Source organism: Cinclus cinclus, chromosome 2 (genome assembly GCF_963662255.1).
Source record: "Cinclus cinclus chromosome 2, bCinCin1.1, whole genome shotgun sequence".
In the NCBI taxonomy this organism is placed as follows: domain Eukaryota; kingdom Metazoa; phylum Chordata; class Aves; order Passeriformes; family Cinclidae; genus Cinclus; species Cinclus cinclus.
Genome location: NC_085047.1, coordinates 104252749 through 104324837, shown reverse-complemented (window position 1 = coordinate 104324837; position 72089 = coordinate 104252749). Strand labels below are relative to the sequence as shown.

The window sequence follows — 72089 nt, the reverse complement described above, 5'->3', positions numbered from 1 at the left end:
AAATCTACCAGTTCTCAGCCAAACCACACTTTTAACTTTTGAAGGATGTGGAGATCTGAAAAGGTCATTTTAGTCAGCTGTTTATTTTGCCTGAAGGTTCTTTATGGGGCTCCACAAAGGGTTTTTATGGTATGTATTTCAGACTACTGAGAGGGTTAAAAGAAGACTGGTGTATTTGCAATACAGAGGAGGAGAAATTGATACCTTAGGAAGGCTGAGGTAAAGGCTAGGAAGTAAAAGGGGGTAAGGAGATATTTTGATAAACATTTTTGTCTGCTTCTCATCTGTGGTTATGTGGGCCATCTTGTATTTAATCATGCATCTGGTTCTGGTTTTGGAGTCTGAGGTAAAAAGGCTGTTCTATACTGGAAGTGTTTTACAATTAATTACTCCAATCTTTTATTTTGTCCATTGCACAATGGTGTTGTGTGTTATTTTAAGATGAAGACTGTGCTAGCATGACTATGCTGAATTTTCTCAAGGGTAAACTGCTGCCTATACCTGAAGCCACACTGAAAATCAAGGTGGAAATCCAAGTCAGGACAAGGCAATTTGTTTTATGAGCAGGGTGATTCACCAGAAGCAAATGAAAGATCCAAGAGAATCAGTCTGATGTCAGTAGAAGATTAGTAACACATGAGGATTTCTCATAAAAATCCAGTTCTGACTAAATGTTTTTGTTGTAAACAACTGCTGCTGAAATGATACACGAGAAGAAATACTGTACTTCATTACAATGCTCGGAGTCTTTCTCTTTTCACAATATAAATGCACCAATTTTCTTTGGCTTTTGTAGCTCTGGCAGATGAAGTGTAGAGGGCCGCTTGAAGGATCACCTAGTTTAACCTTTATTAGCACATGAATGCATGAAACAGTATTAAATAGAAAATAGAAATGCCTGAAGATCATATCAAGTGCTCTGTTTGTATTTACAGGTTGGACTGTAATTTGTGAAGATACTGGATGACAGGTCTTTGTCTGCCTGGCTGTTAAAAAGAAGAGGTTGACATTCTAGAGGCAATAAAGCCAGAAAGATCCTCTCTTTCACTGTTTTTGTTTGGTTGCTTTACTTTTTTTCTTAAATATATGTAACAGTTTCTCTCTCTCCTGGAATAAAAATTTGTAAATTCTACGTGTGTCATTTGGCTTTCATGACATTTTATTCAGTGCCAGAATGTGACAGTGCTCATTTGTTTCTACCCTTTGACATGATAAATATGGAAGTATGAGGTATAAATCTTTTTCTGGAGATGCTGTTGAATTAAAACTCTATTGTAATATTCCTTAAAATGGAAAGTTTAATTGTAAGTGAATTAAACACTCTGAAAACATGCACCAAATACACAGATATTTTTCCATTTGTATCTTGTATACTGGGCTCTTGAAATCAACCTGTTGGGTTGAATAAGTTCTTTATCGTGAGATTTTGACTGGTGTGACTAGGTTCTCTATTGAGGGAATTCACATACACAAATTGAAGTTATTTTCTAAAGTTCACTACTAAGTTCCTTCCTTCCTCTTGTAACCCAAAATGACAGATGTAAAAGAGCAGAAAGGGCTCCCCTATCAGCCAAAGCACAGTTTGTAACTCATGCATGATCCAGAGGTGTTGAACAGAAGATTCCTGAGGTAGACACCATCAAGTCACTTTCCATGGGATGTAAGGAGGCATTTTCCTGTTCAAATTCCATTTGCTGCAAATAATTTAGTTCTCTGCACTTCCTAATTGTGCATGAGCAAAAATGAAAGGGTGGGCTATAAGTAAACCTTAGCAAAAGCTACAAGCAGGTTGGCCAAATGTAGCTTTGCAGAGCCATGGACAATGCAGACTTTCTGTGCCAAGCCAGGTTCAACTGCCTCTGATCCGTGTTCTGCTGCAATTCAATCTCCATGTCCCCCTGCTCCATCAAAGTCACTGTAATCTTTGTCCCTGCTTTTTTTCCTCGTGTTCAGGCTGCAGGGCTGAGGGCAGTGAGCTGTGAAACCTCCTGCTGTTGCTGCTTCCATAGCAAGGCACAGAATGCTCTGCATGGAGTGGGGAGGTGAGCGGGGGATTCCCGAGTGGGGAGGGGTAAGGGGGGCTCACAGAGCAGAACTGGGAGAAGGATGGGGTCCACTGGAGTGTCTGAGGGGTCCCTTCCGGGACCACAAGTATTTCTGAAAGGATTACAGTGCCTCGTCCTTGCCACATGCAGTAATTTCCCAAGTGTGTGCATCTAATCACGACTGTCTCTTACTCAGATAGATGGAAAAGATTTGAGATTTTTTTTTTTTTTTGCCCAGCATCCAATCTTCCTCACAGACCCACATACCTCCGAGTAGAACTTTCTATTTTGTGTAAAAAAAAAAAAAAAAAAAAAAAAAAAAAGAGGGTCTTTTGCTTTGTTAGAGGCCATCCTGCTCTCTGAGGTCTCTGTCAGGGTGGCATGGGTGAAGTTGTGTTTTGGTGGGTTTGCTCTGCATTGCATTGCATTTGCTCTGCATTGTGGCAGGAGCAGGGGCAGCCTGGGGGGTGGGTGTGGGCACTGGGGCCAGGGGACTGGGGCTGGATCACTGGTGCCAGCCAGTGCTCAGGCTGACAGGGTCACCTTTGGGGCTTCACCTTCAGTGTGCTGAGCCCTCTGTCCTCTCAAAATTGCCCAGATGAAAAATGCTCTAGTGGGAACTTGACCTTTTCCTTCCCGGTCACCAGAAGTCTGGGGGAAACAATAAACTTTTATCAAAACTGGTATTTTCTTGAGAAAAGGTCACTATTGTTTAGAAAGAGGAATTTTTTTTTGTTTTTACTGGCTGGTTTTGTTGATTAGTTTTTTTGTGAGAGGAGTGCAAAAAACCTATCTGTTTCAAGGAATGGATCAGTTTACTATAAATCAAGGGGAAGTGGAAATGGGCTGGGCACTCCATGAGAATCATAAGCTTTGGCTGAGGAACAGATTTTTTTGTTTCCATTAAAGCTGGCCAGTTCAGGACTTCCACCTTGTCTTAACAAATCATTAGTAAATTCCCTCCTCTCCCTCTAACTTTTATATTAAAGATGAAAGCCCAGCAGGGGTTATTTCTGTCTCCTTGGTGGAGGCTGGGAGCCATAGGAGAGAGGGTCCTGTGTGACCCATACTTATCGCTTGAGCTGATTAAGATGGCTTTTCATACAGCATTGAAGAATTGGAAAACCTGTCAGAAATTTTGTTTTATGTTAGTTGACGGCTGAAAGTCTGAATTTTGAGAGTAAAATAAAGCCAGAGCCACTGAAAAGTCATGAAATGGTCAGTATATTTTATCTTTCTCTCTTTTGACCTTGTCAATATGGAAGGTCTTCAATAAATCACAGAACTCAAAACATGAACTTTTGGGGACTAATTCTTACTTACTTAGCACTTAAAGCCTGAATTACTGTCTTTTTTGAAAAACTTGACAAATGTCAAGTCTTAAAAAAGAGAGTAAGTGGTAAACATTTGAGGGTGATACCACATGTTTTGCATGTTAAACAATGTAATAAAACTTAATGCAGCTTAACTACGGCACAGCAACAGGTCTTCCAAAAATAACTGTGCTAGTTGCAAATGAGTCTCAAACTCATTCCAAACTAGGCTGGGGCACCAAAATATTTTGACCAAGGTCTAGAGAAGAAAACAATCCTTGCATATGTTAGAAATACACAAGAAAAATATAGGGTGATAATAGGGGTTGTGTTTTTCTTTAAACTTTTTCAGAATATTTCTTCTCTCAAGCTATTAACAACAGTGCAATTGGTTAGATATGGACTCAATCATCTTCGAGGTCTTTTCCAACCTTAACAATTGTAGGATTCTGTGATCACTTGGTCTTGTCAGAGGCATCTTCCCTGTCACGAATGCCATTTCATAAGCAGTGCCAAACATCTGCAGAGCACTGTCATTATTCAAGCATCCATAAAAACAAACCTGGTTTAATAAGTGAATATAGAGAATCCTGTAGAAGAAAAATTAATTGGAGAGTGACTAAGCAAATTCAAATAGATCTTTTTTTTTGTGCAGAATCATCTTATGTTGTTAATGTCTCTTATTTAGATAAAATCTTCAATGTTTATGGATCAATGCTGTGTGGTTGTAGGGATGCAATTGCAATGGTGCTTCCATGGGGATGAGCAGTAGAGGCAGCCCAAAGCATTTCATGGCACCAGTGTTTCCTATAAATTAAGTGTGCTGCATTATATTTTATTGACAGGAAATAGCTAATTTGTCTCAAGGCATCTGGCTCCTGATTTTATTAATCTGCAGGATGCCTAAACAAAAAAGCATATATATAACATTATGTCAAAAGGATAATTATTTCTGGAAGGGTATTGCTTACAGGAGACACGCTGGCATTTCATATTACAAGCAGTGGAATAATTGTCAAGGCTGTACATATCAGAAAGTATCTCAGAAAGGGATAAAAGTCAATAACTTTTCCCTGGCTTCCTGAGAAAAAACATTATGCATACATTCATGCGTTTATATAAATGCATATATATATATATATATATATATATTTATATGTATGTATGTTACATACAATTATATAATTGTTATATATCTATATATGTGCACTTCATCCTATCTTTAGATATTTTTGTGCATTTAATAATAGCATTTCATATTCTGTCAAATTCCATCTGAGCAGTTAACAGACATTAATTGAGATCTGTGGCCTCACACCTGTCACTTCGATGAGAGATGGTAGAGTGGAAATGGAAGAAAAATGAAGGGATTGACAGTCAGAGGGAAGGTGTCCCTGGGTAGGCAGTGTGCATCCCTGTGATCCCTTCCTGGTGCTCCCAGCTCTGGGAACTCTACTGCAGCTTTTGGAGTTTTCCTTGAAGCTTCCCTGTCTGAAGTCACATTACTGTATTGCATTATGAGAAGGCTTTCATTGTCAAAGAGACCAGCCTGGATAAGAGTATTCCAAAGGCTCAAAAAAAAAAAAAGAATGTAAAAGAAGCAGTATCCTTTCTATTTAAAATACAATAAAGGATATTTCATAGATTTCATAGAATCATAGGAAGGCTTGGGCTGTAAGGGACCTTAAAGATCATCTAGTTCCCACCCCCAGTGGCTTCTGCAAGTGCAGGGCTGTTGGGATGTTTCCCTGAGCCAAATAGGCAGTCATGAATCTCAGAGAGCACCAGCAATTTCCAGGGACAGGCTCCAGACCTCACATTTTCTTTCCCAAGACTTTCAGTCCAAGCCTGTGGTTCTTGGCTGGATGATGATGCCTTCAAGCCCCAGTTGGATCAGTTCTGCTGATCCAAACACAGGGGTTTTGGAACTGGTCCTTTAAATCTGTGCCTGTGGTGCTGGGCACTGACTGTCAGTGCGAAGCAGCCCAGCCACTGGCACTGGTGCCACAAAGAGCTCAGAGCTCTTTAACAGGTTTGAGCTCTTTCAGCAGAGGTTGTGGCACCCAGCTGAGTGAGAGCCAGCTCCCTGCTGAGACAGCAGCTCCTCAAACTTCTTGCACATTACTTTGCAAAAGAACATGTGCCCTGCTTGAACCATGTTCCAAAGTTCCTCTTGTCCTCCTGGAAGCAACCTGAAGCTGCAGTTGTGAGGGTTCCAGCCAGAGCACTGTGATCTTAAGCCAGGTGTTTGCTGATGAGTTTGTCACAGCAGCGAGGCAGGTTGGGAGCCTTGCCAGGCTGGCTTCTCCTCCCAGACTTCAGGCTTAGGCCCGAATGGCAAGAGAGATGTGTCATGGAGAGCCAGGCCTGTCTGTGTTTGAAAGGTGCTGCTGTGACCCAGCTGGTGTAAGACCCTGAACCGTAAGCAGGCACTATGACCACCCAGCATATCCAGCTGCAGTCATGGTGTCACTTGGAATCAGTATAGCATCCTTTCTTCATTTGACAGATTTGAGGAAACTCCTAAAAATACACACAGCCCACTCACATTCACATGAACCTCCTCCCCCTGCCAAGGCTATCCATGATCTCTGTAGCCAGCAGATACAGCAGATGACTCCACACAGCCTGTAGCTGTCCCAAACTTCTATCTACACCTAAAGATGTAGTTGGGTTAACAGATTACGAATTCATTATCTAAATAAATAAATAAATACACAAGCAAAGAAATAAACCAACCATTAGGTAGTTTATCATTGCATTATTTGTTAATAATAATAAATAAACATGTACCTATAAAACACATTATATAAATGAATACTATACAGCTGGGCTAATGTTACAAGAATAATGCTTGCCAGTCAGCCAAAACCACTTTTAGGTGTGGATAGCAGGTATGATGTTTGCACAGCAGATGCTGCTTATGTAGAGTGAAGCTGCCTCCAAGTGCCTCTACAGTACAGACAGGCACAATCATCTGATTCAGTTGGGATTAGGACTGTGTAATTTAGTACTGTAGAGACATGAAAAGATTTTTAAGAGGATGCTGCCTGTGAGTGGAAGGGATAAATTGGAAGTGCTGTGAAAAAGCTTTGAGTTTTGCTTTCAGATACAGAGGATGGGCGCTGTAGAGAAAATTCACCTCTTAATCTCTGAGTAATAGAGAACTGGCCATCTGACAGAATTAAGCTGAATGCTGTGGTCATTTAGTTACTGTTTTGTCAGCTGAGCTTGTCTGGTTATCCAGAGATCACATGCATATTCTTCCTGTTTTTAAAAGCTTTCCTTTGATAATGCAGCCAGGTAATCAAGCCTCACTCCAGGGTACAAAAATATTTGTAATTGTTTTTCTATGTTTAATAACTTTGCTAAAAATTAAGAGTTTATATTTAAAACTTTCACTGCCAAAAAATGTGCACAATTTCTATTATCTGAAACAATTTGCCTGTTTGCAAGAAAGAGAGGACAGCCTTGCTGAGATAGAGCTTTAGGGCAGGGCTGGAAAGCTGGGTGAGGAGCAGGGCTGGTGTCAGGGTCTGTCCATGACTCTCTCTCTGTGAAAATACCCCTGAAAGACTGAAATTTCTGCTGACTGATTTAATTCTGTGTGCGGAATGCTCATTGTGTGCGTGTGTCTGTGGTGGAGAGGGACATGGGAATGGGTGGGGGAAGGCTGGGGATGAGGAAGGGGGAGGCAGGATGGAGCCCTGTGGGATGAGGCTGGGGCTCAGGTGGGGCCGAACCGGAGGCATCGAGAGTCACAAGGTGTCAGGAGGGTTGATGCTGGCCTAAGGAATAGAATAGCTCAGGGTGCGAGGGCAAAATTTCATTTATTGCCACTGTGGAGTGTAGTTCCTTTTGCTGAGGAACCAGAGTGGCCATTTGCCATTCTCATCTTTGTGACACCTATGGAGAGGATTATTCCTGCCTCAGAGGAATCACTTCAGGGCTGCAAGCATGAAACCTGGGAAATTCCTAGCCCCTTCTTCATTTGTCCTAAGGGTTTTCTTACAACACCAGAAGGAGGTATTGAAATAATAATAATAAAAAAAATCTGTTTTTGACTTGCCTGTGAAAAGATGACTTTACAATCCTGAATGGTAACAAGTGAAATTTTGGGTTATATGCTCACCCCTCACCCCAGGGTTTTCCACAGTGTTGGAAATAGTTCAGGGTACATGGGTTGGGGGATGTGTCACAGCTGTGGTGAAAACTGTGTCACCTCCAGGACCTCTGCTTTATTTGCTGCGGGAACTGGGTAAGATGGAACAAGAGGAAGTCTTCTGGGATGGGCTGTTAAACACTGCTCTGAAGAACTTTCTTGTCTTCCTGACGTGCTGGAATTCCACTGGGATTTAAATCACTTCACTTCACTGACATTTCTCACAGGTGATGCCTACGTGTTCTTCGATTTCTGGATTTTTTTATCTGAACCCTTTAGTCTGACTTGTTGAAGTGAAATGAGGAATGTTTGGAGTTTCCAATGGAGATGAAGAAACTCTGCATTGCTGTGGAGAAACGTAGTGCAATAAAATGCTTGGTTCCCTAAAAAAGTCAAACTATAAACTTTTAAAGTGAATTAGCCCTTCTGACATTAATATTTCTGTGCCTCAAGCCTCCATTTGTAAAATGGATGCAAGGAAATTTCCTCATCTCACAGGACGTTTGGGAGAACAAAGTCATTGTTATTGAGAAAATACTCATGTGCTGAGAAGTGGTAGGGAGGTGGATAATTCTGTCTTACAATGGAATTTGAATAACATGTAATAAGGATGGCATGGGTGGAGAGCTGAAAAAGATGGAAACAATACAGGGACTTCACAATGTATTTTGTCATTCCTCCAGTGGGGAATATCCGATGAGCAGTGCTGCCCTGTCTATTCTGTGTAAAAAGGACAGGAACATGGTAGAGAGGATGGTTTGTGAGGTTAAACAACGCATGTGATGGAACTAAGCCAGGTATGCAGGAGCACAGCCCTGCCTCAGCAGCTCCATGCTTGGCACTGTCCCTGAGCTGTGGATGTGCTGCATAGCACAGTACCCATTAAAAGGCACCAAAAGGAAGTCCAAGGAGGGTGACAACAAAATGTTGTGTAGCAAAGCCAAGTGTCCTCATCCGTGGGTCCTCTGTGCACTGAAACACTGCTGCCCAAAGGTGCTCCTGCGCTCAGAGCCAGCAGGCTGTGGGAGCTCAGGTACCAGTGCAGACACATATGGAGTAGGGCTGAGGTGGAGAATTAATTTGCAATTCAAATGTAGTTACTGAGGTAGATAAATTTAATTATTTAGAGACATTCAAGCCAGGTTTCTGAGTGCCACACTCATGTGTATTTGTCAAAAACGATCATTTGCTTCATTTACTCTGCAATGATTTTCATATTTTGAATTGTCACCTCAGCTCTTAAAGTTGTGATGTATGGCTGGCACTGAAATATCTGAGGAACTCCAGACAAAGAGTAAATGCTTGGGAACGTGGCCGGAGCTGTTCTTGCTCCAGTGTGACAATGAGCAGGCTGCTTTGCTTAGTGCTTGCTCTCAGAGCTAATACACACCACCACCTGCCAGGGGTACATGGGGAGAAAGCCAGATTACCCTTGTGCCTAGGTGTGCAACTGTGTGGAGGTGGCACAGTTTGGTGCCATACATTACAGGAAATGAAGCCATACATTATAGGAAATGAAGCCTTGGTAGATGGATTCCCCGTGAGGTAGTGGGAAAATCTTGCTCACTTTATTTACCTCAGTGATTTCATTGAGGTGAACTTTCATGAGAAAGGCAGGAGGAAGCTCTGTTGGTCTGATGAAAGACTCAGAAGGAGCATGCTTAAGACAGAGATGGAAATTGCAACCCATTGGTAGGGCAGAAATGGAAAGAAATTGGGAGTAGATATGCAGCAAGTTTTCTGAGAGCATACATTTAATTTTACAGTTTTCAGATGCTTCATTGTGAGCAGTACACACTTTTCAGCCCAGGCAGATCTGGCACTAGCATATTTTAGAGGCTTTTCAAGTGGAGTGGCACACTGCAGCTTCAGGCCCTCTGTTCCTCATGATTAATGCATCCTGCTTTTTGTGTACAAGGAACCTCAAGCTGCACAGGTACATCACAGGCACATAAATGGGCAGAATTCAGAAAGGATTTTTCTTACAACCCTGGTGGCTGAAAAATACAGAAAATTTTGCTTCTTTTCACCTGTTCTCATATCTTTGGTGAACTCTCTTTGTCCCAAAATAAGAAACTGCTTGTTTTGCATTTTGATGGATGATTCTGCTTTACAACATGGCATTTTATGACTAATAGAGAGTATTTCTGGAACGGGTCTTATTGTGCAAATCAGAGATATGCTTTTGCATCATAACCAAAAATATTGTGGGACAGTGTCCTTAAAATAATATTTATTCTATATTTTTATTTTATCAAATTTGTTTTCTACCTGCTGTACATCATTGTGACACATTCTTTTGTTAAAAGACCTCTAGAGGGAAATACTACATTTTCTTTCCTTCTATATTATGTGCCTAGATACCTTGACTTTTAAAAGGGAGAGAAATCCTTGCTGTTTTAGGACCTAGATATAGATATTTTTGATTATATTGGACAGTCAGGAATATATCTGAATTTGTTCTGTTGCTTAGTTGTACGAAGCACACAGTACACAAAACTGTAAGTCACTCCCTCTGGTTAATCAACATGATTGTGTATTATCTATCTTCCCATCCCAAATGAGACATACAGAGAAGCATACAAGCCTGACAACTCTCTATGGATCATCATGCCTCTGGTATCTAGACTGATGTCCAAATGAAGAATCATTAGGTTTTTACACAAGCCAAATGATCTGGAACACCCTGTTAGATTTTAGGATGTGCTTTTCAGCATCAGTGTTTGTGACTCAGGATGATGCACGGGGCAGTGTGCTCCTCCCCATGTCCCAGCAGGCAGGCAGGGAGACTGGCAGCTACTGGGAGCTGTGCCTGCAGTGTCCCTGCTGTCCCCTCCTCAGTGTGCAGCGCCTGAGCTCACTTGAAGGAAACCACAAGTCTGGGAAGAAGTGGGGCAGCTGCACCACTGGGTGGGACAGGGCAAGGGCAGCCTGGCAGCAAGGACAGCCTGGAAGCAAAGAGAGCCTGGCAGCCCAACCACCTCCCCCAGAGGGCATGGGTTGGGCTCCCCGAGGGAGCAGGGCTGGGTCTGGTACTGTGCTCTGCCCCTGTTACAGACCAAAGCTCCACTAGAGATAAAATAAACTGGGAGATCTTGCATTGGCACCTGTGGGATTGATGGAAACGTAGGAAACAGGCATCCTCACAAACTCCAGAAACCCTCTGACCACGTGCCACCCCTTCTGGATTGTCATGGTCCCTATCAGCTCCCTGTCCCTCCTGTGACCCTGTGTCCCCCTGTGCTCATCCACAGCCCTCCACCACCATCACCTGAGTTTCAGGCCTGAAAGGAGACCTACTCACTCATTTGTTCCTGTGCTGACGACATTCAGGATTTGTCTAAACTGCCAAGAAATCTTTGAACTGGTTCCACTAGTGAAGCATTTATCTAACTCTTATGTGACATTATTACTTCCTTGTCTGGTCCCTGTTTGCAGGTGTCTCACCAGATCTAATAGGTGGAGGGATGGAAACATCCCTGGTCCAAGAAACGTGACCTCAGTGTGATGATTCAAGCATTTGAGCACTCACTTTATGTGAATTTGGAAGTCTTAGATATTGAAATGATTGAGTAAGTTTGGGCTGCTCCTATATTTTTCAGTGTACTTTGTAAAGAATGGGGGAGAGGCCAGGCAGTCCTGAGTTGTCATTAAAAGAAACAGAAAATACCACTATTAATAAGTAGTGGAGAGGTGATGGTTTACTAATTTATTTGGTTTTTCTGTACCTCCAGTTTGCATTACGTCCAATGATTTAATGAAATTTGTATGAGTTTACAATATTTTTCAGATAAGACCAGTCCTTGCGCAGAGAAAGAAATGTAAGATGTAGTATTCAATTATGCAAGAATAGGGAGAAAGTACAAAGCAGCTGACTCAAAGCAAATAGACTGAGTGTTGGACAATGCTGTGGTGCTGCCAATCTATCCTTTAATGATTATTTATTAAGAGCGGATGATATGTGAGCTCTCCCTAACTGGCTTCTCTTCAGCTGGATACTCTCAATTCAGAAAGGCTAACAGCAGTGGCTTTGGGATAGACATATGTTAGAAAGTGTGTTAGAGGCTACAAAAAGATGGAGAAATTGTGCTGGTATGGAAAGAGTATTGTATTTACCTTTTCTACAATGAAAACAGCATGGATTTGAATGCTGCTGTTGCTATCGATTCTTGTTGACTTCATTGAGAGACACATGCAGTCAGGGATGTGGAGTTTGATTTTATGTGGCTAAACATTTAAGCAAAGCTGTCAGTGGCTTTTCAAGGCAAAAATTCAATTACTGGGATTTTGACATCACTATCTATTTTTTTCAGAATTATTTTAAGATCTGGTATCATTCCTGCCTTTCCCCAATACCCTCATTTTTCTTCACTGTTTCTTCCTTTCTACTGATGACATTTCTATATTTTGCCTTCTTTTTCTGTTCTTTTTCCATTCCACGTATTTCTTTGACTTTTCCCTCTCTTCTGTTAATCTCTTTTCTCTCCATGGATGCTTCCTGTTGTTTCATTTGCCTCTTTTTGTCTTCCCCATGTGAGCTCTCTCACTTTTACATTAATGGGCTAGCCACAAGCAGTCAGCAGTTTAGGCTGGCTTTTTATGGCAGTAAAGAGAATGAGCCTTTCCATTAGTGAATAAAAATATTCTTGATAACTTTGAAAGACTTCTAGCAGTCTGAGGTGGTGAAAGAGGAAGTCTGAGGTGAGCTTCTGAGGAAGATGATTCTACAAAGGCAAACACTGCAGTGTGTCTGGCATTCTGCATTCTGAAAATGTTAAAGAAGGAATTTGAAGGAGCTGGACAAAGTAAACTTCTAATACAGTGTGTTTCCTTGTCAAGTGCCTCTAGCAACACAAATATTTCATTGTGTTCTTTTACCAAACACCTTAACTGTCTGCACTGAAGTCACGAGAAAATTTACAGAAGTGCCTCTGTATAATGTGATTATCAAAAGATCTGCTTCTGGAAAAACAACTACAGTTCAAGCTTTCCTTCCTATTCAAAATCTGCTTGCTTAAGGACCTTGCCAGTTCTCTGTCATCATTTGGCATTCTCAGTGTTTTACACAACAGGAACAATGCCTGTTGTGTTAGCTGGTCTGTCTGGCACCCCTAAGCTTCATGATAAAGGTGAATTGAAAGTTCTCCACACAGATATTTAATTCTTTGTTCCAAGGAGAAGGAGGAGTTCCATGGACTGTGCCCAAAATGGCAGATACTTCAAGTATGATGGCAATTTCCTTCACGTAGGAGCTATTAAAATGAGATTCAAAACTAAGGTCATAATTCTTTGCCTACCTCTTGTGGGCAAACCAAGTGCAAGCATACTTGTAATACACGGTTGGACAGAATGACCCTAAAGGTATTTTCCAACCTAAGGTATTTCATGATTCTATGATAATGATGACTAACAGCCAATGGTAGAGATAGGAACATCAAAGGCAGAAATGGGATGCCTGGAAGAGTGCTTCTTTTCTTTCCCTGGGTGATCTTGCTTCTCTTTAGCCAGTTAATTTGGAAAGTGGGAGCTCAAGAGGGTCCTTAATTTATCACTTGCAGTAATTCCTGCTGGCCAACCTAATCCAGACACCCACATCAGATCCAGATGCTCAGATTAGGAGGTTAGTCCATGTCATCAGTGGACAGAGAGATATCCTGCACAGCCTGTTGAAAGAGGGACTTTAATTCATCTCGAAGGAATCTTTGCACTGAGGACAAGAGGAATTTGGTGGGACCCTTTGCCACATGTAGGTGGTATGAAAACTGAACTGTGGAGCAAACAACTGCAGTGAAAACACACTCACCAAAGGCTGCATTAATATAATTTTGAGTAATGAATATGTGAGAGGAAACCAATTTGCTTTTAGATATCCCACAAACAGAAAAAATATCAGATAAATTATTCATTGTGAATTATTTGCATAGACTGATAGGAACACATTAAATACTGAAAGACTGATTTGAAAGAAAGAAATGGAGAAAGTATTTAATCTGGTATTTCTTGTCTCCTAAGCTTCCAATAATTGTCTATCCAGCAAATTAATTTGTCTCTTTCTTCTGATGTTATTCTGTACTTCATGGACCCTTCTTACTGAATGTTTTACAGCAGAGATTTTCTGTGAGCTAAAGAGCTTGAATTTCACAGAAACATATTAAAGTGCATCAGGAAACAGTAGAAGACATCACATTCTCTCCACTTATTGTGCCTGAATTGCTACAAATTTTAAATTGCCATACTTAAAAGTATTAGCTACAGATACATAAATCTCCCATTTTTTTTTTAACACATCCCAGCCTCTACAGGCCAGGAATTCAGCTTTTATGCTAAGTAACGTGACAAGCAATTCAAGGTGCTTCTGTTTCTGAGTATACAATCTGAGCTAATTTAAAGGGATATAGCTGGGGGCAACCTAAATTGCTATACCATGCTTGAGTTGGAAAACATTGGATTTTTGTAAAAAAAAAGGGGGCTGAATTGGTATCTAGGTTGTTTCAAGTAGTTTTTTGTGTAACCTCTTCTTTAAACCCTGCTAAACATGGTCCCACAGCCAGCCTAGGCATATTCCCAGTGCATGCCTATTCTTGGAATTAGGATATACAAATTGACTTATATTTGCTGCAAATTAAACTGGTTATGTCTTGTCCCACCTTCAGGGGACACAAGAAACATATGATAACTTGTTCTTATATATTCTTTTCATACAGAAAAGTGTTACTGTGGTTCTCAAATTCATCTCTCCTAGAATAAGCAGGCTTTCCTGAAGAAAGTGCATTTTTTCTGACACCTCATTCTCGCTTAATTCCATACTCTTTCCAAGGGTCATGCCCACAGTGTTCAGTTGAAGATTCATCTCCTCTAAGGAGAACAGAAAAAAAAATGTCGTCCATGTCTCTTGTATGTGATTCTTTTAATAAATTGGGTAAGGATTAGATGTGGTGGCTCTGCAGTATTGCCACAGTTTTTATTCACTGTGAAGCAGTGACCAAGTGCAATCTCTGATACTCTTCTGTAAAACTGCTGTTTAATCAGTTTTTCCATACTTTGTGTTTGCGCCACTGATTTATCTTTCCCACATGGACTTGACTTTTCTGAATTTCTTATAGTTGATTTCACCTAATTCTTTCTATCAATGACATGAATGTGTTTTGACTCTGTCCTCAGCCTTCAGAATTCTGCAGTACATCCCAACTTAGGCAGACAATGCTTTGTTAATATATTCTTTTGTGCACTATCCATGCTGGTAGTAGTGAAAACATTGAATGGACCTGGCTCTGAATAGCCCATGTGGGATCTCTCCCTCGTGTGTCTGCTATGAGCACCACTGAGTGCACCAAATGTGAGCATGCACACACATGCAAAAGTAGCGATGGATGTGAAATGTGACCCCATAGTTCCTATTGTACTGCAATTACTCTGGGATATGAACACAACTGAATTTCAGAAACACTTCTATTTCTTCAAAATAGTGCCATTTGACATTGTAATTGCTTTGTATTCAAAGCACAGACCAAAACTGCTACCACAAAACCTACTATGATTTTGTAACTGTTATGAAAAATAATGATATGCCTTCTCCAATGACTGCACTTATGCTAAACTCCCAGTAGATATTTTGTAAAAATTAGTAGCATACTTGGCTTTTGTTCCTTCTGCAGTATTTTGGATATCTGTCATTAGATCATCTTTGTCTGTTTCTGGTGGTGTCTTGAGGAAAGGAGAAAAGTGATCATTTTGCCAGGATTGCGGATTGCTTTCCTTTGCCAATGGAAGTTGTGTTGGCTTAGGCCATAGGGGAAAGGACTGAGATCAGCCTTTTGCACAGGAATCTCTTATGTGCGTGTCTCTGAGATAAATGAGGATAAGAACAAGCAAGGAGAGAGGAGGAGGGTGGCATTGCAGGAGGGCAAGGTGCCAGAGAATCTTCCTCTGAAGAAAGACAGGTCTTGAAATATGCGTTGTCACTCCCAGGAGAGGGGGACAGTCCTGCTCTGCACAGAAGAGCTTTTGTGTGTTACAGAGACTTGGTGGGATAATCCAAGGCTCCATGGGCAAACTGGCAGGACCTGGCTCCCTGAGGAGCTGTGTCACCTCCCTGTTTCAAGGGCATGCCTGAGATTTATCAGTTCTCCAGCTGTAACTAGAAGACCTTTTCTCCTTTCCTTTTCCCCCCAGACTTTGTAGCCAAGGGAGGAGCCCAGGAATTAGAAACCCTTTGGTATTTCATTACTGGCACATTGCTGGAAAAATGCAGTCCTTTAGGCAGTGACCTAGTTAAGGCTCCTATTTCTGTAGAAATTTGGAGTTCCCACCTAGGAAGCTCCTAGCAAATGCCTGGTGAGCCGTTCCTTTTGTCTCCCACACTTTCTGGAAGGTTGTATCCCTCTCTTTGCAGGTATAATTCAATTCAAGCAAGAATTGCACATTCCTTGCTAGTCACAGCCTAGTTCCCTAGGCACTGACCGAGTCACTGCCTTCCCATCAGCCTCAATGGGAAGTTGCATAATGCTGCAGAGATACAATGGAGAAAGGGATATTTTTAAATGTGTGCTTTATTTTAATTTTTTTAAACCTGTATAAATAAATACAAAATGACAAAGAGCTTCATGTTTACTAAACATTGCATTTGATTGTATGACATTACACAGTGTGTGTCACAATAGTTCACCTTGTAATTGTGTCCTTTTAGTTGTTGGTGCATAATTCTATAACTCATAGGATACAATTAGTCCTGAAGCTGCATCCAGCCACCCCTTTAGTGGAACCCCTGAGTACTTACAATTGCAAGAGTGTATTAGGGGAGTGCTTGAGTCAACTGGCTAAAATCGGGGAATTTCATAAGAGAGGTCTGTCATAGCAGGAGAAGGCAATGGGAGTTGTAGGATAGATTCTTGAGAAAAGAAAAAGTAATAAAGGTTTGGAGCATTTTTATTTCTGTTTTTTTGCCCCTTTGGTGGTTAACAGAAACATACTGGAATTAATCAAAGCCAGCAGAAACCACAGGCTCATTTAGGAATATGATTTTTTTCATGCTCACTGAGAGCAGGCAAATGGACAAACCTTGCATGATCAGTTTTTACCTGATGAGTTGGTTCATATTTGAAAAGGGTAAAAATATACTCAACCACTTGATGAAATGCTGATTCTCTAAACCACTTACCATCTTCACCCACTGAAGGTCAACTGCCAAGGTTTTATAGACATTCTCTGATCATGATTCGCTTGCTTGCTTCTTTAAATTGCACTCCATGTGCTTTTTCACATTCATTCTCTCATTCATTCTCTTCAAAAGGCTTGGATAGAGCTACTTTACCCTCACATTTTGAGCTTATATGAGCTTAAGTATTTACTACAAATAATTTTTCAGTTCTTTTTGGCCTGTTTAAAGCAAATTGTTTTCACATAGGTTAGAATTTTGTATAGATTTTTCCCATTATTCTGTGAAATACATACAAAATAGCTGTAAAGGATGACCTTTGACTACTTAAGATCTATGGCTGGCCACCTGAGTGTGTTTTATATTTTGGTCAATGGCTGAATGTATATAAATGGTAACTGTGTCTAAAAAAAGTTACAATTTGAATTGAGTGTGAAAGCCATGGAGCTGGCGACCTTACAAATAAGCCATAACAAGAAGTTAGAAACCACAGAAAGGATTTTTGACAATCTTTCCCTGATGTTATTTTTCCTGCATCAGGAGATTTTGGGTAACATTTAGCTGATTATACATTCAAATCTGTGTTTCCATAGAAGTGCAATGTTTGCTATTGTTTGCATTTGCCTTGATATCTTTTCTCAGCTCGCGTCTGGCCTCTCCTCTCCTGAACAGAAGGTTTTGTATATGATTTTGTGTGCTTTGAGTGTGTTAGACTTGAAGACTTCTCCTTTCAGAACAAAGGTAAAACTATGAACTTTCTTTAAAAGAAGAAAACACAGTCTTTTCTGCTGAAAATTTCAAATCCAGCAAAGCTATTCACCTCTCTTCCCCTTCCCAATGCTTAATTTCCACTGGACAACACAGTTTCAATACAGTGGTTATACTCTGCTTGGAGTATACTGAAAACCCATAGTTCTTCCTGGCTTGGGGGTAGAATAGTCAGCACCTATTAAAAAAATAAAAAAACCCCTGGAAAATGAAGCTCACAAAATTACTGGTAGTTGAGCCACACAAAACTAGCTGCTACTTAACTGAAATTATGAGACTTTTGCTTGCTTTCCAGTTCACTCCTTCCCTCTGTGGCCACCTTCATTTCCAGAGGTACTAACAGAGAACAGAGGTGGCAGGTGTGGAAACCTTTTGGTTCATATTTAAAAAAAAAAAAGATTTGTTTGTTTTGAACAAAGTCTTTTTCACCAAAAAAGTATCTCAAGGAAACTTGCAATATGAGTGTCAGAGGGGCTGCATGTCATGAAGCCAAAGGCTGAGGCTACTAAGATTTGGGAAAGCACAAACCTAACGATGTCTGGACAATATCCATAGCACATCTACTGCTTAGGGAAACCACAGCGTACCACAGAGGCCAATTTTTCTTATAAGCTTTTAAAGTTCATTAGAAATTGGAATGGCCTCTTTTGCACAGCTGACTGATGGAGGAGGAACAATGCTTTGCCTTGCCACGGCTCAGGTATGGGTTTCCTGTGCTGGGCTGTGCTCACCTCTGTGTCTCAGGTCCTTTGTCACTTAGACACTGTCAGAGGGATCATCTGCCTTGAAAGCAGACTGACAAAATGAAACTCAGCCTTTGGCTTCCAGGGGAAGGGAGAACAGTTGTCTGCAATGTGTTGGGTAGTGCTTTAAATAAATGTTATTAGCTGTAACTCCTGAGAAGTCTGTGGAGAGGTTGATGAACACAAAGAGTATTTCAGTATTTTCCCCATAATTTTTCCATTTCTCCCCTACCCAGGTTCCACATTTTAAAGCTCTGTTGGTTGTAGTTGTCAATAATTTAAAATTCTTACCTTATTTTTGATCTGGTGCTAGAACAGACCACCTGAAGAGCTCTCCAGGGCTGTGAGTACATTTAGGAGGTTTTTTCTTCAGGTTTTCATGGAGTTCTCTACAATAAATCTAGACGCGTCTCATCTGAGTTGATTTTTTTGTCTCCCTTGACTTTACAGTTTCTAATATATATTTGTCATTTCTACCTGTGAAATGTTCTGCATGAATTTAGTATTTGCTTCTCACTCTGAGATTCTGGCTTTGAAGCAGACACTGGGGGAAAAAAAATAAAAAAAAAGAAAAAAAAAGGGAGAAGAAAAAAAAGGGACTCACTGATATTAGCAATCCTATCCATAATTCTAAAGTCACATATCACTGTCCTGCATTTCCCCTTTCTAAGCCAAATTAATTTAATCTTTTTTCCATAAATAAGATTCTTCAGGTTTGGTATCACCATTGACTGTGAGGCGAGAACTCTTCCTTTGATGGAGAGGTTTGGAAAGTGCTGAATGAGCAGTTTGATTGATATTCTCTCCCTTCCTCCTCTCCCTACTTCTGCAAATTCCATATAATAAATCTGCTGTATAAACATCCTCACAGATGGTGTTATTAAATATCATACAATGTCCTGAAAGTGAGCTTTGGATGCTTCTCCTTGCTAGATCTAATAATGGTATGTCACTCGTGTATATCAGAGGCAAGGCAATGCTGTTGCTAGTCCTGTGACAGCTGTTGTAGGCACCCTTCCAGTAAGATCCAAGATATTGACAGGATGGCTCCCATGAGAGGGGCTAATGAGCAGGAATAATCCTGAAATTATAATGTGGCCACTGCCTCTGGAGCCAAGAGCAGGAGATGCTTGGCAGAACCCCACCTCTCTTGCAAAGAGGTGTACGGTGTACTGACTGTCAATAGACAGGTTTGGAACAACCTGCAATAGTATGCAGAGAGGAAAGAAAAGAGAAATTCAATTGCAGATGGATGTCCTTGAATCAGGAATCACCTTAAGAGAGCTGGAATTTCCCACTTTTTTGCTGTAGGTTATGTGCCTGAGGGCTCACTTCATCCAGAGAGAAAATTGATCGCATCTTCAAAAGAAAAGAAAATAAATCCTTCCAACACACAAGTATTTTGTCAGGAAGGTATGGCTATTTCAGAACATTAAAGTCAGCTGCTCTTCTCCAAGTAAGAGCTGCAGTAAAATAGTGAGGGTCAATTTGTCATTTTTTAAGTAAGTTATGAGCCAGAATCCATGACCAATCTCTTTTTCTGTATGATACTGCTTATATATCACGTTAAATTCTCCAGCTCTGGGCTCCAGATTAGATTATGAATGATATCGTCCTTTTATTCCAAAACAATGAGATATTGAATCTATATTTGAAATCATATAATTAGGCAGCTGTGATTTTTTTTTTTATTTTCCTTGTATGGACAGATCCTGTCTTTTATTAAACAGCCTTAATATACATTAGAGCTGTTAGTCATATGATTGATATGATCACATACATTCATATGATTTTTCTCAGTCTTATACTATCTTAGACCTTCCTTCCCTTTGCAACTCACAGATTTTTATATAATTTCTTTCTCATCCTCCTGACACAAAAAAACCCCTGAGTTTTATTGACAGCTCTGCATTTCTGCAGCCAGTTTTTTTGTTCCTAAATTCCTTACCAAAATTCTCTGTTGCTCCTCCCCTGCTGATCCATTACTAATCTCAGTACAGATAAACTATTCTTCCTACCGGCTTTCAACTACATTTCTAGGTTGGCTTTTCCTCCTCTTTCTATGGAGCCAACTTGTGTTGGGCGTATAAGAAATACATAATTGGTATGGGGGTGTATGCACTATATATACATGAGTGGGGCATCTCATTTTCCTGAATATAGCTGACAAATAAAAATCATTTTTTACATGTAGCATCAGGGAACAGATTGCTTATTATGAAATATAATCACTATGTGAAAGCATATTTTTTACAAATTGTGTTTTCTTGCATCAGTTTGTTTGTATACATTTAAAATTTTGTTTCCAGCAAACTTCACCTGTGCAAATTGGTAATTTCTAAGATAAATGTCAGTTTTGCTCAAAAGTATGCCTCCTTGCAGAACAGAGCATATTTCAATGTGGGCAAAAAGAATCAGAATAGGATATTCTGCATTAATATGTAACATATGCTATGTGTACTTTGGATACCCAGCTAAAGCCTTTAACATGATTATTACATTTCTCACATGTATAAATATTCAAGTGAACTTTTTTCTCTAGTGATGGCCTGTTGGATGTCTTATTCCCTGGTTCTTCCTAGCTAGTGCTTGGCATATATTTCATTTATATTCTGCCAGTAAACTGAAACTGGCAAAAAAATCCTGTTCTTCTCAATGAGTTCTATATTGCCATTAACCTTTACAACTTTAAGTGATATTTACAGGACTAATGTAAACATGAGCATACTTCACTGTTTTGGGTCCACAATCCTGCCTAGTTTCTGTGTGCAAATCAATCATATAAATAAGAAAATGTTGTATTTTAGCGTGAAAATATTCTGACTTGTATGAAGCAGTGTGAGAATTGAATGTGGAATTCAGACATGCTGCTCACAAACATATGTTGGGCTGGAGTGTATTCCTTGATAAGCTAAAAATCAGATTTAACATGCCTTTATTTTGGAAGTATATGTACAGATGAACTTTCAGAATAAAATGTGCTTATTACACATTTAGAAAGCCTGAATTTTGTAAATTAGATTGGTGGAGATTTGCACGAAGGAGCTCTTGCTAACACAAATAAGGAACACCAGCCTGGTACTGGGGTTTTACTTTTTGAGTTCCTGTGTGATGCTTAGACATAGCCTCTCTTATATTACACTAGCAATTAGAAAAATTGATATTGTTTGAGTTTCAGATTCAGACAGAATTTTTGGCAACAGTGCTTCTGGATTCTGAATGTAAGGCAACAAGAGAAAGTGTGACTGAAAGGGACAAAGCCAGGAGCTGTAACAGGTGACAGGAATCACCTTTAAATTGCAGACCCAAACGTCCCATTAAAGTGTCTGAAAGCCCTTGGTAGCCAAAAACCCAAACCACTGCTATTTGTTGCAGTGACTTGGGATTGGATCTGGCTCATCTGCTTTTACAGTAAAGTGATGCCTATCTCATTTCTGCAGAAGGCAGAGCAGCAGAGCACCTGTAGCTGTCACTCTCATCCCTGGGTGGGGTGGTTTGCTTCTACTTTGAAGCAGTTGGTCCAAATGGGCCTGTAGGGATGCTGCTCCCCTTCTCCAAAACATTAGTGAAAAAGTGTAAATAGGTGATCTGCTTGGGCATGGGAAGAAGATGATTGAGCACAGTTGTCAGAAGATCCTGGAGCAGCAGCTGTAGTTCTGCTGGTGGGAGAGATGGGTCTCTCAGTGATGATAGGGCTTCTAAGTTTGTGGATGGTAAGGTCTTGGTAAGAAAATTTTTAATAGCAGTAATTCTGTTCAAGCACAATACTTCTGTGCAAGCACAATACTTCTGTTCAACAGAAATACTCCAGGTCTACCTACCTACCAGATCTCAGAAGGTCTGGTTCTTGTTTGAGGAAATAACCTGTAGTTTTTGATCAAATCAGCTTCAGATTTTTGCCTTAGCTGTTTGTTTGCTTGCCAAGGCTGTGGTTCTGCTGCAGGATCATCTAGAACACCCCCAAAAAGCACTTAGGTCCCAATAACATGGAAATGAATAGATGTGGTTTTCCCTGTGCTTGCTGCTGAGCAGTGTGCAGCCTGGAATGAGAGGAGCTCCTGGAGAAGCAGCATGCCCATCATCCTGGGGACATTGCTGGCTGGCTCTGTGCTGAGCAGGTGCCCCTGAACTACTCCACCACCCCTCTCTGTGGGCACTTGGAGAGCATGCTCATCCTGATTATTTGGGTTAGGTCAGGAAAATAAATTTGTTGCATTGGTGATGGCATGGGATTTCTGTAGCAGTTTGGGAGCACAGGAAGCAAAGAGAGAGACAGCCATTTTATTTTAGGCTTATGCTATACATTGAGATTCATTATACAATTTTTTCCCCTAAATTAATACAAAAATAGTAAAAATAGGTTAAAAAAAGCCTAAACGAAAACCCCTGACATCTTGCAAGCCATTTATTTGATGCACAGATTAAGACTTCTTGGAGTTTAAATAATCTAGAATTGTTTATGCTGATCTTTTTTTTTTCTTCCCCCAGAAATTAAAAAAAAAAGGTAATGACTTGCAGAATGCCAACGACATCAGAACAATTTGTGCCTGAGAAGCGGCTGCCCCAGGCAGGCGCACGTGATGCTGAGGTGCCCTCTGTCCAGGCAGGAAGCTGTGCCAGGACAACAGGGCAAGGAGTGGCATACAGGGCATGCCATTCTGCTCCAACCCACCCATCATGGACAGGAATTTGTGTCCCAATGCCCTCCTGGGATACTTTTGCCATCTCTTTCTCAAAATTCCCCAACCAAACAAGAAGATTGCCATTGCACTTTTCTGGCAGTGGATGGGATGGGTTTCACAAGGGCTTCCTGGGGGCTCATCTCCCCCATAATTTGGAGCTGAAGCTTCTCCCTGTTCTCTAATAAGACTGGGGAGGGGGCATAAGTTTGCCCTCCCCACTGCACTGAGCTGGGATCACTGGGGGTGCCCTGCAGTAATGGTGTAGTGCTTGGCCATGGCTGGAAGATGCTTCCTACCTTTGGGAAGGGGAAGGGGCTCTCCCCCCTCCCCATCTCTGTCTCATCAGACTTCTGTGTACCCCAGAAAGGCTTACTTATTTCACAATATTTATAAGAAAATAAATGAGAAGTATTTTTAGTGATAAATGTAGGGATAAAGCCATGGAAGAAATACTTTGTCCCTACATAGATAAATTGTACAATCTGATTTTTATGGATCAGAGTTCTAAAATGTGCAAACTCAGGGGAGGAAAGGGATCTGGGTAATTCTTTCTAATCAAGAGTTTCCAGAAAGTGGCTTCCTACAGGGCTTGTGCCTTACCACTGGTTTAGCAAAACCCACAAGCAGTGCTGCCACAGTGTGAGAATCATGAGGAGCTGTTCCTGCATGGGAGCTGATGCTCTCTGCAGGCTGCACACCACCGGAACCCCTGGGCAGGGCTGTGGGATGGGGACAAAGGAAATGGCACCACCACAGCCCCTGGTCTGGCATCCCCAGTGCCCACACAGCAGTGCTGTCCCTGACTCTCCCACAGCCCCATCCTGCTGACAGTTCCCAACAATGCCAGAGGAGCTACTGCAACTGGAGTCCACAGCAAACCCAGAGCTGACTCTTATTAACTCAGCTTCCTTTCCCTGTATCTCCCTGAACAACACGCTATTTGCTTCCCAAGTTAATAAAATCATGAAAACCACCACTTTGCTAAGTTTTGAAGTCAACAGGTCTTCTCCCACAACCCACTTGCTTTGCTGGCTCTCTGTTTTTAAGAGAAGCCAGTCTTCCTTCTGGACTCCCCTGACCTCTGCCCAGTCGTGCCACCACTTAGTTTTGTTTTCCCTTTGAATAAAAATAAAGGTGTTGGCTGATGTGGGATTTCATGGATCACAGGAGGACAGTCAGCCTAGAAAAAAAAAACATTTAAAAGCACACCTTTCAATTTACAGTACATGTTTTACCTGAATTCAGCGCTGGCTCAGAAGGCTTCTGAGAGCAGATGTGAATCCTCTTGTGACTCACCATAACCTCAGGCCACTTTGGTACTGTATTCCCTCCAGGTTCATGCAGTTGACCATGATAAGTGTATTTGCTTGTCTTTGGAAAAGAAGCTCTTTTTCTTTGACAGACAGGTTTTTCTCAACATTTCCAGCTCTAATTTTAATCTAACTAGAACACTTCCACATTTCTGCTTTGGGCAGAAAATTCTGTCTTCACCAATTAATTTTTATGGCAGAGTTATTCCTGCTACTATAATTTTTTTCTTTATTTTTTTTTCTCCTGTTAGAGCAATTGTAAATTGAAAGTGGACTTGTGCTAACACAATGTCAGAAGTTATATTACAAGAAAACTGGATTGATCTTGAGGGCCATATGCATGTAGCTTAGTTCCTTTCCCCCCATGCTTACCCTGTAGTAAAATCATACTGTACACCATACTTTATTGTATGGGAATTTTAATGTTTGTAGAACACATATGTGCTCAGTGAGCCGTGGTCTTATATGGTCTTGTTAGCCTTAGCTAAAATTTTCACTGTTAGATTTTAGTTAGTGCCTGACCATATACAATACTCTGTTCTACTCACTGAATTGATGAAAATTTGGATCATCTATATTGCAAAGAAAACCACAGTGATACTTGGGCTTAAAAGCCACTTAAGAGTATGACAAAAATCTGCTTAAGCCTAGGTAGTCTTCCAAACTGGAGGTTCACCAGTAAGGGTAAAATCTTATGCACAGTTAGTCACTGGGAGTGCTTTGGACTGAGAACAGAGCACTGCATCTGCACTTACGAATTAATCAGTGCAGGGAGGTCCATTGACTTTGGTGAATATAATTGCTCCAGAGGAAAAAGTTGAAGGGGAAGAAGGCCAAAGTGGCTTAGCATAGTCTGAAACCTGGAGAACATGGTTCATGTTGAGGTATTCAAGGTACCTGCAGAGAAGGAGCATTTGGTGCATCCCTCAGACACATCAAGATTCAGGCAGAAGTCTCACAGACCTGGGCTGAGTGCACTTTGGACACTTCCACAGCTGCACCTTGCCAACCCTGGAGGTGGGGAACAGAATGGCAGCTTGATGTGAAACACAGTGAAAAACGTATCTAAGTTGGTTTTGGCTCTGTTCTGGGTTTTCTCTCTTTTGGGGATGCTCCAGTCTCCTGCCTGTCCTATCCCTGTGTGGAGAGGGGCAGGGCTCCTCTTCCCCATCCCAGTCTTGGGTGGCTAGCAGGAGTTACTGGAGGGGGTAACATGGCACTGGGGGAGTAGTGCTGGGAGAGGAATCTGCCCTGAAAAAGACTTCTGGGAATGGGCTGGACAAACATCCTTCAGAAATTATTTAAATGTCGTTGACACTGCCCTGGGGGCAAGGGCATGGACTGCATGACTTCTCACACTGCCTTCTGTGGACACTCAAGCCTCTTCTGCAGCATTTTGTCACAGGAATGCCTCCACATCCTTTTTCTGACAGGTTTGGAGATAGAGAAGTAATTTTATCCCTGGTTTTATCACCTTTCTTGAAGATCTCTAAAGGCCTCACATGGTGAGATTTAATAAGAGATCTGTGAAACTGCAAGCTTGTCTTTGGACATCTCTTTAAAGCTGCTCCTGTCTATGCACTGCAATTAGATGTAAAGAGGTTTATGGTAACTATCTTGGCGTCTGGTGTTTGCAACTGACAGCATGAGGGATAGCAGAGGTGTAAAATCAGTGTTTGCCATGTATTCCTCTCGGCAGTGTACAAACAACCTCTTTGACAAATGTCCCATTTCCAAGTGTCCCACAAGTCAGTAGATTTCTGCAGAGAAATTGGGAATTGCAATTCTTCTGTAACTCTCAGCTAATTTGCTAATGCCCTCAGAAGTTTAAAAGCCACTGCAGCTGCCTGTTGAACAGCCAGGGGACAGGGTGACTGGTATTTAAACAACATACTGATGATCACAGAAAATCTACAGTGAAGTATATTTAAGGAATACTTTCTGGCTGGAAAACATAGCCCCAAGCCTGAGTCTTAAGAAAACAAGGGAAACAGATATTTTTCCTAGCCTTACATTCATTTGGCTGTCTTCAAGGTGTCTGCCTGTGTTCTGCCAAGGCTGAAGTTGTAGTTACAGCTTCCCAGCTGCTACTGGAGCAACTCTTGTTTACTTAAGCAAACAGCCTGTGCATTCCTGGACACAGCTTCCTTTCTTCTGGTCAGGAAAGGGACTTATCCAGGGAAAAGTAAATGTTGCCAGCTGCACTGCTGACTTGTTTTGCTAGTGAGAACGTTACATTTTGCTTCAGGGCAAAATATCTGGTCATCTTTTCCACTAGGAAGGATGCATCAGAAGTAACTTTGCTTGAAAATTAATATTCAGTAGGTGGCATTTGCAGGTTTTGCACAGGGCATTTGTGGGCCACTGGGATTTGGATGCTAAAGAGATGTTTCATGCAATGAAGCACACCCTGGGTTTGTGGCCACGGATGTCCTAGTGACCATCCAGGTGCCACAGGCAGCCTCCTGAGCCATGGTGCTCCCAGTGCTCCAAACCCCATGGCTCTTGCAATATCCCTTCCCCTCCAGATACTGTCATTGAAGCAAACTTTGTGCCAAATGCTGAAAACTGTTCAAGTACTCTTAGTTTCCAGATGAGCTGCAAAAGGGAGTCTGGTTGGAATACATTCATCTTGCACCACAAAGCAACAGTCCATATGAAACCATCTGACACACCATCCAGCATCCTGCTACTGGGTTTTCACAGGCAATATATGGTCAAAATACTCTCAGCAAAACCTACAGAACTGGCTTACATATCCCCACTAGGGTTCAACCACATGATAAAACCTTACAGTAATGAGCCTGTCGCTCTTTTGGGTGGAGGAGACGGAGGAGGGAAGAGGTGTTGCTTTTTTTGTATTACTCCACATCACAGATGCTGACAGAATTATTGATTTAGAACTCACTGCTCCAAAAAAATTCAGTAATGTAATCTTTCTAAGTTGTTTGTTTTTTTGTTTTTTTTTTCCCCCCCCCTCTCTGATGTGATGTTTTCAATAGGCCCCTTAGATAAGGGCTCTTTGGGGACGCTGTTAAACTTGCTGCTGCTAAAGCACAGCCCCAGCCTTCAGTTTGTTCCACACAACTCTTACTGTCCACTGTCTCCTGGAAGAGCCCATAGCTACAAGGTCTAGTGCTTTACAGGTACTCCAGGAAGATGGAGGGATTAAGTTATACATTATGTAAAACTACCCACTAATCCTCTTAGTGTGCATTACCAGTGAATGGCCTGAAATAGGCTCTCACTGAAAGAGCCCTAACATTCACTTTCTTGATGACATTTTAGTATTTGAGGTTTGTATCATGGATTTTGGTGCTGAAATATTCAGTACACCATCTTCTGTCTCCTGCGAGATCCACTCACATGTCTTAGTAGAGTGCTAACAAAATTACAGTTGGTAAAGCAGATTACATGTTTAACTAGTAGCGAGACGTATAAAATAGAATTATATATTTTCTAGAGTGACAGAGTCACATGGATTTTTTTTGTTCCTTTTTTTTTTTTGTTTTTATAAGAAAAAGAAACAGCTATAAAACCATGATTAAAAATGTTACAAGGGATGATTTCCATTTTTAAATAATGATACTTTTAGGAAAAAAAAAGTGATTCATAACATAAAATTGTTTGGAAAGCACTTGGTTGCTGTGTACTGCCTTCTTTCCCAGTACAGTTGCTATCTTTTATATAGTCTTGCATAAATGTTTAGATTAGGGGAGAAAAGAAAAATTAAATGTGATGGCAAAGACTTATTAGAGCTGACTCACTGACTTGAGTTATTGCTGTGCAGAAAGTTTGTAAAGCCTTTACATCCAGCGAACATTTAGTGCTACTTCAGCCTTGACAGTTGACCTTTCAACGTGATTTGGTTTAGCCACAATAATTGCAGCATCTGCAGTACAGGCGATGCAGACGACTGCTTAAGAACCCAACTTCTTCCATTAGATCTTACTTCATGCATCTAAAATTTTACTTCTCTTTGCATGGGTGTGCAAATTCTCCCATATTACCTGTTATAGGAACTGAGCAAGGTACAATACCCCGGCTCTTTTTATTTATTTTTTTAAATTTATTTTAAATTTCTCCCATAATTTTGAATATTCCTGGATTTAGCTTAGAGGAGGGAGGGGAAACCTCCAATCTCCTTCCTGTCCCCACATATTTAGTCAGTACTGGCTTCTTTTTTCTTTTTCTCAGTAAGACCTAGTGTAAAAAAACAACCAACAAATGAAGTTAGACTGTTGTAATTTGGTCAACCACTCGGGTGCTATCCATATCCACCATTTCAACACACTCTATTTCCTCACGGTTTTCAGGGTTCTTCTTCTCTTTCCTCTTCTTCTTGGAGGGCGGCAGGAAAGTCAGTATCACAGGTAAAATGGCAAAGCAGTGAAAGAAGGTGACTAATGCTATTAAAAACAAGCACCTGAACAGTGTACGGGTCAGATTTGAAGGCACAGCTGCAAGAGGAATCAGACCAACAATATAGCAGAGGTAGCTCTGCAAAATAGCTACCCCATGCACTTCCAGGGCATTTTTCACCCATTTAGTTCTTGTGAACTCTTTGCCCAGGACAAAGGTTGACAACAGTGGAGCACAGTTGTCAATTGTATAATTAATTCCGTAAATTAAGCACAACACAGAAATACAATCTAGTTCCACTTTCCACAAGGTCATAAAACCTATAACTCCAAATTCAACCGAGGCAACAGTTAGAGTGAGCCAGACATTGATCAGAGAGTCTGCCACCAGGAATGCAGAGAAGAAGAGCAGAAATAAAGCACTAATGCAGGAGTTTTGTAAGGGGGCTCCCACTGAAGAGGCATAACGATCCATGTACACAAATGACGGATTGAAAACTATGAACTTCACCTTGGAGGTGAGAGAGAGCTTCCTTAGAGTCTCCAGGAGGTCATAAAGTTCTTCCCTCTTGGTTTCCATTGTCTTGGCCACCAAGAACATCCTGGAGGCCACAACATCAACTTCATTGTTGTATTTCTTGGAAAAGATGATATCCTCTGAAAAATGGGCAAACTGAGGGGTCTTCAGAAAGGAGTTCCTCAACATATCAGTGAAATTCTTCTTCGGCAATCCAGTAGATATGTTGAGTTTCCTAAGGTAATTTAAGTAGCTTTCGAACCAAGATATCCTCACAAAGCCCTTGGTATACTCCAATACGTCCTCCTGGACACTGGTGTTCCAGTACTCGATGGACTCGTAGATGTAGAACCCAATGACCGGGCTGTAGTTACTGAAATACTTCTGCTGGGCAGCTGTGTACTCGATGGTCCGAGTCGCAGTCGCTACGATGTTACTCAGGTCTGACCCCTCACTGACCTGCAGGTAGCCCATTAAGGCAAAGGAAATATAAACAAGGTAAAAGAGAACTACAAAAGGCTTGACGTAAGTGTTTGTTATCCAGTCACAATAATAGCGTTTCAGGAACCACACCAAAAGATGACTCTCGTAAGTGTTCGTTTCCTCTGAATCATCCGTGTCCTCACTGAATCTGGCTGTCAGAAGAAACCTATACCATGCAGGCTTCTCTTGCAATACCTCTGGCTTTGGTACCTTTCTGCAGAAGATACTATGCTGGTAGTTGTTTTCTATGTAGCCAGTAAACACCAGGCTGGAACCATAAAAGGAGAGTACATAGAGGTAGTTGAAGAAAATTGCAATACAGGAATTGCAGCAGAAAATCCTGGCTGCTTCAATGTTAGTGAAGGGACTGGCACCTATTCCAAAAGTGACCAGGTACATGGCAGTGGTGAGAGAAAACGAGAGCATGGAGTCTGCAAATACAGCTGCAGTCCTCTCTTTAACGTGTTGATCTTCTCTAGTTTTTCTCCAGGAGGACAACATTTCAAAAGTCCCATACAACCCATGACCTACAACAGAGAACAAAGGTTGTGTTTAAAGTATTCAAATCCTGAATTACACAGAAAAAAGTAACTTGGACATGCTAAAAGACTCAAAGGGGACACAGCTGGAAGCTAACAGTGCTTGAAGGAAACGTCCTGCAGAAGAGAGAAATTATTATGGAGGTGTAAAGCACAGAAGAGTGTTTGCTACCTGCCTAGCAAACCTGACTGCCAGAGCTTGAGGAGAGTTCTGCACTGCTGGCACAGGATTCATGGGTTAAAGAAACAGGATTTTTTTACTCTGCTTGGCTGTTTCATTTCATTATTTCCAAGTGCCTGTGATGGAAGATGCTTTCAAATTAGTTTTTCCTGGTGATGGTATCTGACCTGTGGTGAAAACAAAGAAATACGACCTTGAAGTGCCTATGCTGGAAGCAGAGCATTAGTTAGCTGCTTTGTAGAAAATCTGTAAAAAATGAAAATTTCACATAAGCTGAAAATTATCAATTAAATCAGTTACTGATTTCTCCACTTTCTGTACAAATTTTCTGTCAGGGAAAAAGAAATCCTAGAAATGAAACAAATAAAAGCACAAATAAATTTTAGAGAAGGAGAGTGGTAAAATTGATATCGAGCTGCTTAAGGCATTCTTCTTTATATATCTGAGAGCTTATAAAACCAAATACAACCCTATATTTCTTGGCAATGCCTACGTTTTGTAATGTATTTAATTGACTCTTAAAATTCGTTCACAAAAGGACGAGAAAGCCTGTTGACCTAAAACCCTGTGTTTAACCCCCAAGTGCAGGTAAATCAGGAAAAGTACATGCTTTTATTTTAATCCCTGTTTGGTCACCTTCTCTTAGAGTTTCTATGTTGTGAAGGCACGTTTGGAGGACACAGACCTCTGCTCTCTGGTTGTGAACCTGAGCTGGGAATGCAGCCATTGACCATAGACATGGTGAGAGAAGCTGAAATAAACATAGTTTGACAATTTACACAGAGATAAACAGAATACAGTCTTTGTATCACACCTAAAATGCGAGATGGTAATATTTTCTCATAATAATTCATTATAACATTCATTTTACTTATGAGATCTTTTCCATGTAATCCCAGACTCTTTGCTGTCTTTTAATTCCTCCTCCTCCTCCTTATTCTTTTGCTGATTTTGCTGTCACTTGTCTACTTCTCTGCTCTTGGATTACCTCCAGAAATTCCCAAAAGTCAGTCCACTGTGTTTTGCTCTTACCCATCTTCTCTGATAGTACTAGATAAAATGATCAGTGCTAAATTACTTGCTGATAACACTGAAGTGCAATCACTGAACTTTTGAAGCTGATGCTCCAGTCAGGAAGGTCAAGGTAATTCACAGATCTCTCTTAGAATTTCAGGCTGTTTGCAGAGTACCAAAATTGCTGTATCAGCTGTGTTCTCTCCACCTGTAGACAATTATCACTTTTGCTACAAGGTCTATAAATACCACTCAAGAAACCCCAAGCAAATGAGGTGTTTTGAAGAACTGGAACACCACAAGATATATTAGGGATGTTGGAACTAGATGATCTTGAAGGTCCCTTCCATCCCAAACCATTCTATGATGCTGTGAGTCTATAACCATGTTTATTCTTAAATGCCTCATACAGGCTATGCATTTGATTAACTTAATGAAACAACCCTTCTGTGGTCAGCACCTTTTACTGTAGGGACAGTTGTTGCTGATTCACTCCACCCTTCCTGAAATCTGTATTTTGTCAGATGGCAGAGCTGGTCACTGTTATGCTGAAAAAAATAGGTATGGAGTATTTTATAAAGAAGTCACAATACAGAGCTCATAAGATGGACAGCTGGTGTATCTCATCACCTGGTGTTTAGTGTAACGAGGTCCACGCTCTCATGTGTATCAGATATTTTACCTATTTTGTTATGTAGAGTCGTGGCATGCACCTCAAATGTCCAATTTGTAGCAGTATTACAGATCTGGCTTTGGCATTCATCTTAAATTTCCCCAACAATGTTTTACAGCTGCTTTCAGAGGCCAGGTCAAGACTGTCAATTTGATAACTAGCACTGTGCCCCCTCTTAAAGCTAATGGGGAATACTGGAACTCCCCAGACATAAAATCAAGCAAAAAGCACAATCAGTGACTGGCACCCCGTTGCTAATTATGCTTCAAATAGTTATGTTCTAGGCTCAGTAGGGAAAGCTATTAAGCTTGCTCTCAGTGTGTTCTTTGTAAAGACAGACTGACCTTTATTTAAATGTAACTGATCACTTGCCAAAGTAGGGAGTGAGAGGTTTAATCCATTTATGGCTCCCATGAGTCTTGCAGACAGACTTGTCTGCGAACTTCACATGGCATCATACACATTAGCATTGAGTGAGCAAAACAGAATAAAATGAGGTCATTGAATATTACAAATTACTTCCATCATGAGCTTTAGTTAAAGCATGTTTTTGTAAAAAAAAAAAATCAGCATTAATAGGCTCTTGCCTAAAAATACTAAAATAGCCATATTAGTTTGGAGAATCTTTGACTCTGCAATAAGAGAAGGAAGTTAGAGCTAGTCAAAGTGATGCTGAACATGATGTTTTAACAGGTATAAGGCTTTGGATAAAGCCTGATAACATGACTTCTGATACCCCCATTCCTTCTTTAAGCATGAAAGATAAAACCACAATTTGCTCTTACATAATCATCAAGACTATCCTAAAATGGAATCTGATTTAGAGAACTGCTCAAGTAAATGCATGAAGAGGCGTCACCACATGTGCTCTGCAAAGTCAAGAGAAAAATATTTGGATACTCTCCTATTTTAGGATAGGTTCCTTTTGTTGTTTGCTACACAATCTGTGTACTAGGGGCTGGTATTTTCCTTCAAGTGTACAGTTTGTGATTTCTCTGCCCGTTTATACAATAGCTAAAGAACTGTCATTTACATTTAGGAGGACATGCCTAAATGACAAAGTTGCAGACCTTTTGCACCAGTGGCATTCCTGGCCTGATCCAGTTTCCCCCGAGAAAAAAAAATTAGGCCCAAACTCAAGCACAAATTAGGCTTGGCAGTCTCAAAATATTAGCTGTGTTTAGCTAGGATAGGATTTACCTAACCTAATTTACCTCTCTAAATACTGACTGTAAACACAACTTGGGTAATAATCTCCAACACTGTAACTCACTGATGTTCATATAAATCTAACCCACAGAGACTAGGGCAGATGTCTCCATGGAAGCATTTTGTAAGAATTTCTTTCACTTCTGTCATTTCAGAGTTTTCATTTTTTGCATCCCTAATCAATTTGCACAAATTACCTCTATTTCTCTCACTGTTGCTACATCTACTCCATGCAATATTAATGAGACGAAGGGAATTTCCCCCTTGTAAATAAACTCTGTAATTGCTTCAACTGATTTTCCCTTTTCAATAGAAATTTAGCCACAAATCTGTAATCATTTAAAGCAATTTGTTCACTATTCACGGTCATTCAGTAAATAATAAATATGAACTCAAACAGCTAATGGGCTACTGGAGATCTTTTCCTGCTGACGTTTGCTGTTGTGATTCACCGGTCATGCCCTACAGTCAGGCTGCACAATCACAAGCTAACAAGAAGTACACAGAAATATGGGAGTTTTTTTAAGAAAAAAAGGTTCAGGGTCAAAGGAAAATGATAAAGGGATAGGAGAAAGGCATTGGACAAAATGGTAATCAAACTTTTTTTCTCATTTTCTTTTTCTGCTACTTTGCGTTTAGGAGATACTCCTACCATGTGTTGGAGGACTGAGGACAGATATTCTGACTTTCGTAGCCAAAAAGATGAAGAAGAAAATTACTGTTAATGCTGAGGATCTCATGGGTGTTTCAGCCTGAGATGGGCTACCTTTAATTTTAGAACCTGATAATAATAGTAATACTACCAATAAACCAAATAAATTAGGCCCAGCTTAAATACAGAACTTTTATGAGTAGCCTGCAAATGCTATAAAAAGTTTCATCAGCCTCCTGCAGAAACAAGTCTTGAAATTACACATGCCCTGCAAAATCAATGCAGAGCATACATCAGGAAAAAAGCTCTTGTAGGAAGTTGTGAAAATGAAAGCAAAAATTTCTCTTCCTTGAAATTATCAAATCATTTACCTCATTCTAAAATACTACTTATGTGCAGGCACTGAAATGGTTCTTTTTAGCACCATTTTCAAACCTCAAAAAAGAAATGCATCCTTTCCCCTGTTAAGTGGTTGTTCAAGCAAGGGACCTTCATGAATTGGCACAGGCAGCTCAGGCTTAGTGCTGGCTCTGCTCCTAACTGCAAAGAGCCAGACCAAAGCAGAGGGAGAAGGGATTTAAGCAGCCCTAGAGCCTGTGAGAGGGCAGCAAAGTGACCTTCTGGTCACCAGAGTCACAAACCAGTTCTCTATTTGCTTGGCTTAATTGCTTGGTGAAAAAAGGGCTGCTGCCTGCTTTTGTAAAACAAGGGAGGGGTATGTGCAATTTTGCACTAAAATCATGTGAAATTTTGATCTTATTGTCGTAAGATGCTTGGATATCCAAATAGACTTCTTCCATCAGAGGAATTAAGGGTAATGACTGAGAAAGAGGTTTTTGGTTCTTCATTTGCACTTTTACCCATCTATGAAAGTAGAGAGTAATAGTACACTGTGGGGCTCATCTTTTTTGTCCTTATTGTTTTGAAGGTTGTATGTCTCTGTATGTGTTTGATACTTGAGTAAAATCTTTCTGAGTAAAACTCCACTTACACGTTGTGAAGTTCCAGCCTTCTGTGTGGAAGGTTGCATTTCAGGGGTAATAAATTTTATTAATCCCATTTTAATGCAGAGGCACACTAAACAATAATAACAACAGATCTGCCCCTCATGGAGGCTGAGCGCTGCACCAGGATGTATGGTGCCCATTAACTGCCACAATTAACACCAATAAAGCATCAAATGGTCTCCCAGAGGGAGCAGATTTCACTAGTGGCAAAACTGGGCTATGGGGTTTTCTCCCCTTCTCAGGCATTACTTTCCTTGTCCTACTGATGTTTTCTGCTCCCACATGGCTACTAATTCACCTCTTTTAGTCTACACTGGACTAAAGGAATGATGGGGATCAGAAAGTAGCCTTTTTTTTTTTTTTAAGGTTACTTTTGAAACAAAATCTTTTCCTGATGCTGATGGCACAAAAGACTGTCTGAAATGGGTAGTGACTCATGGTAGGATATATGGGAGCCTTGTAAACCGGGTGGGTGAAAATTTGAAGTGGAAGCATGCTCTGATAGAATTTTTGAAGTTAAGTGTGGCTTTTGATTTAAGGTTTTTGCTTGCATTATAATGGCTGCATCCCTGTAACACTATCAGTTCAGCTGGACCAATGTTGTCCCACTCAGGTTGATTTAAGCCTGAAATCACCCCACTGAATTGGAGCACTTGTCTGCAAGAGGAATTTAGTGTCCTGTGAAAAAGGGTGTGAATGTACAGAGGGCAAACTATATTGCACCAGCTTTCTTTGTAGATATCTGGGAAGTACAGCTTGATTCACATTCAAAGTAGAGTGAAATATCATCTGCAGAGACAAACACCAGATGAATTAACATGAAATAGCTAGGATGCTGTAAATTCATATCCCAGCTTGATGCCAATGCAGGCAAGGTCTCAAGAACTGCTCTTGTGCAAAAATAGTACATAGGAGATCAGAATCATATCGCAGGAATTGCCCTTTCCAAAACGGTACCTGCAATAACATATGATATAATGAAGGTGCAATGAATTTTCCTAGCTGACAGTATTAAAAATAACAATGTACACCACTCAACTCTACGACTGCTTTCCACAGTAATGTCAACAAAGAGGCTGAGATAATTTCCCCCGCTGACTTATTTTTTTCCAGCTAGATCAGTGATCTCATCAGCTCCCATATTCTGACAAGCCAAGTGAAACCGCTAATCCGGACTCCCTTTGTCACAGGAGTTGCAATCAACCAGTTGTTGACTAAATACCCAGCCCGCCTCATGTGGCCTCTCCCAGCAGGCACAATTTCAGCCCAGAACATATAGCAGGCTCAAACTGCTACTGAATATGACAGGCAGAGCAAGAATATTTGCATCCAGCTGAAGCAAACATCTGGCTCCATACCCTGTTCTCACTAAAATAATGAAATACTACATCTAAATGAGATCCTTCAGCATGCAGACAGAACCAGCACCAAGCCTAATTTATACAACTCTTTTCAGTGAGTGGATAACAATTTACTGGCAAGGGTTGAGCTGACCAGCTACACCATCATTAGCATGCTGTTGTAACAAACGCTAAGCAATGTCCAACTTTGTGGTCCATACATGGTGCAATACTCCAGTTTTGCTGCATGAATGTCAGACCTGAAGGAAGGTGTGTATTGCTGAACATTCCACAGTGCAGACTTGTCTGTCCCAACAATTTGTGCTGAGCTGAGAAAATGCACTGTGAATCCTACTTACTTTTCCTACACTTGCCTGCTTGTGGGAGCCCAGTTCACAGTGTAGAGTAAAATCCTAGAGGATACAGGATGTGTCCTGTAAGGTACTCATCTAAACAACTTTGTTTCCAGGCAGCAGTGTTCATCTCAGGGAAACTGTGACCAGGGGACTGCAGGCTGTGGACAGCTGAGTAGTGTTAAATACATCCTCTTTGGTAAAGTGATTGAAGTCCCAGCCACACAAGCACAGCCTGACCTCATTTCCTATGTCCAAGCACAGGTTCAAAGGCCAAGTAAGCCTGAATGCTGTGTGCAGGCATGGTACATGGATTCAGGACACATGAGGAGCAACATGGGATGGGATGGGATGGGATGGGATGGGATGGGATGGGATGGGATGGGATGGGATGGGATGGGATGGGATGGGATGGGATGGGATGTACTGGTATAAGCATAGGCTGTACATATTGCAGTCCTTTATTTACCTCCTGTCACACAGACTCTACATGTCAGTATTGTAACTGCATTACAGGAATGACAACATGCCTCAAAAACATGGTAACAGTACTGTTGGGTAGATTCAGTATTTGCAACTATTGTTTTAAAGGCTACTAAATTTTACACATATCATCACCTAAGATGTATTGTGTTTGCAGGTACTATCATCTGACTTGGGATCTTCCCAAGAGAGAAACATACTGAAATTAGGTAGGTGAGCCTATTAGGTATCTAGGCATTAAACCATTTGACCAATCTCTGGTTTTGCTGTACATTTGGTTATTAGCCATTCACCCTCAAGTGTCAGACTGATCTTTCCAACCGTGTTTACAACAGCACTGGCCATCCCAGTCAGCAAGGTCCTCATGCATGCCCAAGTACTCCTCACCTTACTACCAGCATTGAAAACACATTGCCTTGGTGCATGCACACCAGATAAAAATCGCCTCATTCTCTGCAGAGAGAGTTGTGTTTTGTGCTTTATCTACTTGGCAACAAAACAAGAGAAGACAAAATGTTTAATAAAATGCTCTCAGAATCTGCTGTGTTTCACAGCTGTGGGCGGCTGTGCCCACAGAAATGCACCGTGAAGAGAAAGTGTCCCTGTGCAGCAAACGCTGCCTTGGTTGGTGTGTACAGACAAGATGTCTTCTCTTTGTGAAGTGCTTCACACTGTGAGACCACAATGATATTTTCAGTCATAGATCTTGCAGAAAGACTCTCTGGGCCATTAAATCTGCACTCAAATTGCTTAATGCACAGTCGGATAAATGGGGTGTGCCTGGAAATCCAGCACCAGGTTGGTGCACAAGACCCCACTGAGATCTTGTGCAGCACTCCCAATCACAGAAGGGGAGTACATTCCTCATAAGACTCCTATGGATCTCCTGTACCGGACTGATTTAGATCCCAGTCTTCTGGCAATGAATGTCTGCCATAATATCCTACATTTTTACATTGAGCTTTTGGAAATGGAGCACCCAATCAACTCTCTGCTCTCCTGTGAAACAGGCTGTTTTGGTCAGGTGTAGCCCTTTTTTACCTATACTAAAAAGTACACATTTGCACAAAGCAGGCATGGACAAAATTAAATCACCCACTCGGTCTCACCCTAAATTGTGGGGACAGTCAGCAATGCTTGGGATACATGGTGCACACCAACTATAAACTCCCCAGTACTATTTTTTATCCTGGCAAACAAACAACAATGAGCCAATGTTTTAGAAAATGGTACAAGTCACAAGATAATTTAAAAACCATGATCACATATTACATATATATATATGTATATGTATATATATATATACACACACATAAATAAATAAAATATAAACCATGATGACATATAAGTATTGAAATGAAAATCATTCTGCATATAAATTTCTGGCTTTGAAGAAATGCATACACATACACAAGACACACATAAACACTGTAACTTTTCTATCTATATAAGGGGGAAAGAAACAAGGAGAAGTATTTGAATTAAGTAGAATTAAACAATGCCTTGGTATTCATTCAGTCCTAGACTTCACCACAGTCCCTAATCAGCAATGGTGGCAACATGGTTCACCCCTTTTTATTTTTGGAGTATATGTATTTTAGAACTATTTACTAATAAAGGAATCTTACTATTTAATATCGCATTTTCAAATTATTTTTTTAAAGAATACCAAATTCTGTTTAAATTAACAGCCTACTATTATAATTGTGATACATACAATGCAACACTCATATGGTTAATCCTGAATAAATCCCTTAATTTCAATAAATTAAAATTATTGATTTAGGTTTTGGATGAATGATGGATGTTTTTCTTGTATCATCCTTTCTTACTTTTGAAACAGTATAATATTTGAGATTTTGTTGTTACAGTGATAGCAAGAATGTCATATAAACACATTTTAAAAACATAGATACATTTGAGAGAAAACTTGAGTTTCTCTTGTATTTTGATAAGCAAACTAAGTTACAAAATCTACTTTTATATATAAAGAGAACATTAAATTCCACCTAAAAATCAGTAGAATGTTGTTTTGGCATTTAAATAGCAGCCTGTCAGCTCTGTTTAAACGTGTCACTTGCTTTCTTCTGTTTTTACAAAAGACCTGGCAAAAGTCATATTTCTTTCAGTGCAACAGAAGGAGCTGTGTGTTACCAAAATTTGGTTTTAGCTGCTGGAATATTTATGTCTGCATGGCTTGCTCATCTACTGACTCCCCAGACCTTTTGGAGATCCAAACCAAAAGCATTTGAGCCAAACCTGTGCCGTATGTGCAAGTCTGTGCTTCTGGAGCAAACACCAGGGAGCACCTGACTCTGTCTGGCCTCCAAAGGGTCTCCCTACCCCAAAGTCCTGCCAGGAATGCTTCCTCGTCCTCTTTAGCTCGGAAACACCAGAAAATCCCCCAGGAAGGAGAGTGCCCTGTGTAAGCTGTTATTTGAAGAGAGAGGGAGAAAGCTGCGTGGAAGATGACAAGAGGAGGAGGGCAGGGGGCTGCTCACCACTGCTGCTGGCATGGGATGCAGCCCCCAGGGTGTGTGGGGAGCCAGGACCACCCTGTGCACCAGGAGAGCTGTACAGGATGGGAGAGTGCCATGCCAGGACAGCAGAGGAATTCCAGGTGTGGCTGGCAAGATGAATTTCCCCACGGTGCATGTAGCCCAAGCCTCACCGGCTGAGGAGGTGATCACATGTGGAGTTAGTCTGTTAGGAAACCCGGGCTCATCTCACATATGACATGTTATGCCTCTTATCAGCAGACAGAACTGAAAACTGATTTTCATCACTAAGTGATTTTTGGACAGATTTTATGCATGCTGTGTAAAAGAAGCACTTAAAAGTGAGAGCCTCCTGCAATCACCTGTGTTAGGTTAATGTTTACCATGGTACAGAAGAGCCAAGTGAAGTACAGCAAACCTCCCGAAGATGGAGTAAGACACAGTGGGCACATTTGGGGCAAACATGTTTTAAGTCTGCTTTAAATTTCTAAGGCCACAAGCTAAAATATCATTTGCTTCTAGGAGTGCTGTCCCAGTGGAACATGGGCCAGTGGAATATGGATTTGTTTACCACCACTTCAAATTTCTCCTTTTCTAGTGAGAAAGCTATAACTGCAACATCTCAGGCTTACACTTAAATTCTCCTGTTTTAGTGATGTTTCTCACTGCTCTTACTCATAATAAATAGATCAACCATATGTGAAACACAGTGTTCAGAAAGTTGCAAAAATTCAGTTAAAGCATATCCAACTTACTATTTTTACTGATTAAAAAAAATAAAATTACAAGTTTGGAACTCAACCTGGGCTTTTCACAAAGCATCCAGACTTATTCCAATTTATTTAATCCACCTCTGAATTCTCTGCCAGAGGTTTCATGACCTGAAAACGACTGGTCCCCTCTCTGCACACAAGCCCCTAGGCTGTTGCCTATTTAAGGGATGTCATTTGTTTGAAGTTCACAACATGCATCACAGCCAGACCTAAACTGAAGTCACATCAGTTCCTGCTGATGTTCCTCAAGTTTTCATTGACCACCCAGGCCCAGTTCACAGTGTACCACATATATCTAAATATATAATACATACATATCTATAGAAACACACACATACACACATACACACACACACACACACACACACACACACACACACACTACATGTATATATAGAGATAGAGAAAGGATTCCTTTCTTTAACCTCTGAACTTTCAGTATATTCTCATATACATGGAAGTTTCTCTTGAGGGACTTCACTACTTGAAGAAAATCAGGATGTCAGTGCCAAACTCTTGGTACCCGTGACTGCTTGGGCCACCTCTGACAAAGCCCTCCATTGAGCCCTTGGAGTTCCCTGCAGTTAAAAGAATGCAGACAGTAAAAGTGTAACACCTTTCTGTTACTCTTTGCATAAATGAATGCTCATTGAACACGCTGCATCACCTGTAATATACTTTTCACAAATGTATATTGGAACACCAAAAATGAAGAGGAAATGGATGTACAGCACTTGGTTTCAATATTAAGATGTTCTCTGGACTGACTTCCTATGGCTACAGCTCCTCTCTTCCAAAAAACATGGTAAATTATCTGAGTCATGAGCAGTCTTCTGAAGCCAAGAAGCAGGTATGTGTGCAGGCATTTCACTGGGCTTTGTGGTGGTGAAGGGGGAACTTGGACACTATGTTGGCTGTGTGTCATGTGTGCAGCTACAAACTCTACCTGCTGCTTTTGCACTGCTCAGGAAAGGAGTGGTGTCTAAAATAGTCTGCCACGGTTTGTTTATTTCCTTCCCATACAATAGTAGCTTCTGTGTTTGGGTTCCTTAAGGGTCTTGAGACATCATCCTTCAGCAGGAGAGCTGGAGTGAGGAAGACCAGCAGGTGAAGGAGATGATTAATCAGCTCCACTTTGGGTGGAAAGTGCTGACTTTGGTGAAAGGACTAATTGGTACATTAAGTGAGGAGGGGTGGCCTGGGAACCTACTTCTGCACTTATTCCCTCTTACACATGAGGAACAGAAATGCCAGGTGATGCCTGAAGGACTGCAGAAGATGCATGACTGCTTAGAGACGTCATAAAAGACTGAGGGACTGAGGACAGAAAAGGGAGAAGAAAAAAGCATGATGAGGAAAGTGACACGCCTGGGATTCTGTCTGTTCTGGGTAGATAAAACCAGACAATTTTATTCATTTCTTAGAAGAGGGATGAAAGGAACAAACCACAAAATGCTTTAGGACTGTAACTGAGCTGTGCAGGGTTGAACTGGGAAAGATGAACAGATGGAGTGACAAAAAACTAAGTGTACTTCCAGGGCACTCTTGGAGTGCTTTGGCAGTATGAAAAAAGGAAAGGATGAATGGTGGAAATCATGGGGAAATCAGAAGCAGCTGAGATACAACTGCAGGGTATAGTGGGGACCTATCTGAGAGCCAAGGAAATTGTTGAAGAATAGGGAAAACGGTGGGAGTGATAGGCCCAGCTGTGGTTGAGGAGAGGGGAGGATGAGAGAGGAGAAATTTAAAGAAAACCCAATCAAAATGGCAGAGGGGACACACTGACAGGAACGTGGAAAACAGTGGAAAAGATGAAGGAAGCTTAGGGAGACCAAAAGATACTGAGAGTTGTGCAGGCATTAGGAAGGAGATGTCATGGCCTGGAGCGGGAATATGGGTGAGACCTTCTGGAGGAGGCTGCCAGATATTGCAAAAGAGATGGATGAGATGAGAGAAAGGGACGTGGGGGCAGCCAGCTGAGCCAACTGAAGGAGGACATGCTTCTTCCCAGCATGAAAAGACAGCAGAGGGACAGTTGGACAGGTAGAATGAGAAAGCTTAGCTGGGGAATAAAAAACCAGACTCGGTAACCTTCACATTTTTATTAACTGACAGCAGGAAAATTCGTGGAAAAATACTATACAAAGTCAAACATTTGGGGGTGTGTGCTACCTCTATGTGTGAACTGAAGGGCACTGGGGAGACCTGTGGAGGGCTGCTTCTCTCCCTTTGAAACTCTCTATATGTAACCAGTGTTGACTCTTCAGCTTTATTGAACATAGCAAACACCTGGATGCTCGACAGGGAGAATAACGAATGCTTTTAGGGTGTATAAATTTGGCATATGTAGCAACTCCCTACCAGCAGGTTTGTCCAGAGAATAAGCAGCAGCCAGGCCAGGTGCCTTACTGGCACTGAGGCACAGCACCAGTGAGTCCCATGTACTGGTGTGTGCTGGCCTGAGCACCCTCAGGTTTCTGTGCTGGTTGTCAGCTGCCCTGCTCAGTTTAGTTGCCTGTTGCCTTCATGGTCTCTAACCTTCAGCAGTCCTCTCACTTGCCCTCCTGTGCTTTTCACTCCTATCATCAAACTCATTGACCTCCCCTCTTCTTCTGTTGCCTTTTTCCTTCCAACCTTCTTTCACAACTGTCTCTGACCTCATATCCCAACTATGATGCCGTTTTTGCATCTGTAAAGCCCCTGTACAGGTATGGCAGCTCAGTCCTCCCTCAGCACAGCTCTCCCCCAGGCAAGCCATGTGGAAGTCATGTGTCCAACAATTCATGTTTCTAAGAAGTGACTGGAACTTCTCTGCATCTGTAAGGTGCCACTATGAGCCCTGGTTCCTCCAGGTACCTTCCAAAGTGCTCTGCACCTCACCTGCTCCTGTGCTTCCCTGTGCTACCAGAGGCAGCCCTGTAAGGGCTGACATTCCCCCTGACATTCCTCCACTTGGGACGGACCCCTGCCTGGATCCTGCCTGACACTTCCACCTCCTCCTTCCCACTCACCCCTTACTGCATCTCTCTGTTGACTGCTTTTCCCTTCTCTCTTCCCAGAGGGGGCATGCTGCAGGGCGGGATGCGATGGAGGTTGTAAGAAGGGGTTTTCATTTGTCCCTGTTTTTGCCGAGTTTTACACACTGCTGGCTATATTTCCTTTTACAGTGTGCTACAAGCTCAAGCCACTCTCATAACTTCTACCTGGTTTTCCCCTGCCAGCACTGGAGGCTAAATATAAGCTCTCGGAGCTGGCCCCGCGTCCCTGCCCATATCTGGCAGCGCCTGGCGTTCCACCGCGGATTCACACAGCCGATGCTTTTCACGAACTTGGCAGCTGAAGAGAGCCACTTCTCCCCGAGTAAGCTGTATTCATTTCTGAAGAAACAGCAAACACATTGCTAGTTTGCAGTGCAAAAGGCTATGCTGCAATTTTCTTTTGAGTGCCTAGGTTCCACTCTGCCTCTGGGAAGGAAAAAAAGTCACACCAAAAACTTGATCAGACAGCCCTGGTTGCTGTCCAATGATTTGTTTGGTAACACTGTGATTTTTTGAGGAAAACAGTATTTTTAAAGGTTTGGCAGCTTTTAAACAGCATTTAATGTGTAAAGGAAACTTATGATGGATATATTAGCATCTGTGCCAGACCAAACATCTATAGTTTTTAATGAAGAAGGCAACAGGAAATCAGAATTTTAATTCTGTTTTGCAGCAGACAGTATAAATCAGCTATTTTAAATCAAACCTCGTTGTAGAATTAATTTTTTTGGTTCCTGTGGTCAAAAATGAACAGTCCTAATTCAACAAAGTATTCCACAAGAACTGGACATGTCAGCAAACTTGTCCTTAAATTACTTGTTTGCACACTGATAGATGTGGATGGCAGTTTTAAAAAAACCACAGAGACATATGCTAATTCAAACTACATCCAGAGAAATGCTGTGAGCCTGCTAATTTTCCCAGGTTTTAGGCTTCACTTTCAGATTAGAAGTACCTGTGTTAACCTATAGCTGGAGAACAGTTCCCAGTTTGACCTGACAAGATATCCCAGGGAAACGAGTGGCTGCAGCCAGCCTGCCCTCTGCTGCTTCCCCCCACAGCCCCTCGGTGGGGCTCAGGCAAGCCCCAGCCATGGATGGACCTCCAGGCACCAAAGGGAACCCTCACTCTTTTAGCATCTGCTGGGGAAGGGGGTCTCTGGCAATATTTCTCCCTGCTTCAGTTTTTGCCATTGAGTTAGAAATCAGGGACGGCAAAAAAGAAACCTGCCCCACCATAAAAATCATCACTGTAGTGACATACTCAGACTATGTAATCTTTTGTAAGTTGGGTTATAGTAATCTGCCTCAATTACATTGCCTCAATTAAATAAATTAGAATAAACTAGATTAAACTGCCACAATTAAAACCAAAGTATGAAGTGTTTAAACTGGCATGTCATATTTATCAGGTGGAGTAAGCAAAAGATATTTCTGCTGCCTACACTTACACAGCCTGAGCTTAAGACTGCCATTTGGTAAGTCATGGAAATTTAGTAACTTTTAAAATTCCCTGTTGATGCAAAAGCTGAGGATTCAACATCTACAGAGGCTGGTGCCCTTCACTGTAGCTTGTTTCTTCTTGGAAATGGCTGATGAATAAGGGATGTCAAAGAAAGCAGGATGGATGAATGAAAGAAGTATTACAAAGCACTTTGATCAGACTATTTTCTAGACTTACTGCCAATATTTTTAGAATGGGGTTGTGACTGGACAACCTATTCAGAAAATAATTCTTGAAAATATGAAGAGGTTGATAATTGCAAAACATTGCTGACCAGATAATTCATCTTGGAGACAGTGATGGTCTCCAGATAAACTTATTGAGGAGAAATGGTGTGAGATAAGCAAGCTATAATTCAGGAAGGACAAGGGCAAACTTTTACATGTTGTTTGGAATAAATGACTGTGAAAACAGGGTAGAAAGCGACATGAAGGATCTGTGAATTACCATGTATCACCAACCAAATGCCAGCCATTTCATACTGCTGAGAAAAAAATGAATGACATATGGCGATGTATGAACAGCAGTGCCATATGCAAGATGTGAAAAATGATCCTCCTACTCTATGTGCTGCTGAAAGCCTCAGTCTGAATCCTGTGCCTGGATTTAGGCACTACACTCCACGGGAGATGTAGAATGGTCAAAAGTAAGAGGACTGCTGGAAGTCTGGTAAACATAGTCTGAGGAAAGCTGGGATGAAAAGGAAGAAGACTGGGCAAGTGAGAGTGGTACCAAATATACAAAGAAAAAGAAAATAAATTATTTTCCAGATGCAGTGTATAAATAAGGAGGACAGCTAAGTTGCAAAAGGGGAACTCAGGTTAGACATGATGCAAATGCTGTAGTGCTTGTGCAGTGAAACACAAGAGGAAGTGGTCCAAGGAGGAGACAAAGTGCATGATGAAAACTATCTGTTATGAAAGATGTAATCTCATCCTGAGTACAATGATGTCTGGAGAATGTCCCCCCTGCCTCCGCAACACTGATGAAAAGTTAAAAATCCTCAGCTGCTATAAACCAGGAAACTTCATTAATGATGTATACCAGTAAAGGGGCCGTGCCTGAAATGTGTCCAGTGTAATCTTTTTTTCAATCTCATTTCTGCTTTTAGCCTTGAGATTATGAGTAATAGATACAGGGCTACATCATTAGCCAGAAATCCTTTAGCTTTCTAAAGGTCAGTTAATCTATGATCTAATCTGACGGTCACTGAAATTAAGTGGAAGCAGTTCAGCGGGGTATAATGGAGGATTCTTGGTGTCTGTAGCCTTCAGTTGCCTTGACTTAAAACATCCTTTATAAGCAAAACAACATCTAGGTACAAAATACATTTCAAAATACATGCTCAATCTTTCCGCTGTACTCCAGGAAAAAATAAATAAATAAAAAAAAAGGCCAACCTGCCTTCCTAGCTATCTGCTAATTTAAATCAGTTCTCATTAAAAACTCCAAAATGTGCTGTCAGTGCCTTCTGTTCACCTGTTGATATTCCCATCCCTTGGGAGATTTTATGCAGCTGGGGAAGCGGGCAAGATTTACATGAACTTGGCTGCTCTATCTTGACTTGTTCACAGTGGGAACTGAGCTGCCCTTTTAAGAGTGGAGTACTTCAAACAAACAAGACCGAAAAAAAAAATCAGGAAAAAGAGAAAAAAAAAAGGAAAAGAAAAGCAGAGTTGACTCTACAGCTTGGCACTTAAAGGAGCACTAAAATAGACATGTGAAACTTTTCATAGCTATCTGTAAGTCTTTGAGGATTTCAAGTCTCAGCATTGTCACTACTAGTCAATTAAAGATCTGAAAGGCTGTCCCAGGGAGCAGATATTTGATCCCTAAACAAAGCTAATATTTCATACTTTTGAGTCAGTTTCCCCATGTACTTTCATGTCACATGTCTGGACTTCAGACGGCTTTTCTGCTACTCTTGTAACACATCTTAAAATCCCCTCCTATCTAAAGTGACACTTAATATTGCTACTTAGTTTGAGGAATTGAATTTTGTAACACATGAACAGGCATAAAAACCCACTAAAGAAATCAGAGACTCAGGTCAGAGAGATACCCTTCTTTTGACTCTGACTTTCTTGTGCTGCATTTCCTCTAGATTACAATGTAGTTTCATTTTCATGGATGTCATCTGAAAATGACAGCCGATGTAATGTAGCTGAATTCTGTTTGCCACTGAATATATTCTCTATGTTAACTGGTAGTGTGATGCACTGAAGCATAGTCTTTAATTAAAGTGCAACAATACCACAGTGCAGCAGCACTACAGTACCAGCACGGAACAAGAACCTGGTGCTGGATATAAAAATAGCTGTGCTCGAAACGTGTCATATCACTACATGATGTGACTAAGTCAGTGGAGACACTCTTACACTTGAAACCTGAAGTATTACTGAGCACTGATTTTCAGCTGGGGAAGCTGTGATCAAATCAATGCATGTATTATTCTCCACAAATGAATAATGGCGTGAACAAGGACATATTAAACACCTACAGTGCACAAAGCTTTTCACACTGGTTATGAACCAAACACAAACAAAGAGGCTGTGAACTCTCCAGAGCTCCCATTTTGTCTCCCATGAAGTTCTGCCTCTTTGGTAGAGTATGCAGAATTTCCACAAATGCCCTGGTGCCAGCAGGAGAGGGCTCCGACTTTGGGCTGGGAGCAAGATGACCACATGTCTGTCCTCCCCTTTCCCCCCCTCACGGAAAACAAAACAAACTGAAACCACTCCATACTCCACAGTGAGTAAAGTGGTACAAAACCCAGGGAGATAAAGATGTCTGCTGGCACAGGAGCCAGGGAGCAGCCAGTGCCACTTCCCTCCATAACCCTCTGCCATGAGTGGGATGTGCTGGTGCTGAGCTTGCAGGTCCATCCCTGACCAGGGGTGTCAAAGTTCTCTCCCCCAGGGCTGTGAAACTCTCCCTATGCTTGCTCAGCCAACACAGGGACTTCTGGAGAAATGCAACCCAGAACCAACCACCACTCTCATTCCACAGACAAGCACCTGCCAAGCCAGGACAGCATCGCTCTGGTCTCCGAAGGAGCCAGCACTCCCTAAATGCCCAGTATGGACAGCCCTTTGATTTGCCAGCACAGCTGACACTTGTCAGTGCTGCATGGGGACCACTGCAAAGGTCTTCCTCCAAAACCAGAATCAAACATCCACAGAGAAGAGGCAGCTGGGCTCTCTCTCTACAAAAGGCACGGCATTTGCACATCCTTATTACTGCACAGGCTCACATCCCACGGTGTTGTTCTACACCACATTGGAACCCCAGGCATGATTTTAACATCCAGGCACCGTAAAAATAGTTTAGGAAAAGAGGCAGTGTGGATTTGACATGGGGCAGTGCTGCAGGAATGAGACGACAGGAAGCATGCAGTGTTGCTTGTCTGCTTGCTGAAAATGCATCAGGGAGGCACAAACACACAAAAGAGAGAGAGGAGATAGTTACCTAACATGACGAAGGGAATTCCCAGGAAGGTGGAATTGTACTTCCCACCAGTGAGATTGATGATCCCAGCAGCAGTCAGGGTGGCAAGAGTCACTGTCAGCAATCCCAGCAGGCCAAGCCAGGGTTTGCTGCGGACACAATCCTGCATGGAGCAGCAGAGAATGGCCAAGGTGACCACAAGGACCAAGCTTGTGATCAGGTAGCGTTCTGACACCCTGCTCGTCTTCTGGAAATCCTCCTTCAGCGAAGAGGAAGTGAAAGGATACATTTTGACTTTCCTGTTGGATTTCTGGAAAAGTTCAACAGTGTCACAAAAAATGGATTCCCACTTCTCTGCCACCATGTCATTCAAGGAGTTGATTGCCTGCAAGTAGTAGGTGAGCTGAATGGCTTCTGCAGACTTCACCCGGTCCTTGCTGTGCACAGTAACCCCACCGAGCTGATGCCCATTATACACTTCCCTGCCATCCTTTAAGTGAGTAATCGGATAAGTGATTGCAAAATTAGTTCGATTAGAAGAACGAGCAGCCTTTAATTCCTCCAGTACATGCACTATGTCGTCCACTATGCATGTCTTGTCATTGTTCAGGATACATATATGGGCAAACGTGTAATTGAAACCAGGTCTTTGAACTTGGATCCTGGTCACTGCAGAGTGCAACTACAAGGGAAAGAGAAATCACACACGTTATTCATCAGATCGTTTTGCACAGTAGCAGACAGAATGACAGCAGGTCCTCACCGCCATCCCTTTTTTATTTGATCTAAGCAACAACAACAAAAGTTCTGGTGACCGTGGTATTAATAGCACACTCATTGCAAAAAAAAAAAAAAGAAAGAAAAAAAAGGGAATCACGCATAAAATGAGCAGTATTATTCCCCTGTGTCCTTTGCTGGTAACTCTGGCATCATGTGACATGTGTACGTGCCACGTGCAGCTGCTGTTTAGCCTCTCTAACTAAGCAAACTCAACAGGTCCAGCTAAAGCCCAACCATGTCCAGGGACACTGTTGTGCTCAGGAATGCTCCATTACTCTAAGAGATCAACTTGAGGTCCAGAAGGCAGAAAAGCCCCGTGACCAGGTGTGCCACCTGTGCAGGATGTGCTGGCAGTCTGGCAGTGCAGGGGACCAACACTTGCTCTGAGTAAAGGACCAGGCCACAGCTGCAATGTCCTATGTAGAGAGACCCTTGGCACAGCAGGGAAAAGAGATCTGGCAATAACTAATCTGCCCTCTTTTCTCTTCCCTCTTTCCCTCATCAAATCCTCAGTAGTGTGAGAGCAGGAAGCAATGGCAGAGACAGACACTGGTTCTCTCTTGCTCTGAGAGGTTCTGTTAATTAGTAAAGCTCCCCTAAGTTTAGGGTTTGTAGGTTTTGTTAGGTATAGCAGCTCTTAGTGCACCTTCCTTTTTGTTTCTCATCCTTCTGAAATTTGTTATATTCGATAAAAAAATATTCAGTTATTTTTGAGCATCAGAAAGGCAGAAAAAATTACCATCTCTTCTTGAAAAAATATAAAAACTCTTGAAACCCTTTCTGAATCTATTTTCGTCACTGTAGAAGAAACAAGAAATTTAAAATATGGCAAGAGAATAGCCCTAATAGACTAGGGTTACAATGTTTTTTTTAAAAAAATACTGAGTTTGTTAACGTGCATCATTCTGTCTGATGATAAACACAGTTTAAAAAAATAGACGATAGTGTACAGGAGAGCAGTAGAGTTTATACACTCATCAGTGGGCAATGATAAAAATGCTTAATAATCCTGGCCAACCTACATCTGTTGAAACTAAACAGTCATAGTGATTTTGTGTGGTATTTGAGATTTATTTAATCTGATTGTTTTGTGATTACATTGCACAATCTGTGACAGGTAAACATGTAGTTACCTTGCCTCCATTCCTCAGGATAATGTGACATCATATAGACAAAGATTACAATATTCCTATATTCTCATCTTGTTTCTCTAGCAGCTTGGGGGTATATTTTTCCACTTTTGAGTAGTTTTAATTTTTTTGACAGAAATAACAATTCAATACTGACATTAGGAAGATAAGATTGAGAAATGAACTGAACTAACAAATCTTTTCACAGTACTGTGAGAACACGATACTTAGCTATGGTGAGAAACAAAATTTTCCATTGTGGTAGGAGAAAAAATGTAACTGTCTGTGCAACAGACTAGGGTCTTTTGCAAAACTTTCTTCTAAAACAAAACAAAATAAAATATTTGCAGGAACATGACAAAGAAACTAACCTCTATGGAGAATACTTCCCATCTTTTCAGTCTGAGGTTGCAAAGTTCTGCTGTTTTGGGGTACAAATTCTATTGTACTTGACTACAGTTTGGGGAAAATGTCCTGATTTACCAGATCAAAGACAGATATCTGATTTTAATTTTTTTGCAATGGGAGCTACTGAATGGTTTTTATTGCCAACAGCTATAAAACAAGATGTCACATAAAGAAGCACAGCTGAGGGAAACCAGGAGGAATAGAAAGAATTTCCTGCCTTTATTAGATTCACTATACAACTCCTTCAGAGAGGATCTATGCAACAACACAATGCAGAAGAAACTAAACTGACATGCAACTTTCATCAAACAGTGTGTGTTGCTATTTACCCAGCCTGCTTCACTGCAGCATTTGCTTCCTTCCACATCTGAAGCACTTTTTCTCTAATATTTAGGTTATAAAATAACCTAATCTATCACAGCTATTACTTCATCTTTAGTGAAAGGCTAGAAGCTAAATGTCGTATCTAAAATACTTCTTTCCTCTTGGAAATGATCATTTCAGGCTGAAGAGCTTGTTCTGCAGCAGTGGCCTGGTGCTTCCAAGACCGTGCTGGGCTGGATCGGGCACTGCGTGGGGGGGACCTGCCCATCCCACCTCTCAGCAATGGGGCTTTGGGGAAGAGAGGGAAGCAGGCAGACAGCTCTGTGTCCTGGCACATCCTGGCAGATGAGCAGCCCCCAGAGCTGGCTGCAAGCTCGTGCAGTTTAGAGCAGCTATGAGATATATTCTGAGCTTTGCCAGTGGCCACAATATTTGATCTCAAATTGGTGGCAAACAGCCAAAGAAGAGAAAAACTTGCCATTCCCTCCATCCCAACAAAGTATGCTGAGAACTGCACCAGCACACCCAAGGATTCAGCACTGGGAATCCTGACCCAGACTTTCCTTCTCAAGACAAATACAATGCTTTATCTGCACTTTTTTCAGACCCGATGCTTTTTCAGAAAGCCCTCTGCTGCCTCAGTTCAGGGCAGGGGTGTGCTGCAGCATGCCTGTAGGCTGTCTCTCCTTTCTCCCTTTGCTTGCCTGTGGCAGCCTGTGAGCCACAGGATGCTGCCTCTTCCCTGAGGAGACCTGCAGTCCCATGGCACTCTCCTTTCTGCTGCCATGCTGGGAATTCAGCAGCGGCTACACAGATTTTTCTACCCATCCAGAGCCCACAGTCATAACTCTGGGCAACTGGCTTCCACAGAAAACAGAAGCTCCAAGAGCTTACAAGGGCATATCCTGTGAGTTCAAAGGATTGCACAGTCTGCAGTTTGGCTTGCCTGTGGTACACCAGGAGGTCCCCCAGGAAACTTCAGTCTGATGGTAAAGGCTGTTTTGTGATGGGGACAACATTAGAAATATGCTTATGCATAATGCATATTGCACTCCTCAGTGCACAGGTTTCTAATAGCATGTAACTATACATGGAATAAACCTGGCACCTAGTTCTGGGACAAATGACTGACTACCAGATCCTCACTTATTCAGCTGTCCTTATCCTTACTGATCCCATTAGGAGAAAGGGAAATTTAAAGGAGTAACAAAAGCTGAATGAATGTTTTTTCTCGAAGGAAAACATGCACTGCTTGCTCATCACTCCCAGCTTTTTCAGACAGCTAACAGAGCAAAGAACCAAAAAGCAGTTTACTGCTGAGATGCCAGAGCACTGCAGCATGAGAACTGCACAGCACCACCTAAGCTCTCTCACCATGGTGGCACACGGTCCCCGAGTTCTCAGACATGAAATAATAACATCCACCTCTTCCTTTCACCATTGTTTAAACAGTGACCATTCCTTGGACTTCCCCTCTCCCTTCTGAAAATGGTATTTATGTGTGTCCTGCACCACCTTAAGAGATTTCTAGAACAGAAATTTAGTTTTTTAGTCATCTGCATTTGGTAAAATCTTGGTCTTGGTCTTCTTTTATTTTACGTCCCATGCTCATTTGGTTATTTATTTTAGATGGAGAAGAATGATGACTTTAACCAGGAGACAAATCCCTTTCAGCAAATATCTCCAGGTGCTGGCTGCACTGGTCTCACACCTACATACCAAGCCATATTTAAGCCTGAGGCACAACTGACAGATGAGAGGTGGTGAAATTGCACTGCACTGCCAGCTGGTTCTGTCCATGGGCCCAGGAGGGGATGCCAGAAAGCAAAAATCTTTGCACTTATCCTGGGCTAAGCCATTTGCACCAGGGCCTCAGAGAGCCATGGCTGGAAGTTCTTCAAGATGTTTTATTTTTGGTGGTTGTCCTAACTCTGCCACCAGCACAGGAAGACAGGTGCTGGGAACCAGAGCCCTGCAACAGGGTCAATTTGGGTGCCCTGGGATGGCCAAGCCCCACACTGGGCTCTATGAGACAGCTCTCCACCGTACAGAGCTTGGCACAACTTTCAGCAGTGCCATCAAAGCTGAGCCTGAAGGCAAAAGGGTTGTGCTTTGAGATGTATGGTCAGGACAGAAAGGAAAACTAATTTTTATTCTTAAGTTCCTGCAAAAGATGCAGGAAGCTACAAGAAGGGGTGAGAAAAACCTGTACCCCTTTGTTTTGTGGAGAAATCCTTTAATTCAGAAGTGAGAAGGTATTACCAGAATTCTGTTAATTTAATCAGGTAACAAAGAAGTCTGCAGCCTCCCCGTGAAGGAAACAGACCCTTTCACAGCAGGGATGGGTTAGAAACTGCTGATTCATCTGCAAAATGGTCCAACCCCAGATATCCTTTAAACTCACATTACATAATCTCCTACCCCAATCAAATCTATGGGCAAAGGGGATGAGGACCCAACCACCGGTGTCCCACTTGGGTCTCACCTTGCTGGTGGCACATCTTTTGCTCCCAGGGAAACTCCACAGTGACAAGAACAGCAAAATGCAACGGGACCATTCGGTCTTTACAAGATCCCATGCCCAGCTCATGAAAACACATCCTGACTCTCTTGGAAGCTGGGTCAGTCACAGACACCGTTTTTAATCATAAGGATGTGCACAACTACCTCCTGCTTATCATATACAGCTCAAAAATATGTTTGGTTTTGCTGCTGAGCAATGATATGTGGTGCTTATAGGAGACATCACTCATCAGAAGGACTTGACTATACTTTGTACTTGACATGCAGTCAATGAATGGCCAACGAGACAAAACTAGCTAGATATATGGATGTCCTCCTGCACTGCAAATGATCTGGCACGCAGACATGTTTTACTCTCAGGAGCATCATCTTTGCAAAGCCGCATCACTTTGTTGCTTCTGCTATTATTTGACTTATTTAGTCTTGCAGTCTCCATCTGATGGTTAAAATCCAATATTAGCTTTGCTCTTTTGTGTTGCTACTCTTAGAATATTTTTGCTGTCATTTTCACCAAGTTTGTTTTTTCTGTGAGTCCTGGGGCCTGAAGTACTGTGATTGTTTTTCAATCTCAGCTTGCATTAAAAAAAAAAAAACAAAAAAAACCCAAACCAAAACAAAACAAAAAAAACAACAACCAAAAAGAAAAAAAGAGTCTGATCTCATGGTTATGGAAGAAAGACAGAGAAGGCTCTGAACTCATTACCTATTACTGTTTAAAATTTTATCACTGTTTTGGCTTCAAGACTGAAAAACTAGAAAGCAGGATGAAGACAATAATTTAAAATATGCACTTCATTTTTATAAGAAGCTGGTTTACTCTTTTAGTAATTTTTACAGGTAACTTGTGCCAAGGAAAATGAAGAGGAGAAAATGCCTTTAATGGATAGCTATAAATTTCACAACTTCTTCTATGATCTCAGTAATCTCTGGCATTTCATACCTTTGCAGTGTACTTTTTTATTCACGTCAAGAGGTGGCCTCAGTCAAAACGTAAAAAGGTTATGAGAGGGAAAATACTTGCACAGCTTCCAGCTTAATTTACAAAAAAACCCCACTGTGGGTTCTGCAGATAGAGGCAGAATTAAACTTTCAAGAATGCATTTCCATCAGAAGGTGCAGAGTGGGAGGGCAAGGGAGCCCCTGGCCAGGGCTGTGCCCTGCTGCCAGTCTGAGACCAAGGGTCCATGCAGAGGTTCAAAGAGGGTGGTGGGCAGTGGCCTCCTGACCATGCCAGCCTAGCAAGGGATGAAGAACGTGCACACAGCAGACAGAGGAAGCCAACAGATCCTAATGGCTCGGGATAAACATTAGAAGTCACAGCTGGAGAGCAAGCAGCAAGGATCGTTGTGCGTACCTTGGTTCTTTTTCTCAGTCCTACAATCAGGTTTCCTGAAGAGACACTAAGATACTAATTATGCACGGGATTTATTTTTGTAACTAGTTTTTTCAGCTGTCCAAAACACAGCGATTTATCTTTTCTCCAAACAGTTTTCAGAAAAATAAAATCTAAAAATTGTTCAAACTACAAGTCATCAACTGAGGGACAACTATTAGTGCTTGAAACGGCAGATGTGCGTGCATTTATATTTCCATCTGTCTTCTTGGTAGTTACAGAAAATCTCTAGATATGATTTTTCTTTTCTAATTTGAAGTGGAGAAGCTTTTCTAATCAATACCATCTTAATTCTGACACCTTGTAAATCTGCCTGAATTTGTTCCACCGTGAGAAGCTCACTCCGCTTTTTGGGCTGACTGCTGCTGGAGGACAGGACACCTGGGCAGCAGAAACCTCTCTGCGCACCCTGGTGTACGGCAACAAGATCAATTTTTCATGATGGGGAAAAAAGAATAAAACTTCGCTCCTGTGTCTGATCTTGCATCAGTTCCACCACGGGTGGCTTTCTCTGTGCGCTTCAGATGTCTCCATGAACACCTTTCCATCTCTCTTCTGCTTCTCAGGGGGCTCTTGCCAAGGGCTCCTCCAGCAGAAGCGTGAGGAACAATCCCTTCTGCGCTGCAGGGAAATCTTAATGGCTGCAGGTTCACAGCCCACGGTGTTAGCTAACAACTCGGCTCCTCCTTCTATCTTCCAATAGGAGACAGGGGGCTCTCCTGCTGTAAACCCCAACTTAAAGGCTGGGCCCTGTCACAGCTTTTAGGAAGTGCAAATGCGGCCAGCGGAGAGCCCTGGGAGCTCTCCCTCAGCTCAGTGACACTGTCTGGGGACGGCCTGGTCTTCGTGGCTGCGATGCACAGATGTCCCTGTCCTCTGAAGCCTGCCCTGCCCACTCCTGTGCTCTGCCTGTGGGGTGATGCCCCCAGCACACACAACACATGCAGCCACCTATTGAAAACACCTGTCCTCCATGTGTTCCGTTTGTCAGAGGGGAAGCAAAGTTTGACCTTCCAGGGCAGGAAAGGCAAGGCAAGACAGGATGCTGGGCATTCCGAGCACGGGCTGCTCGGCTGGCAGCAGCGCAGGGTGTAGGGAGCATCACACCACGGAGTGAGGCAGGAGAGAGAGCAGAGGGGCCCTGTCCTGGCCAGTGCTACTGGAGCAGGGCCGGGGGGATGGTGGGCACTGGTGGGATGTGATTGCCCTCCCAGGCACAGGCAACTTTAGGACTTCTGCTCCAGGTGCTGACCAGAGACCAAACCCTCTTGCCTGCAGGAATCACGCCGAGCTGCTGCTGCTGACACCGGGAGCTCCAGGGGGGTTTCTGCACACACTTCCACGCTGTCCTTGCAACGTGCTATTTACCTTCCCTCTTCCTTGGCTGTGCCCGGATCTTACCTGCGTATCTTAATTCTCATCTGTTTTCGCATAAGATACATTTTAGCCCTGCAGCATTGTGCTGCTATGACAACAGGCTTGCACTTCTGCTGCTTTCACACCCTTGTTTTTCTTGTATTAGGACTCTTCCCCTCATCTTACAGCCTTGCTCTAAAGACATGACTTCATCCTTTATTTTGTTTTCAGCAGAATGCACTGTATGTTCTACTGACTGTTTCCCAAGAAGTGTTTTTAGCGCCTGAGCTACCCTGAGAAGGTGGAGACTTACTACCTCCATTACTAGATACACAGCTGATTTCCTGAGTCCAGGCATTCAGGAGTAGCGAAAAGTTTCTAAAAAAAGGGTACCTTGTGTAACTCAGGCTCCCAACAGACGCAGCTTTTGGCTCCGCTGAACAACCACAACTCACTCCCACTGACTTTGGAAATAATGGTTCAAGTGTGCCATGTTTGTACAGCAAAGCAATTGGGAATACCACAGACAAGGGAACGTAGTTGTTTCTAAACATGGTTGTTTCCTCCACGAATTTCCTCACACGTACAAAATAAGCGAGGAAATCCGTGAGGACCGCAGACAGAGCGTGCCAACACACACGTTAACAGGAACAGAATAATTAAGGAGCAGAGAGAGGAAATAAAACCCCAACAAGTATGAGGTCTGCAAGATTTTGAAGCTAAACTGTTTTGTTCTGCAGTAATAAGAAGTTAGGAAGTTCTTAAATAAATGTGTCCTTAAACAGAAACACCTGACTTTACTTCATTTGTGAGTACAAATACATATTTAGTCAGTTACCTAGATCAAATAATGGCCAGTTTATGAGAGAAGCAATCTATAAGCACTAAAAACCTGTAGTTAGTAAAGGTTTCCTTAAGAAAAAACCCTGTAATCTACAGATTTTTATAGAAGCAAACTGCAAATAAAAATCCCCTTCAGTAAAGCATGTTATATTTCAATCCTTTTCATCTTTATGTCTTGATATCTTAAGTGGACTTTTTGACAAAAAATATTAGTACTGTGTTATTTCTATAAACACAGTAATGGAAATGTAAGAGATAATGTTTTTCTGAAAAAAAAAAGGCAAATCTTTAATTTAAAAAAGTCTTTAGTATGGTGCAGTTGACTCACTGTAAGCATACAGGAATAAACAGACTCAAAAGATCAGTGTCTCAAATTCTGTCTAAGTTAGACCATATTTTCTGAGGTTCAAAAATCTGTCTAGGTCTGTATTCCCAGTGAGTCTGCATGACTTTAACCTAACAGGTCTCTTACGGCAAGTGAAAATATCACCATGAAATGGTAGAGGGGCTGTTCTAACACTGTTTTCAGGTGGGACTCCAGGTTTTCTTGAACAGTTTCTACAGACTTTTATATAATCATCTAAACCTCTGCACGATGGCGCACACCAAATATCCCAATTATTTTTGCTTTTCTAAGCACTTACTGGAAATGCAGGGATAAAAGCACACTTTCTTCAATTAGATGTTTTTACCTCCTACCTCTCTCTCTCAAAAGACAAATCTTGAGGAAGAAATGTCCTGCACACCAACAGCACAGGATGCTAGTTCCCTGTGCTCAGCTATAGAGCAGGTACTGCAGCAAGTAAAATTTCATTATTGTCCTCCCACGATATCTCAGTCTCAGGATGCATCTCTTCCATATCTGAGATTCTACCAAGGCTTTTTATTGAAACACCTATTCAAGACCAGAGGTTGAGGATATGTTTAGATTTCTTGCTTCTGCAAACTACTATGGCAGCTGGAAACGCAATATTGGGACGGGAGGCCTAGAATGGTGTAAGCACTTACAGGGAGATGTGAGAACTATGGATAGATTTACACAAAAATTAAAAGTACTTGGCATTGTCTCAAAAGCAAAACTATTCTATCAGGCAGCCACACACCTCTCTGCTAATGAGAAGAGACCCTGTGTGGAGCAGCTTGTGTGTCCAGCAAGACCTGGGGCTGTCCAGGGGGCAGCCAGTGTCACACTGGCAGATGTTCACTGACTGCGGGAGCCCTCAGCAGCTCCTGCTCTGGGAGTGCTGCCTGGGACCTGGGCTGAGACAATTCTGAGGCTAAGCCCTGCCCAGAATCCCTTCCCAGCCAGCAATAAGGTATCGTGTAGCACTGGCAAGGGTGACTTTCTCAGGCTGGTAATGTGCCCAAGAGAAACTGCACTAAGCTAACCAGAGTGTTAAGAGAAGTCACCACGAGAGTAATTTCATTGAATAATGATTTGATTTGGATGTTAGACTGATTAGCTTTTGACAGTATTGCCTATGTTCCAGTTTCAACTGCTCAGAGCCCAAAACTTTGTATTCCTTTACTAAGGGACAGTAACCTCTAACCTCTTCCTCTGCCTAAACCAGGGAAAATCTCCTTTCTTTGGCACATGACTAGGGAAGCTGTAGATGCTCAAGGCTCATTCTTTTCCCTCTTTGGCAGATCAAGTGGGATATGGCAGGTAAGGAAACCAACAAGATGTGCTCCAAGAGCAGCCAGCATCTGCCTGGAGCAACCATCCTCTTGTGTCTCCCATCCTCCTGCTTGTGGGTGGAGATGCAGCAACAGCCATGTAGGAGGAGCCAGCGTCCAACCTGACATTTATTCTAAAGCAAAACCTCTCCCTTGGGGAAGTCATCCTCCAGAAAAGGAAAGATAAGCAAAAGCTGCCATGTAGGTTCTCTGCCCTGACTGTGCTTACACGGCAGCTTCAAAAATGTGAGTGGGATTTACTCTGGTTTCACCCAGGACACTTACAAGCACAGTCCTTTGAGCTGGCTGGCTCTGCCTCTGCTCCCTTCTCCCTTTCATGCAACTGAATGTGTATAGGAAAACCTTGATGGCCACCTTTTTCTTTCTGCTTCCCTTGGTGGGCCCTGTTAACACAAGATGATGCAGCCCTGCATCACCACAGATATAACACTACTGGGAGGTAGGAGCCCTCCCTCCTGTTTTGCTGTTCTTTGGCCCATGGGGCTAGGCTATCCACAAGGTTGGACAGGCAGCTGCCAGAGCCTGCCTCTTCCCACAAACAGAAGCATAATATGGACAAGGAACTTAATCCATTCTACAAAAAGCACACTGGAATTAACTAGATAAGTAAAGAGTTGGAAATAATGCATCAGACACGCCTGACAATGTCTAAACAATCAAATGGCAATGGCGTTCATGATCTCACTAAAGGAAAAATAATAATCTTTTTTGTGAAGTCTGTCTATTAAAAATGAGGCTGTGTTAAACACTGACAAAACTTTCTAAGTTATACCTCTTTTGCTGATGTGATAAATCTTATGCAGAAGTTTGCCTGCAGAAAAGACTGAGTACCATTTATTTGTGTGTCACTCTGCTATTGATAAAACTACAGATCTCCAGAGAAAGCAGTACAGAGAAAAAATCCATTATCATTATTATCCTATGACTGAGTAAATGTGCACATACACAGTGTATGCAAATGCAATTCACAGTGCAAGAAAATGAAGGAATGAAAATAATTTCTCTGGAGTTTTCTCATTCGCCAGTAACATTGCTGTTACTGTACTTAGTGAGTTGACACTCATTAAATGTTTGCTTATTACTGTTGGGTAATGTGTCAAAAGAAAAACAGAAAATACTGAGTGGCTCTTTATCACAGTTATGTATGTGCCTATAGCGGAAATAAAATATAAATAAATTCACTGTAACAGTTATTTCATTTTTTAGTAAAGAGAGAGGTCTCCCTGAAGTCTCTTACAATAGGTTTTTTGCATCTGTTTTTTTTTCATTTTAGAAGAGACACTCCTTGAAGCGATTAAGAAGAATTAACATTGGCTTTTATATGGGCTGACAGTTTGACATTTGGGGGGAAAAAAAAAAAGCAATGTTGAAGTCTTCTGGGTTTCCACAAGGCAACAGCAAAAATGTGCAGGATTCAGCTAGCCACACCTCTGGTTATATCCAAATGTTCCTTTCCTTTTTCTTGAGTGAACTTGACCCTCTTAACACTCAAGTTCTTGCATCTATCATCCCTGTTTTTCTTCCCAGGATTGTTCAAAATTACCAGGGTGTAAACTAGAGTACCAGCTTCAAGAAACACAGGTTTCTGACATGTTATGATATATATATAGTACGGTGAGATGTCCTGTCAGATTGTGACTCGCTCACTCTGCGCTGCTCAAGTGGGAATATGCTGCCCGCTCTAACTTGAACCGGCAGCACAGGCTGCACCATGCCTGCAGTCTACAGCTGGGCTGGGTTTTCTCTTCATCTTTGAAACCGGTGGTGGTGGGCTGGGGGTGGAGGGGAAGAAAACACTACCCACTAAAAATAAGCTGCTGAGTTATGTCATTTGCCTTGATGAGCAGTGAGAAGGTGGTTTTGTGCTACCCCTCCCCATGCAGAAGTGCAGACCAGACACACCGGCAGCCCCCGAAACCATTCTCGGCAGCGTGATAGACTGGTACCTAACTGCTTTTGAAGTTTGAGTTCATCAAAGCCCGAAACGCCTTAACTCGGGAGTACAACTGCCACGCGAATAGAGAGACACCGAAAAAATTATTTAAGCAAGCCAGACTGCCCTTCTCGCTCACCCAAAGCAAATAAAGCAAAAGGGGGAAAAAAGAAAAAGATGGGAAAAAAATAGAAATAAGGAGGGAGAGAACGGAGCCCGCGGCGCTGGCGGGGAGCGCGGTGCCGGCTCCCCGCGGCGGGCTGGCGTCCCAACTGTTGCAGGGAGGTGACCGAGGAGCTGCGGTGGCAGCGCCCGTGCCGGACGGGCAGAGCACGGCATGCGCGGGTGGGTCCGAGCCGGCGGCCAGGTGCGGGGAGCGGGGCGGGATGCGGGGCGCCTGGCCAGGCGGGGTGGCGATGCTCGGGGCCGGGGGACCCGCCGGGGTTACCTTGAGGATGAGATCGGTGTGGTGCTGGTCCAGCATGTTGGCCTTGCGGAAGGAGGTGATGATCACCCGGCCGTACCTCCCAGGCGTCTGCAGGTCGGAGTAGAGCCGGTGCTTGGAGCGGTTCACCGGGAAGAGGCTGTCCACCAGGTTCCTCTCGATCTTGGCCAAGCTGTGCGTGGGGGCCAGGAGGTGCTCCACGCTCTCCTCCACCTGGTAGCGGCTGAAGCTGGCGCCCAGCAGGATGGAGATGAGCACGGGCGCCGAGGCGAAGAACACCGGGTGGCTGGCGACGAAGTGGCCGAGCCGGGAGAAGGACGTCCCCAGCCCCCTGTGCAAGACCTGCCGCAACATCCTAGTGCGGAGGGCGCGCAGGAGAGCGAGCGCCGCGCCGGGGCCCCCGCAGCTCCCCCACGGCCCCCGCAAGACCATGGGGCAGCCCCGCCGGGCGCCGCCTCCCCGCCGGCCGCGGCTGCGGGGGGCCGGGGGCCGCCGCCGCGCGTGTGCGTGTGTGTGCGGTGTGTGTGCGCGCCCGCCCGCCCGTGTGCGTGCGCGGGGCGGCTCGGGCGCTCGTCCTCCCGCAACGCCGCCGTGCCCGAGAGGAGTTTCCCAGCCCCTCGGTGCCCGACTTCCCAGCCCGCCGCCCCTCGCCGCGGAGCGGCGGCGCGGACCGCCGGGGTGTGCGGAGGGGCGGGGGGGGGCAGCCCCGCCGCCGCCGCCCCGCCGCGGGAAGGGGAAGGGGCAAGCGCCGCTCCCCGCCCCCGCCGCGGAGTTTGCGCGGGAGCGGGGCTGCCCGCAGACTGCTGACTAATCCCCCGGCCGCGGCAGGCGAGGCGAGGCGGGGCGGGCGCGCAAAGCCCTCCGCGGCGCCCCCGCCGCCGCCGCCCTCCGCCCAGGGGCGCGGGGCCACGCCGGGCGGCGCCGAGCTCGGGGCGGCGGGCGCAGCGCCGCGCCTCCCGCCGGGGCCGCCCGCCCGCCGGCCGCGCTCGGGACGCCGCGGCGAGCTCCGCCCCGCCCGGCCCCGCCCGCTGCCGCCGGCACCGCCGCCGCCGGGACGATGGGCAGCGCAGGCTGTCCGCGGCCCCGACGGGCGGGCGGCGGGCGCGCGGAGCGGCCGCCCCCAGTGGAGGGGGAGTTGGGTGTATTTCGTGGGCGGCTTTGTTGCGGGGACCCGCCGTCGGAAACGTCCGGGCGCTTCTCCCGGCCGCGGGGGCGGGCCGCGTTCCGGGGTGCCCGACGGCGCGCCCCGCGGTCCCGCCGCACGGCTACCGCGGCGGCGCCGGCAGCGCGGAGCGGCACAGCCCGCCGGCCCCGCGCGGCCCGAGTGGGCATGTGCGAGCGCCGCACATGCCCATTAGGGAAAGCGGGTGCCGGCGGCGAGGCTGTCCCTGCCCGTTTCACGCTCCCCGGCGACCCGGCATCGTCTCCGGAGCCGCCCCGAGCTGCCCCGGCAGTGCCCCGCGCGGGGAGCCCCGGCACTGCCGGCACCGCGCCGCTGTGCCGGGGAGCGCTGCCGCTCCCCTCGGCGACAACCGGCAGCCCCGGCGGCGTGTGCCTGAGCGCGCTGTCCACCTGTGTGTAGGTACAGACTGTCCCCACCGGATGCGATTCGGGGGTTCGGCCTGGTTTTTAAACCTGGTATTCTTAGCTAAGTAGCAGAGACGAGCACAAATGCTCTGGCTGTTGGCATATTTGAGCATGCTGATTCCTAGTGCTGTTACCTGGCCCGAGCTGCTACTTCCCAATCCAAAGGTGTTGGCAATGGGAGTCCGGTTACTACCCAGGCTGATGATTTTACAAGCCTGAGAAAAGGAAGTTTCTGTTTGACAGCTATTGCATGTACTGCTGCGTAAAACGGCAGTGGCTCCCTGTTTCGGTTGTTGATGGGCTGACAGTCATGGTCCCTTTTACAACTCGGTAGTCTGACCTAAGCTAATGTTTTGTCATGGACAATTCGTGTACAAAGCCTTGACATCATTCCTGTCTCCTCTCAGCTAGCTCACACAGCTTGAATGCTGAACTCTTTGCTTGTTTCATTTGTAACGTGGTGAGTGAGTGAGTGGCTTGATTGAGCACGGCCAAGGTTGGTAAGGTCCCAACACCTCCTGTTTTTTCCTGGGTTTCATGCCCAAGACCAGGAATCACTCCAAGAGTGATCTGCCCGTGTGGTCAGTGCAGCTGCACCTAGAGTGCCCAGTCCAGGGATGCTGGGGGTTTGTAACATGACTGTGCTCCTTCTCGGTTCCACTCCCACAGAGGTGCATCCCTCAGGTTTGTATCAGTCCTATGTAAGTTTAAGAAAGAAAATTTAATTTGAATATATTTTAAAGAACATTTCAAAGATGGACGTAGAAACAAAAGCACAGACATGGGAGAGGACTGGACCCGAGTTTAGGTGACCATTCAGTATTAGGTCAGGACTCAGAGCCCAGGTCTCTTGTCTCCTAGTCCAGCACTTTCCCCTCACTGCTCGTGACTGTACACAAATCTGAACACAGGCTTACTCCTCTTATAGTGTGTCAGGGGAACATCAGGATGTACCTAGTACTGTACATCATTAGCAACAAGTAAAGAACTTTTGTCATTGCTGCAGGCAGTATAATCTATGCTGGTTCTTTTTTGGGTCTCCACTAAAGATATTTTATCATTATTAAAAATGAAGGGAGATTATTAATTGTTTCAGTAACCATCCAGTGGCCAATTCACAGTTCTCCAGGGTATCTCAGGAAAACTAGTTTGAGGATCTGACATCTAGCCCAGTTCTCAGCACATTAACTTTGGGTAAGCTATGAGTGACCCCACGAAGGCTTAAAGAATCATTTAAGATCATTGAACCCAACCATTAACGACATATATGTGTTTTTGCAGGGGCATAGAGTAAAAAAACTGATGCATCAGCAATTCTGCTGGATGTTCCTCTGTCTTCCCAGAGCAGTGTCAGTTTTACTGCCTGTTGTAACTAGCACCAGGCTGCACTGTTAGCTGCAGTGGAAATTATATCCTTCCAAAGAGAGTCATAGGTTTTCAGCCCACAAAATTCTTGGGCCTCCCTTTGGCCCAAGGAGTTACCCTGCCTTTGACTGTGGGGTTGCCCAAAGGGGAGGGACATACAGGGGGTATGTGGGGCATCTTGACACTGCTGGAGCTCAGCTCTGTGTGCTGGAGCTGCACTGAGTACATTACAATGCTGCAAGCACTCTGTGAATGTATCCAAACCAGAGGGGAAACCTGCATACTTCCTGACTCTGCAGGTAGTGAAATCACCTTGGTACTGAGCATCATTGCTCTGCTCTGGCACTCCAAAAATTGCCATCAAAATGTGTTCTGTGGGAATGTGTTTGTCAGGAGTGGAAGAGCTGGAGGCCTCCCACAGTGCTCTGTGAAGACAAAAGCTCAGTGAGCTCTTGCCTCTGTTGTAGGGGAAAGCTGGCAGCACGTGCCACACAGTGATCACCGAGCCTTAACCTGCTCTGCATTTCTTTTGGAGCAAAATGGAAGGGTAGGATTTCTATCACGTATGTGTGCCACTCTGCTACAGCTCTGAATGGTGCTTTACAAAATAGATAATGATGTCTCATTGCTCCAGAGAGTTTCCAAACTAAATTAAGAGAGAATGATGGGAAGAGATGACCGTACAATGAGGTGCAGATGCTGGGAATAGGGATAATGAGGGGGGAACAATATGATTATATCCTTTCAAAGCAAGCGCCTCAGGGTAGCTACTTTTGGGGACAGAGTATAAAAGGGAGATGGGGAAGATGTGACTCAAAGACAGCATCTGCACAGGGTTCAAGTCTGCTCTCAAGAGCAGATCTATCTGCTGGGGAGCATTTGTTGACTCTCAGATCCCTGCAAAAAGACTGCCTTGACCCATGCTCAGAAGCTCTCAAGGCCAAACAGGTCATGTGGATTAGCATGAGGCCATGGTTTCTTTCCCAGGGCCTTGGTGGGTTCAAGCAATCCACAGTCCAGGATGACCTGAACACTCAGAAATTAGCTTATCTTCATGCATCTGCCCAAATCTTGTTATGATGGGAAGTTTTAAAACTAATGTGAGAAGAAGTTGACAAGGTTTTATTTAAAAAAACTTCTTTCTCCTACCTCCCTAAAAGTGGTGCAATGAAAGAAAAAACTTAGAGAAGTGATGGAGGAGAGGACTCCTGATGAGTAACTTCAGATGAGTGAAGCGGACCTAGGGGAAAGGAAAGGTGTCAGGAGCAGCTGGGATGGCTGTGGGAGGTATGCAGAGAATCAGGATTTTGCATTGTTTAGTTAGGCATGAGGAAACACAGAAGATATTTTAGGAGCATGTGCAGGAGATTGAGTGCTGCGAATGGGGGATGATTTTTGCAACAGGGCACTGAGCAAACTGTAATGCAGGTTCCAGCTGGAGTTTGGAGAGAATGAGGTTACCCACAGTGAGGAGATGGCTAACAAAGACTTTTTTTTTTTTTTAAAGGGAACTAAAAAGAAAACTTTCAAGGAGAGTTTAATAATTATGGTTAATGAAGGACTGCAAAACTTTTTTTATTGACATTGGTTATGTTATGCTCATTTATACTGGCTGAAAGTCTTGTTGGTGACATGGAAAGACCCTGTGCTTTGTGCCAAGGGATCAAGACAGCATGTAGTCAGTCCAGGATGGCTGGAGAGAGAAGTAGCTCTCATTGCATCACCCGACCAAGCTCTGCTCTATATTTCTTGGCCACAAGTCTGGAGCCTGGGCCAATGCCAATTAAATTGGTGAGGGCACAGACAAGGTTAATGATAAAGTTAATCTCCCATTGCTGATTGGTGAGGGATCCTCACAACTTGCAACTTTTGTCCATTTGTAATTAACAGAAAAGTGCAGCAGAAGGAGGCATCCTCCTTATTTGCAGCCTGGGTTCCATCACGGTAGGAATATTATACAAAAGTATCACTCTTTTCACTCATATGTGCTGCACTTCTCCCAGAAGGAATACAATTTTCTTATACCAAAAAGGGCTTTCTAGAAACAACCTTGGGAAATTGAAAGTTGGTCTCAGTGCAGTTAGGAGTTTATATTTAATCAGTGAAACCTCTCTTGCCTCTTTTCCTCTCCCCAGTCCCACCTTCTTTAGGCTGGCATGAAGGAGTATGGCATCATAGACACAAACAACATGATCAGAGCTTAACCCCAAAACTAAGGTGACTTTTTTAAACTGTGCAACCAGAGAAAGAAGAAATTAAATGGAGGAACCAAGCAGCATCACAGTCTGTGTGTTCCCTCTCTGCACTGGTCCTTTGGGTTGTGAAGGATGGGGCTGTCCCAAGAACAGCTGCCTCCTTAATCCAGCGTACAAACCAGGAGGGAATACCCTGCCAAGGGATGGCCATGCATTTTGCAGTCTGCATCCACAGATTTCATTGCTGGAATTCAAGATGGCTGATTTCTTACCTCCCCGAAACAGGCTGCTGACAAAATCAGTCATGTTGGAATTTTTTCTTCTGTGTGTGCAGGCCCCTAATGTTCACCAAAGGGAAAGGAAGAGAGGGACAAAGATGAGGAGGAGCTATGCTGTGCATACCCTTTGATGTTGCATTCCCCAGTGCCCCGACGTGCTGCCACCCGTGATGGGACACATGTTCCACACATTGGACTTGCTAATGCAGATCTTGGGAGAAATCACAGGAACTGAAATATCTTTTTGCATGTGCTGAAAGGAAAGAAATCTTCCCTCCTGCTCCTGCATGACAATGTCTCTTCTTTGCAGTCTGTCCTGTAAAATGCAAATAGGCAAATGCTCCTCTCTGGCCTGTTCCTCCAAGCGGATAGAGACATATTCGGGAACAATGTAAATCACCAAGAAATACTTTGACAGCTGGCACCTGTTTCTTTCCCAAGTGCCCTGGTGGTCACTTTTGGGCAGGTCTTTGCTGATTCATGAGGACTGCTAAGAGAAAGCATGTGTGACATCTTTTACAGAGTGTAATAAAAGGAGGACAGTGCTCTGTGTGGCTGGAACTGCAGTTCTGTGGTCTGTCTCTGAGACGCTCCATTAGCCTGCTCTTGGCAGTGATGATACAAAAACTAGAAATCCCCAATTGTACCATTAATATGAATAGATTGAAAAAAAAACCTGGAATGTAACAGGAAGCCAGCGAGTCTCTGCCTTTTTTTTTTTTGTTTGGTTTTTTTTTGTTGTTGTTGTTGTTTTTTCTCCCCTCTGCTTGTATGAAAGCTCAATAGAGGGGAAGAATCTGTTCCCTTGCATATTGGCATAGGCTGCACAAACCCACAGCTCTGCTTTTATTTGAGTTCCCCTATATTTTGTTGCATCCAGATTTGCTTCTTAAGCTAAAACCTTGGGTCTCTCTCTGGCAATGTTTTTGGCTCCACTGTCTGATATTTGTGATTGACCAGACTATTAATCATGGCCTCTCATCTGTTTATTTTAAAAGTGTCTGCTGACACTTCTGCCAGACCTAGGGAAAGGTCTTTCCTTCACCATAAATAATAATGGCCTGATGAAAAAAGAGTCCTTCCTTGCAGAACGATGGATTAAGTTCTTGTTCTGAAATGCAGTCTGAATGGTCCTGATGTACTGAAATGTTACAGCTAATACAAGCAGACGAGTCAATTTACAGCTTTCATACTACATTTTAAGAAACAAAACAAGCAGACAACAACACAATAAATCTGCTTTCTGTCCTGGTCTGGTTGATGGTAACTGAATGAAGTTGTATTAGATAACTGGATGATGCAGCTTTATAAAAAAATCGAAGATGCACAAATTTTATTGAGAACATGAATTTGTCTAAAGAAGAGGACAGACTTAAACAATATATCCTTTGGGAAAAGATGTCTGTGAGCCAATGAAGAAGCATTGCTGTGTGTGTGTTACCCTGGGTGCACAATTCAAAGTTCTTATTGGAATAACCCTGATTATTCTGGTATTGGAATACTACTAGAAAAGGAATTATAATATTCAGGGTTCAAGGGACCAAAATAGAAAAGAGGTTTCATTTGTGGATAAATTATTTTAAGAAAATAGGTGTTTTTAATTTAACTATCACAGTGAAGTGTATAAAATGTATGACTTCTCTACTTTAAAGGTAGAAGAGCCTACCTTCTTCAAGCCTACTGCATGAAGAGCCAAGTTTTAGTATAAAACAAAACATTAACTGGGAGTTTAGTAAATATGTCTGGAGATACTGGGATTTTTGGCAGAGTGTAACTCCTAGAATAGTGTGAATGTTTCTCTTTTGTTTATATGCCTTCTTACAAAAATGGGCAAAAGAAGTAGGTTGCAAGTAAAAGCAGAAGAAAACACATGGAGCTATTAAAATAGGTTAGCATCTGATTTCAGATTTAGGAATGAATACATACATATGTACACATAAATGCACATGTGTATGTGAAGGCACACACAAACTATATGTATAGAATATATATAAATGCCTATTTATATGTATTTTATATATATTTACATAGGCTTAAAGAAAAGCAGGAGACGTTTAAGTTGGATACTAAAAATGCTTTTTAATGGTGACGCTTTTCTAATAGTAACATGGAGCAGCAGGGTCACCTGAGAAGGGTGCAGGCTTTCCAGTACTGGTGGATTTTAAAAGCAAGCTGGGTAAATGTATAAGGTGTGATGAAATTATTGCTAATTTCACTTTGGTGTATAAGAATGGACTAGGTATCTTTGAGGACTCTGTCAGACAGCATTATTTTATGTGACTTCAAGATATGGGCAAAGAATAGGTCCGATACCACACTTTCACATCTGATGAAGTATAAGGAAAATAGCTTGTGATTTGTGGAGGCAAAGAGACTTATTACTGGGCACAGTGAACAGCTCCTACTCAGCTCATCTACTTTCTCTTTCAAGAGAAAATGTAGGTTTGATGGAAGTCCCTGGCAGAGCAGCCAAGTTGTGTAGACAGGGCTGATCAACCTATTTCTCCCTTGCTTTTCTTCTTCATATTCTTACATCCCCTTTACAGCCTTTGGCTAGGCTTTGTGTCTCTAAAGCTGTTCGTAAAAAAAAATAAAAAAATCTGAATATATATTAGAGATGTACAGCTTTGGGACAGCACACTGACTCAGAACTGTCTTCATATTGCTCTGTCACGTTCTTCCACCTGCATCTAGATTGCATATTGAGTCATATTGACAGTGTTGTTGGCTGTAAAGTAAGAGACCTTCATTAAAGGACATTTTAAAAAACCATGTAATTTTTCTCTGGTCTTTCAGAATGTCTTTATGGACTGGTATCAGATTGAGCAGATTTTAGACAATATCACAGTGGTTTTGCATCACTTATAGGATGCAGCACAGATGACAGACCAGGGACTGAAAGCTGCTGGAATCAAGTTCTACAACTGCTGTGTTTCTGTAGGCAATTCACTTCTATTCTCTCCTTGCCTCAGTCTCCCCATCTTTAAAGCTGGGATGAAAAAGGTTGTCTGCCTCTTACAGGGAGTGGAATGACCATAATCAGCAATTTAACAGCATTTAGGAAATTCAGTATGATTAATCAGTGCAGAGTTTTATTCAGACAACCTTTACTGTAAGATAATCCTCAACATTATACTTTGTTACATTTTTTAACTGTTTTAAAATGTTGTAATGAGCCAAGTAATATAATGAATTGTAAAGGGAAAGTGAGTTTAACCTACTCTTTAACCAGCCCATTTTCAACTTCCCACAAATATGGATCCCAGATGGCCATTGTTACAGCCCTGCACCAGTGCTTTCTTGACAAATACCAGAAAATTGCACCAGGGATGTGTTTGCCAGCAGTTTGGATGTACCTCTGTGCTGCTGTACCTCTGTGCTGCTGTACCTCTGTGCTGCTGTCCTTTCTGTTTGTCACAAACATATCTTTCCCCACATTGCTGTAAACACCCATGAATGAAGCCAGGGACTGGCTATAAGCAGGAGAAAAATAGAAGAATAGCTTCTTAGGATGCTTAAGAAGCAAAATAACAGACAAAACAAAACAGCCACATTATCATAAGGCAAGGGATTTGCCATTCTTATGCCCCTTATATTAACATGTGTTCACTAAAAACGTACCACAAACGTATTAAAATAGCTCCTAAAAATGTCCCATTACTTGCTTAGCCCACACTGCCATGTGAAGAATATGCAGGACAGTAGGAGAAGTTTTCTCAGAGTACTGTATTTAGGGTAAGACAACAGTCTGCCTGTTTTTATTTTTAAGCACTAAAAGTCTCTCATGACGAAGCTGTACTGTGCTGGAAGAAACCCACATTGGTAAGTCACAGGTGTACATTTTATGAACAGGTGAAATGAGTACAGTCTTTGAGAGAGGTCAGTTATTCTTAAGGCATACATTTTCAGTTCAGAACCATCAGATAATTATCAGATGTATATTCAAAATAAGAAAACATCAGATTCCTTTTCCTCTTCCATGCTTTTCATAGGACTGATTTTCCAGTTGTTCCTGATGTTTCTGGGATAAAAAGGGAAGCAGGGAATTATCCTAGTGTATGATGTACATTTGGTCTTTATGGGGTTTTTGGGCTTGCTTTCTATGAAAGCTGCATTCCAAGCAGCACTTTCTGCTCATGAATATAGAATTACATTACTGTAAATGTTACATGTTGCTTTACATTTTAATTGAGGAGCTAGTGTTCTACCTGGGTAAGTTTGCCCATCAGCATTAGATGACACACAATTAAAGCAGAGTGTCTAAACCTAATTTTCTAAGGCAAATGTTTAAAATCACATCTGTGCCTATTTTTGGATCAAAACCCCTTATCAAGCTATACACTGGCTTTCCTTGCAAATCCAAATGTGCCGACCATGGCAGTATGAATCACCAGCCTGCCTCTGATCAGCATTCAGGGTATATTCTGGTTTGTGTGTAATACTAATTGAGTTTGGCTTTGCACCTGAAAGCACACGCTTTATTTTGACTGCATGGGAATATCATACAAGGAAAGACTGTTCTATATTTCAATGAAATCTACTGTACATTTGAGGAAATCATTAAGAGTAATTTTTTTCCCTCAAGGCTGCTGTAAGCTTACATTTTGGTTCATGGGAGATGAATTGTATTCCTAAAAGTAAAATCAGTATTTCATTATGCTGTAATACTTATGTCACAGTAGTACTTAGAGCCTCCTCTTGCTGTTCCTGTAAAATTCTTCCAAAATTCGGTAAATCATAATAATCTCCAAAGTCACTATTTGCACATGCAAAGCAGATGGTTCCTAAGAGATGGCTGCTTAAACCACACTGTATTTAGCATGCTCAGTTTGGAGCTTTGCAATTGCTTTTTTTGGAAGCCAGGGGCTGCTCTGGTCCCTGGCAATTCTGCTAAATTCAGGGAGATTGTTTTCCAGTTTTTTTTTTATTTTTATTTTTTTTTTAAATGCATCCTTCTCCAATATGATGGAAGGTGAATTAGCCTGACTGAAATGGAGAGGAAGAGAGGTTCATGAAGATACAGAAATCTTAGGCAGGTGATGGAGAATAATGGTGCAGAGGGGAGCTGGGACCAGCATATGGGATAAAACAGTGAGAGGATGAATCCTGGCCTTGAGGAACACATTACTTACAGGAGTGGAAAATCAACAGGGAGAAGTGTCTTTCACCATCACCATGCATCACCCCTCTATGTGTTTCTGTGTTTCTTCTATTGCCAGAGAAGACTAGTGACAATCACAGTAAAGGGAGTGTTTTATTCTTCCTTGAAAAGTTTCCTTCTCGTCTTGTGAGGTCTAAGTCTATACACAAAGTCTTCAGATCTCTCAGTGGGTCCTCTGACAATAATGCATTCAGGGACTCATGTGGGGCATGGGAAGCCATTTGCTTTAGAGACATCTGCCCCCACCCCCAGCCCCATTCCAGAATTTATATGCAGATACGTATTAAAGAGCATTCATGTTGCAGAGTCAGGCACTGAAATGTTCAGAAACACCTACATTCAGGTGCCAAAATGACATTAATTTGGTCTTAGTGTAAATATCCATTTTACTTGCATGCTGACACATTATCTTTTTCTTTTTT

At 42.7% G+C, this 72089-nt stretch overlaps 1 protein-coding gene across 3 annotated transcripts; it reads right to left on the bottom strand.

Annotated features, from left to right (window-relative positions):
* Positions 1 to 28410: 28410 nt before the first annotated feature.
* Positions 28411 to 61450, bottom strand: PTCHD1 (patched domain containing 1). 3 transcript variants are annotated; one of them, XM_062515156.1, is made up of 4 exons: positions 61085 to 61435; positions 48904 to 48930; positions 48270 to 48738; positions 28411 to 30065 (listed from the first exon to the last, which is right to left on the bottom strand). In XM_062515156.1, the coding sequence occupies exons 1-4, from the start codon at positions 61433 to 61435 to the stop codon at positions 28411 to 28413; spliced, it is 2502 nt and encodes an 833-aa protein (XP_062371140.1). The 3 variants fall into 3 exon arrangements, with proteins under 3 accessions (XP_062371140.1, XP_062371139.1, XP_062371141.1); XM_062515155.1 differs by having other exon boundaries at positions 48270 to 48930; positions 61085 to 61450; XM_062515157.1 differs by lacking the exon at positions 48904 to 48930.
* Between the last annotated feature and the right edge of the window lie 10639 nt (positions 61451 to 72089).

What these genes read in the sequence shown, in the direction of transcription:
- PTCHD1 (XM_062515155.1), bottom strand. Translation starts at nt 61,435, where the DNA reads ATGTTGCGGCAGGTCTTGCACAGGGGGCTGGGGACGTCCTTCTCCCGG. An exon ending in ACACCGATCTCATCCTCAAG is followed by an intron (nt 48,931 to 61,084) that starts GTAACCCCGGCG and finishes TTTCCCTTGTAG; the next exon opens with TTGCACTCTGCAGTGACCAG. An exon ending in AATTCCCTTCGTCATGTTAG is followed by an intron (nt 30,066 to 48,269) that starts GTAACTATCTCC and finishes TCTCTGTTGTAG; the next exon opens with GTCATGGGTTGTATGGGACT.